This window comes from Symphalangus syndactylus, chromosome 14, assembly GCF_028878055.3.
Source record: "Symphalangus syndactylus isolate Jambi chromosome 14, NHGRI_mSymSyn1-v2.1_pri, whole genome shotgun sequence".
NCBI lineage: Eukaryota > Metazoa > Chordata > Mammalia > Primates > Hylobatidae > Symphalangus > Symphalangus syndactylus.
Window position 1 is genome coordinate 72,588,592 of NC_072436.2, and position 72,089 is coordinate 72,660,680.

At 40.6% G+C, this 72,089-nt stretch overlaps 1 long non-coding RNA gene across 1 annotated transcript; it reads left to right on the forward strand.

Annotated features, from left to right (window-relative positions):
* Nucleotides 1-28,764: 28,764 nt before the first annotated feature.
* LOC129462122 (uncharacterized) lies at nt 28,765-59,059 on the forward strand. The gene is made up of 3 exons (XR_008650768.1): nt 28,765-28,838; nt 30,348-30,453; nt 58,515-59,059. It is a non-coding gene; the product is annotated as an uncharacterized lncRNA (long non-coding RNA).
* The last annotated feature ends 13,030 nt before the right edge of the window (nt 59,060-72,089 follow it).

Here is a 72,089-nt window from a genome sequence, read left to right on the forward strand (position 1 = left end):
TGGCTTAAGAGAAGAGTGGTAAGAGTAGCAAGAAATGAAAAGACAGAGGGCATCCCTGAGGCACTAATAGTTACAATAATAATAGCTCCCATTTCTTGTCATGCACCAAACATTGTGTTAAACACTTTGTGTACATCACCTCACTTCATCCTCACAACAGTGCTGAGAGGTAGGCAGTGGTGTGATGGTAAACATTTAACACCCAGCTCTGGAGGAGTAGCAGGGGAGATGCCTGGATTTGTAGCATTGGCTGACTTCTGTGGCAAATACTCCCACCACAGCTTATTTCAAACCACCAATGTGGTGTCAACCAGCTGGTAAAATGCCACAGAATTTTACCATTGGCTTTTGTGAGCCAGTGTGAGTATACCACCAGAAGTAGATATCATTATCCCATTGCACAGATGCAGAGGTTAAGGCTTAAGAAATAAATAACAGGCCATGGTCATGGAGTAGGTAAGGGACAGAATCCAGGTCTAGAACCTCTCCAAAGACTTCATTCCTAACCGTTGCACTGTTCTACTTTCCTAAGCTCACTTCCCACACCACTATTGGAGTAGCCACAAAACTAGGAACCACGCAACATGGCCTGTGCTTATGTAAAGCTCACTCTGATATTCTGGGGTTTCTTCTTTAGGTTACATATTCACGAAGAACTATAAATTCTTGGGAGGGCCATCCTCTCCTCATTCACCCTGTAGCCACCACACTCACTGTGTGCAGGTTTTGCTTCTTAACTTGCATCAATACAAGCTCTAGTCTTAGTGTAAGGTATTTATTATAGTGCCACCTCCTCATTTTATAAATGACCAACCCAGGGGCCAGAGACATTAAATGATTTATTAAATCCACACAGCTTCTCAGTGGCAGAGCTAGAAGTCAAACTGAGGTCTCCTGATTCTGAATCCACGGCTCTTCTCTCTAAACTACATTGCCTTCCATCTCTTAAGAATAACAAACAGGACTTAGAGTTTTACAAAAAGTAGATGGGGGTGGATTTTCCTGCCCTGCTGCTGATGTGCTTACCCACTGCTGGCTCCCATTTTGAAAGATTCAACTTGACTTCCCTTGATTCAGGAGCAATGAGCCGAGAATTCAAGGACAGGCACCAGGAGCACGTTGTGAAGTGAATGTAACAAACATGAAAGACATTCTTTGGAAGCTTTAGTGGATGGTTGGTGGGGGGGGGGGGATAGAAAAGGTGGGGGCTCCTTGCTGAAATACCCTCATGTTTCTGAGTCCCAAGATACTACTAAATCAGACCCAGGTCATATGGTGCCTATACTTGTCTCTTGGCCCAGGGTGAAAACAGTTCATGTTGTAAAATTAACTTTCCACATTTGGCTGGCCCACATGGGCCAGCTTTCTTTCAAAGTGAGTTTGCGAATGAATGAATGAATGTGTTGACTGGGTTACTGTTCTTAGGGGAGCCTTCTTTGCATCGGACTTGGAGAAAGATTAAAGCTGGTTTTGAAAAGTGTTGGTGCTCTCCCAAACACAGCATGCTGATAGAATTCTGGTCGCACTTTTATTTGCTATGGAACAAAATGCTCTAGTTTCATGGAAGAAATAGCCCAGCAGATGGTGTTTGGTGGATGGCATGAATGTAGCCTTGTAAATAAACATTCAAAATAGACTAGCCTCCCCCCAAATTTACCATCTGCCCCTTACCCCATAAGGTCCACAGGTGGTAAAAGAAAGAAAGGAAATTGGTGTTTTTAGTTGTTATTGTTACTATTTCAGTCTCCACAAATTATAGAATTTCCCCAAAAGTTGGCATTCTTAAATTTGGTTATAAAAAATGAGAGTGATGTTTCCAATTTAATGGATTTTCAGGGTTTAATCTGGTTTAAGAATAATTGTCTAAATGGCATTCCCGTGCTTATCCTCTCCTTCTTAGGGGTAGCTTCTGATGTGATCCTGTTTCTGCAGCTCTCATGCCTGAGAGTCTTCTTCTACACCCTCTCCTGGCTCTGCACAATCCCCTCAGTTTCATTATTGCCTTCCGTCTCTGAGAAGTAGGAAAGTCAAATGTTTGGAAGGTTTAGAATCAAACATATCTGGGTCTGAATTCTGTCTTTCAGTTCCAGAGCAACGGACAAGTTACTTAACTTCTCTAATTCTCAGTTGCCTTATCTGTGAAATGAGGAAACTAATAGGTTTAATAATACTACTGGAGAAAGTTGTTAAGATTAAATGGAAAAAATCTGTAGCACTTAGGACAGTGTAGGTAATGTTCAAAAATGTTCATTGTTATTGCTCACATCATCATCATTGTCATCAATGTCATCATCATCGTCATCAATGTCATCATCATCATCTCCCACTATAATACACAGTTATCTAAAACTAGAGAAGAAGAGGGAATTCTGGGCATTGGTGATTTATTTCAAGGGTGGTATGAGAGTGGCAGACTACTCTCATATTTTTAGTTTTCTTCTCTTTTTCCTTAAAAGGGGATTTCTGTGGGCCATTAGCCAAAACATGACTTGGAGGATAGAATGCTGTGTGAGGCTTTTGCTGGGTTGGGTTGACTCCTGAGGCAGGAAAGACCTGTGTCAAAATTTTCTTACCTTTTAAATGATGGATGATTCAATGGGATGGACATAGAATTGGGATTTGAAATCTGATGTCAGAATCTTTTGAAGACATGGCTATTTTTAACACAGAGGCCATGAGAATTCTTGAGTTTTGATTCTTTGATTCTCCCGCATTTCTGGAGAGAGAGAAAGATTGGGTTTAACCTAAAGAATTAGTTTGCTCAGATCTGGGGCAAGGATTTTACAGAGGGCTGGATTTAGAAGATCCTACCTTAAAAAAAATATCTTTCAGCATCAGTGATGGCAGAGACTTAGGGATAAAGGGTGTAGGTGGAAGTAGGAACCTGACAGGGAGACCTCCAGAGAGTGTATTTGTAGAGCTTCTCGCTAGCGTGTAGTTGTCTCTCTTTTTTGGTGATTGTGCTTACATTGAAAGAATAGGGATTTGCATGGGCACAACTTATTAAGAAAAGGCAGAGCAGATATTTTGAGACTTAAAGCTTTTCATAAAGAACCAGAGAAGATGTGAACCGTAGTACCTTATCTTTCTGGCATTTACATGGTTCTTTTCTCAGGAACTTTCAAGTGGCAATTAGAATCATGGCATTCTAATAATGAAGGGTCTCACAGAAATTTTCCAGTCCTATCTCCTTATGTTATAGATGAAATAACTCTGGCACACTGACCCTCTCCCACCCAAGATCCAGACACCAAAGGTAGAGGCAGTGTCCTTGGGTTCTTGGTAGACTGAGGTTAGGCTCACTTTCATTTTTTCCAGCCCCTTCTTATGCTAATAGATGTTGTTGATCTCACCATATGCTGAGTCCTTATATCATTATCTTTAGTAAACATTAATTGAGAGTTTCTCCTTTTGTATACAAGGTTCTGTTCTGTGCACAGGCAAATTCAGTGACAAAAAAGATATAACCCGTTCATTTAAAGACCTTAAAGTCTTCAAGAAATAACATTAGGGTTCAAAGACGTAAAGTAGCTTAAAGCTTATGTGTTCTGCTCGAGAGGTATAATTTAGAGTCCCAGCCTACAGGCAAGGGTGGGGTTTTAGTGCTGGCTTTCTGCCTTTATCCACTGTGACAACTTGAATAGGTCACTTGCTATTTTTGAGCTTCTATCCCATCAGTTTAAAAACAGTACTATTAATAATGTCTGTCCTTCTGAGTTTTGAGGCATAGATGAGATAAAATTGCCTGAAAACTGTGAAGTGTAGTAGAAATTAAAGGGATCCGTATAAATTGAAGATCCCACTCTGTGGGCATGTGCCCACGGAGTGAAGAGGTAAAGTAATTTATCATCCACTTATCATCATGATTCGTATCTTCATTATTATAATCCAATTCCTTTTATTAAATACCTCCTTATATGTGGTACTTTATTACTCTCCAGTACCCTACAACCAAACTCCTGCTTTCACTTGACATATCCAGGTGATCGTGACAAATCAGGGTCGACATGATCTGGTTAGATGTGGCAGTTGCCCATGTCCCTTTTTGTATTTGTACATTGGCCACTTGTTTAGCACTTTGATTTTAGTCACACTATGTTCAACAGAGTGAGACAGTTGAATCTTAACGCAATAATGGGACTTAATTTCTTTATCAAGTTCACAGATGATGACTGTTGTAAATGTTGACAGTGATGTGACCCAGGAACAATGTCATTCCTATGGAGGAACTTTATGGAGAGAGAGCACAAGTTCCAAATAATCTTAAAGAATTCCTCCATCCGGCCGGGCGCGGTGGCTCACGCTTGTAATCCCAGCACTTTGGGAGGCCGAGGCGGGCGGATCACGAGGTCAGGAGATCGAGATCACGGTGAAACCCCGTCTCTACTAAAAATACAAAAAAAAAAATTAGCCGGGCGTGGTGGCGGGCGCCTGTAGTCCCAGCTACTCGGAGAGGCTGAGGCAGGAGAGTGACGTGAACCCGGGAGGCGGAGCTTGCAGTGAGCCGAGATTGTGCCACTGCACTCCAGCCTGGGCAGCAGAGCCAGACTCCGTCTCAAAAAAAAAAAAAAAAAAAAAAAAAAAATTCCTCCATCCAACCAAAGGCAGAGGTCCCGAGAGTGTACTGTGACCCAGTGGTTATGATGCTTGTTGTTAATGTGGTTGTCAAGGCTGAAATAAACATTCTAAGCTGGAAGTAACTCTCCTTTAGAGATGTCTTTGTGTGATTCTGAAGCAACCCAGGGATCAACCTGATATTCATTTTATTCTTCCTATTATTCTTTTATAACAGGAACTGGATTTTATTTGAGGGACAATGTGCTCAGCTTCTCTTGTAGCTAGAAGTTAGCAAATTAAATTAAGAAGTGGCTCAGTGGGATGTCCAGGAAAGCTTGAGAAAGGAACAATAGCTGACATGTACTTCCTTTTGTTCTTCCCATTTTTTTCTGCTCCATGCCTGGATATAAATGTGACTACTGGAGGCCCAGCCAACAGCCGTCTTAGACCATGAGACAATGTTGCAGATGGAAACCATGTGCTAACTGTGATGGAGCATAAAGATAGAAGGGTGCTGACACTCCAGCACTGCCATGTCCTCCTGGACTGCCTGGCTCAGGACTTTCTTCACACGAGGAGGAAGCACATTTATTTAATCAGTTATATCCAGCCCCTGCTACTGACAGTCAAATGCAATTCCTAACTAATACAGATGCCTTCCCCTCAATGAGTAGCGTCCTTGTTTCTTTGCAGCTAGCTCCTGGAAACACTGTCTGTTGGTCTATGCTGATTCACAAGCCCCTACAAGAGCAGAGTTGGATTCAGCTTCTGCTAATGAGCAGAGGAATTGCTTGTGAATACAATGCTGGGATTATAAGGTGCTGGCAGCCATGCCAGAATAATAAGGCCAGATGGAAAATCATACTAGTAAATATCTTTGGTGAATATCCTGTCCCACTCCAGTGCCCTCCAAATACCGTAGCCCAGATCTACAGTTCATGTGGTGGGATTGCAGCCTCTCTTTCCCAGAGCCATCATTTCTGTCTGTGGGGAGAATGATGAGGGTCTTGGGTACTACTCCAAATTTTTCTCTGTGTAGCTATTCAGCAGGAGTCCATATTTGTTCCAACTTGTGACCGAAATCCTTGTTTGCTTGAGTTTTTTTTTCCTCTAGCAGTTTCATCTGTAATCTCAAAGATGAACGTTGCAATTTGCTGTGCTAATCTAATCCACCTTTGGCTTAGCAATACCCTGTACTGGAAGAGGCCTAGAGGGCACCAGGCACTTGTTGGCTCACTATGTCTTTATATTATAGGAGCATCCTCTTGACATTTGCCTGTGGGCCTTGTAGAGCTATACCCACTTTTGACATGATTTTAAGGCTAAATTCCAGGGAGAAATTTCAGAGAGGTTCCTATAATCCTTGAATTGCTGTCTCTTCAAAGAGGTAGTTAATCTTTCAATGGTATCTTGGCACATTCCTGGGACCAAAATAAGCAGGACAAATTTGAGACAGCAGACCCAGGGAAGACGAAAATTCTCTGCTGGTCTTCCTCTTATGGGTGGGTGGGTTTGGTGGTCGTGGGCCAGATCTGAGTATGTTTATCAAAGGCAGCTGCTGGTGCAATTTAGACTGAATTCAGAAATTACGATGGCAACGTTGCCACCATTAGTGAGTTTTCAGTGGGTTGTCTAAATGCTATGGTAAGTTGGTAGTCTGACTATATTTAGGGCCACATATTACTCACATAATCCTACTTGTCTTACATATCCCAAATTTGCTTAAAACCCGGGATTGAGTAGGTAGGTGAAGTTGTGAGAGGAGGGAAAAAGTAAATGTCTTCTGTCTAATGCCCTAAAAATAAATTTGCGAGATGGTTCTGGTAGAAGGATTTTTTTCCTCTTGGAATTACTTGTAGTTAAATACACAAAGAATATAGCCAGAAGGAAGGGGTTTGTAAAGATAAAATACATATTTCCTTTTGAAATCTTTTTTTTTTCCAACATATGTGACCTTAACCCAAACCCTAGTCTTTACTTACATTTTGCTGAGGTTTAAATAAAACAAACTAAAATTTGCAGGGAAGCCTGCCATAGTGTGTGTGTATTTTTTTTTTTTTTTTTTAACTTTCCCCCTTTTTCAGGAGATTCTGGTAAATGAATTGAATAAATGTACTTAAGAAAAAAATCAACTCAGCTGGCACAATCACTAGTATCATGGGCTAAATATTTCACTTTTTAAAAATAAGTCTTAATAATTATATAACTGTCTAGACAGCACTGTCCAGTAGAAATATGATCTAATGTGTATGATGCATAATTTAAAATTTTCCAGCAGCCACATTAAAAAAGGTGAAATTGACTTTAATATACTTAATTTACCCCAATTTATCCCAAATACTATCATTTCAACATGTGGTCAATGTGAAAAATCAATGAGATATTTTATACATTTTTTTTTTTTTTTTAACAGAATATCCCAATTGAACTAGCAACATTTTAAGTGGCCAATAGCCACTCGTGGCTGGTGACCCCTGAATTGGACAGAGTAAGTCTAGAGGACAGAGATCGTATCTGATTTACTCTATTCCCTTCCCAGTTTAACAAACCAGTGCCTAAATAACTGATTCTTATTATTATTTTTTAAAGGACTGATTTTTGATCATGAGTGTTTAGAGTGCTAATGTCTCATTAGACGTTCTGGGAATAGAGCTGGTCAACTAGAAAAAGGAAAAGTTGTTCTCCAGAGACCCAGGCTTTTTGAATAGAAGAAGAAATGTCCCTAGAAGAAATGTCAGGCTCTGGGTTCCATGTTTTCTGGAAGTTACCCCCTTACAAACAGGCAGGTTCAAGGCATCCATTTTTTTTCTACCTGTAGGGGGAGCTCTTGGCCCTTCACTCTTAATAAATACCAAGTCTGGTTCTCAGAGGCCGGCAGTTGGGAGTTCTTTCACCTGGGTCTGTGGAGAGTTTGTTTTTGGCTTCAAACCAGCAGTGCTTTCGCAACCTCCACACGTTACGGCTGCTGAAATGCGAGGACACCAGCCGGGTGGCGGCTTGAGTCTTGTGATTCCCAGGCAGTCCGGCGAAATGATAAACAAAAGTCTTTTGTGCAATATTAATAAGCTTTAAGCACTCCCCAGCCGAGCCCCTTGTCATCCAAGTAAGTCATGTGTATCAAAAGCCCTTATATGTGAAAGTTTGTTTTCATATCTGGCCAGCGTTGAATGGGAGCCCCCTTTGCCATGTTGTAAAACAAACATTTGTTTATTTTGTGAACAGTGCTGGCAGTATGATACAGGAACTGGGGGCTGAATGGAGAGACCCCTTTCCAAGGAGGCGCCTTTGAAAACCTTTCTGCTGGACCATTCCAACTGTCAACTGATCTTGAGTTCTGTTTACATTAAGACAATAACAGTGTTTCCTAAATAAATAAGTTAGGGACACCCGTGGACCTTAATGAAACCCCATAAATGGGATGGAGGGGTGGGAGTGGGGGAAGGAGTTTTTGTGCTGTGCAGAAACAATGGCCAGTTCATCTTACCGTGTCCCCAAGGCTTGTGTTTTTAAGACAGAAGGGGGCCTTTGTGTTAATTACACTGATAAAAACTCCCCTGGCAGGGCTTCCCCTGGACCAGTGGCATAAAAGATGTGACATTTCGCCCGTGTGAATGCCACACTGCCAAACAGACGTTTTCTTAAGCAGAGAAGGCCATCCCCCACCCCGCCTTCCCCACCAGTTGATCAGCTAACCTCTCCTGGTATGTAGAGAAAATAAATAAAAACTGTAAGACTAAACCATCTGCTGCTGGGGGTATCTGGCTTCTTTCTTGGTTGGGTTAGAGCTTCCAGGAATCCATCCATTTTGGTTTCTGAACGGTCCAAGTTGTCTTCAGGTAGGATGGACATAGAGGCAGGTGGCTTGTAGTGGAGGAGGAGATGCTGTCCTGGGAGTTTGGGTTTCAGTGGGTTTTCCTGGGAAGCAGGAATTTCAGCTTGTTACTGGAAGTTCCATTTCTGAGCAAAAGACGTATGCTAGGTGAAGACTGAAGGCTGAAGATGAGGAAACAGCAGGGCTCACTGCTTGTAAATTAGGAAATAATTTTCCAAATACTATGGTACTGTCATACAAAGTCGCTAAAATTGAGACTGTCATACAAATATTTTCAATTGTAAGGATTTATTTGTTCCACAGAAACGTATTTAATATACATTTAATGTTAACATTCATACAATTTCATAACTTGCTTTTTTTAGGTTAGCATTTTTTGATGGGCATTTTCTCCAACTTGCCACCTAATTTTTATAATGATCATTTTCAGTGAATGTACAATCTTCTAAGTGGATATACCACAATTTGCTAATCTGTTTCCTTATCCTTGGATATTCAGAATGTTTAGGATTTTTCATTATCATAAAATACTACAATGAATATCTTCATACCATACATTCTTGCCTTTTTGGAGAAATATTGAGATAAATCTGCAGGCTATGATTACTTATGGCTTTTTGACACATAATAGCATTATAGTTTCCCAGAAGGATTTTAAAATAAAGTAGTTTACTTTTCAGACTATGACGGTTACCTCCTTTTATAGTGGTTTCTTCTCACTTTCCCTCCCCTCTAGCCCTTCTTATTTGTTCAGGACAATCCTTTCCCCTTCATGGGCTCCCTCAAATGTCCCCACACAAATATTACCTGTTCCTTCTTATAAGGCTGATTCTGGGATATAGTCATATGTTAAATGCAACTTGTAGTCGCCATTATAATGTTTCAATGTGTAATACATTGAATAAATTCCTAATTGCCATGGTCTAGATATGGGTAAGATACACTTAGTTTTAGAGTAATTTCTAATTTATATACTATGTCCTCATCCTCCAATAGCTTGAAATTGTTAATGTGGTCCGTATCTTTTCAGAAGTCTGCTCAGTTCGATGGCCAGAACTTCTCAATCGATGGGAGTAATGGCCGTGTTTGATCACATGACTGTGACCTCACTCTCCAACCCATGTCTGATGGGACCATGTGTGGACACTTGGAACAGACTGAGCCATGTGCTGTCATGGAGATAGAGGAAGAGAGGTGGGAGAATGGGGAGGTGGAGGAGAGGAAGAGGTTGGGGGAGAGAGGAAAGGAGAGAGAGAGAAGGAGAGAGGAGAGAGAAAAGGGGGGAGAGAGGAGAGAAAGGGAGAGAGGCAAGAAAGAGAAAGGGAGAGAGAAAGGGAGAGAGGCAAGAAAGAGAAAGGGAGAGAGGCAAGAAAGAGAAAGGGAGAGAGAAAGGGAGAGAGGCAAGAAAGAGAAAGGGAGAGAGAAAGGGAGAGAGGGAGGGAAAGAGAAGGAGGGAGAGAGAGAGAATGCAGCAGAAAAATTGTTTCCTGGGTTTCTAATTATTTTCCTTCCCGTAGTTTCAGTCATTCAGTCATTTCTCAAGTCTGGCTGCATATTTTTGGCTTTGAATTTGGAGAGACACCCCACCCTAAAAGAATTCTTGTAATAAATCTCTCTCCCCTCTTTCTTTCTCTCCTTTCTCCTTTCCCTCCTCTTTCCTTCCCTCCCTCCCTTCCTCCCTCCCTCCCTTCCTTCCTTCCTTCCTTCCTTCCTTCCTTCCTTCCTTCCTTCCTCACTCTCTCTGTCTTGGTCTCTTTGTCTTTCTCTCTTTCTTTCTGTATGTGCTAACTTGGTTACAAATACAGCCTAGAACAAATGGAACTGGGAATAGATATCCCTTGGTGATGTGCAAATCCATGTAGCTTAGTAATAAAATAATGGATTTGGATGTTGACAAAAGTTTTAGCTGTTCTCTCCTGCTGACATGTGGGGCTGTCAGGTTGAAACATGGTATAATTCCATTTATGATTCTGAAGCAATGGAATCTCTCTGAAAAACATTTTTCCCCTTTAAATTATTGACACTGTAAAAAGTAGCTTATTGCAGCTGCTCCAAATGCTGGACAGTTTGGACGATCTGACACGATGCTTTAATCTAAGACCTTAGGTGACCATATCCATCAATTGACCCAAAGGGCAAAATGAATAGAACGGCTTCTCCTGCAGCTCCGGATAAATATGTGTGGTTAACAGGAGGCAGAGGGTAAAATTTCCAGGGCTCTTTAGTCTTCTTTGACAAAATTAAAACAGAAATCCAAGAAAACCCTAAAAGGCCCCACACCTTCTCACCTGTGTCCTAGGACTTTCCCTCTAAAGGTAGCATGAATGCTGAAGAGCTGAGGCAAACTAGAATCTCGTCCCTAAAATGGATGCTCTCCAGAGGATGTTTGGAAAACCTGGCTGAACACCATGGGCTATTAGTGGTCTTTTATTTTTCCTTTCTTTTCTTTGCTTCTATTTGTTTATTTGCTTTTAAATCAGAATAGAAAGGGGAACATTGGAAGGTGAGAGTGGAATGTCCTCCTTAGAATCACAGGAAGGCTTGCCGGGCGCGGTGGCTCACGCTTGTAATCCCAGCACTTTGGGAGGCCGAGGCGGGCGGATCACGAGGTCAGGAGATCGAGACCACGGTGAAACCCCGTCTCTACTAAAAATACAAAAAATTAGCCGGGCGTCGTGGCGGGCGCCTGTAGTCCCAGCTACTCAGAGAGGCTGAGGCAGGAGAATGGCGTGAACCCAGGAGGCGGAGCTTGCAGTGAGCCGAGATCGCGCCACTGCACTCCAGCCTGGGCGACAGAGCGAGACTCCGTCTCAAAAAAAAAAAAAAAAAAAAAAGAATCACAGGAAGGCTTTCGTATTGGGAAACGAAGGGCACAGACTTCACTATTTGGAATAAATTGTAAATCGCGCCCTCTCTCAACCTACTGGGTGGTATTGTCCTACTAAAAGATCTGACTCTGAAAAAACATCCTTTCTCCAATGCCTCTCCCTTGGGAGCTTCGAAGATTCTGGTAATGTGGGGAGGTACTGACATTTTGGAAACTCCAGACAGATCTGTTTCTGCCAATGGAGTGATTGTGTGTGCATGTGTGTGTTTAAATTACAAACGATTCGACTAGCCTTTGTGACTGTGATTGTACAATAAGGAGCAATGGGCAAAGCTATCAAATCATTTTAAATTGGCCTCTCAGTATCTTTTCCCTTTGCTGAGTAGCTGGAGTTTATCAGTGGACTGACATATTTCCTAGCATATGTGACCTCAGGCAGTCACTCTCCATTTTTTTTCTTGCCAGTGTTTTGTTCATTCATTTAATTAAAGTGTACCGAGTGCCCAGAAAATGCCTGGAATCGTGCTGGACATGATGATCGCTACTTAGAGCAGATCTGCGGCTGCTCCGTGGAGCCCCGGCTGACCCAGCCAGTGTGAGCCAGGGAACCAAGCAGTCAGCACGTGAAGTACCCAATGCCCAGCCTCAGGCAACATGCAGTCTAGTTAGTGAGATGAAGGGCATTCCTATGAGGAGTTCCCTAGACAGTGCGATCTCCATGGGTGCAGCAAAAGGCAAACGAGGACTGCCCGCAGGCAGAGCAGATCTTGCTGGAGTGGTCACCCAAATCTTCACTGAAGAGGGGTTTTGGCTACATCTTGAAGGACGCGAAGGGCTGGGGAATGCACAAGTGGATGCTAGAGAAGGGAGAGGAGTCCAGGAAACAGGGTAACTGTGCTGGAGAGACCTGGGTTGGAGCTTGAAAGCTTGAGAGGATGAGATGTTGGGTTTGGACAGAGATTGAAGAGCCTTGGATACTGACGGGAGCCCTCCCTTGCTTCGCAACTCTGGAATATTTCCCACGCTTTCATAGGCCCCTTTTGACCCCATCCCTGAAGGTTGCAAACTTGGGCATTGTCTTCTCTCTTCTTCCAGGTGAAGATCTCCTCCCAACCCCCAGCAGACTCTCGTTTGTTTTTCTTCTAACTTTGTAGTGAAAAAAGAAAAAAAAAAAAAAGATCTTTGGATTAAAAGCTCAGTTAAGAAAGTGCCTGACAACCTGATGTAGAATGGTGTGGAACTGGTTGTTTGCCTGTGGTTTAAAGGTGGTTTCCCAGAAAAGCTCTCTCACAGAGGGCCTTGCAGAATGCAATGCAGGCATGTGCAAGGGGTGTGTGTGTGTGTGTCTGTGTCTGTGTCTGTGTCTGTGGAGAGTGGGGGTGGTATGGAGGATAGGACATTTCTAAGAATATCTGGCAGGTTGGTGGTAAGTTTGCCAAGAAGGTTTATGCTATCTGTGTGTGTGTGTGTGCGTGTGTGTGTGTGTGTGTGTTTTGAGATGGAGTCTCACTCTGTTGCTCAGGCTGGAGCTCAGTGGCATGATCTTGTCACTCTGCAACCTCCGCCTCCAGGATTCAAGCCATTCTCCTGCTTCGGCCTCCCAAGTAGCTGGGATTTCAGGCGCCTACCACCACACTGAGCTAATTTTTGTGTTTTTAGTAGAGATGGGGTTTCACCATGTTGGCCATGCTAGTCTCATACTCCTGACCTCAAGTGACCTGCCTGCCTTGGCCTCCCAAAGTGCTGGGATTACTGGTGTGAGCCACCACACCCAGCCCATACTACCTTTCTTGCATGTCAAAATACAATAGCTCTTTTCCAACCAACCTAACAAGTTTTCTAGGAGAATATATACATATACACACATAAACCTACACATACACGTACACATACATATACACATACACAACATATACATATATATACACACATGCATTTATATATACAAATATATTAAAATATATCCTAGATAAAAGATTTTAAAACAATCTTCATGAACGTATGTATTTTGGGTTTTAGGACAGATATTTGGTCTTCTTTCAGCATATACATCTGTTAAAGATTTTTCTTCTTGGACAATAGGTTTAGTCTGCAGAGCATTGTATTTCTTTGGATTATTTTGGATTATTTTGCTCTTCACCCAATGTATTTTTGACCTCGATGGCACCTGCCTTCTCCTTAGGGGTTGCATACTGTATTGTAGAAAGAAAGGGCTTCGGGGAGAGACTAGGGTGAGTAAATGAGACCAATCTGGGTAAATGTCTTCCTAACTTAATCCTCTTATTGGAAAAGAGTGTTATGAATGAGCCCCCAAAGGTGTGCTTTTCACACATACCAGCCCTAGAGGGACGAATCATGGCTGTAAATGCACCTGTGTAAGCACCAAGTTAAGTGGTATTTTATTTTTGGTCTCCAGACTAAAGGTAGGTAGTGATTCTACCTGAAGGACTGGAGGTATGTGCAGGACATCCCAAGCTGTGACCGTTGGGCAGGTTGAGGGAGCAGTGTGAAGACTGCAGCCAGGCTGCAGAGGGCAGTGTGAGACCATGGTGTTGTCAGTCGTGTGGCAGGGCCAGTGCTGTTCTTAATATAGGCCACCTGTGGTGTTTCAAGATAAATTATGTTAGATGGGGAAACTAGTCTATTGGATTTGCAGTAAATGTGTGCCAGTTAGCTTTACCCCAAAGAAAGTCTTTCTCGGATTTTCCTCTCTTTGCCAATTTCAAGACATTAAGTACTAAGACTGGCTGAGTGGCAAGCTTGTACCCTTTTCACTTTTCAAGGACATGAATGTGTTGTGATAATTGAGATGATATTTAGTGCCTTATGATGCATTACAATTTAACTGCCTTGGGTGCTAATGCGGCTCTGGGTAGGGAGAGACACTTCTTTAATAATAATAATAACAACTTTGGCACCTTTTTTCTAGAATACTAGGAACTGTAGCAAGTTTGCTGCAGGGGCTTTTGCTCTAGAGCTGGTTCTGGGTGCTCAGCATCCTGTGAAGGTGGGATTCCAGGAGGGGAGGAGGTTGGTGGCTCTCAGAGAGAGTGGCTGGTCTGGTGAAGAAGTTAAGTGCATACTTTAAATTCAAAGGGACCTTGGTTCAAATCTGCCTCTTTAGTTTACTAGGTATAATACCTCTTCATTTTCCTCATCTGTAAAGTTTGGATAATTGTGGGAAAAGGATTTCCTGCAGTTGCTGGGTTAAGTGAGATAATATATGTGGAATGCTTAGCACAGTGACCCATAGTAGGGAACCTCTAGAATGTGGTATCATTATTGGCATTCAATTCCCAAATATTTATGAAACGCCTGTTAGGAGATTTGATAGTGGACAATGTCAATAAGCCCCTTTCCCTCTGGTCTGGTGAGAAAGACACTGAGTACTTACTGCATCAGAGCAGTACTGAGGGAAGCATAGCACAGTGACAAGGAGCATGGACTCTGGTGCCACAGTGCCTGGGTTTGAATCCAGTCTGTTACTTCTAGCTGTGTGGCCCTTGGAAGGTCACAGACCCTACTGGTATCTACCTTATGTGATCACTGCAAAGGTTAAATGAGTTGATACAGAATCTTAAAATCTTGCCTGGCATGTAGCAAGTGTCAGCATCACATGACTGCTTCTCATCACAGAGTGCGATGAGCTTTAAAAGGAAGAAGATCAGGATGCAGGGGAAGTGTATAAGAGAAAGATGTAAGTGAAATTCATCCAGCGAAGTTCCACTAAGGAGGGGAATGAGTCACAAAGCAAATCAGGGGGAGAAAAGGAGAGGTAGATTTAGATGTGCTCTTATGACATAATCTCCAAGATACATTATTAAGGATAAAAAGCAATGGGGCAGGCCAGTATGCACAGCATGCCCCCATTTAGGTAAAAATAAATTTATCAACCTGTTGTCTATGTATGCGTGTATGTGTGTATCATCTCTCTCCACTTATCATCTATGTATCTATTATCTATGTATCTATCTAGCATCTATCCATCCATCTATTTAATCATGTACTATTTTAGGCAAGGTTCACTAAGGGATGGCTAATAGTATTGCTTGGGGGTGGGGGGTGATCTGGGGAATTGTAACAGAAAGAAGAAAAAATAAACGGGAAAAATGACCAAGTAAGAAGATAGACACCTTTATGATCTTTAGGCTAAAAGGCAAATAGTAAAACCAGGGCTAGCTTTAGGTTTCTGGTTAGAGAGTCCATGCTGCTGGTTCCTGGTAGGAATGGGCCTACTAGTCTTACTAATTTATTTTATTTTGGTAAATATAGTTATTTTTATAAAAATGCTATTATATAGCTAACATGAATGGGCCTATTATTTTCAAATAAATACGTAATATATTTCTTCCTATTTATTTCTAACATGGGAAAGATGATGGATATAACCTATATAAGTAAAAGTTATGTGGTGACATTGGTTATTTTTTATTCTTTGAGACAGAGTGTCATTGTGTCACCCAAGCTGGAGTGCAGTGGTGTGATCTCGGCTCACTGCAACACTGGCCTCCCAGGTTCAAGAGATTCTCCTGCCTCAGCCTCCCCAGTAGCTGGGATTACAGGCACCTGCCACCACACCTGGCTAATTTTTGTATTTTTAGTAGAGATGGGGTTTTGCCATGTTTCCCAGGCTGGTCTTGAACTCCTAACCTCAAATGATCTGCCTACCTTGGCTTCCCAAAATACTGGGATTACAGGCGTGAGCCACTGCACCTGGCCAGGGGCTTCTGATTCTTAACTGGCTTCACATCAGACAGAGGCCAGCATGGTACTTATCAACTGTAACACTTTATGGATCCTCAAATACCAAGTGATTTAGTTACAGATTTAGTAAGTCCTCTGCTCTCAATACTGTGTTTCCCAGGGATTGCGGCAATTCCTACCCATATTCTCATTGTTAATAGGGCAGGCTGGAGGGCTCCAGGGAAGCTTAGCAGTTCAATGGCCCCTTACAAATACCACTCCTACTATTGTTACTACTGCTACATAATATTTATTGAGTACTTATGTTTTCCAAATACTGTACATGGGCCCACCCTACATTTAGCCACCAGAAGTTATTAGCAGGTGGAGAAGAGCACCCGCCCTCAGAGCTGATTAGAGGTGTACTGGTTGGGTGGTGTGGGGTCAGGGAAGGATGGGCTGGAGAAATGCTTGCCTGTGATCTGGAGAGCTGAGCAGATGTGCTCACCTTTTCCTACTTGGCCTTTCTTGATTTGAGAAAAGCCAAACCAAACAAAAGTGAGCCCAGCCCAAAGCAACAAGAATTTTCAGTGTGGAGATATCTGGTTTGAAAAGCCTTTTAGCTTAAAGGTTGCTGTGGTGTGAATGTCTGTGTCTCTCTCAAATTCATATGCTGAAATCTTAACCCCCAATGTAATGGTATTAGGTGGTGAGGCCATTGGGAGATAATTAGGTCCTGAGGGTAGAGCCCACATGAATGGGATTAGTCCCCTTATGAAAGAAACCCCAGAGTGCTAGCTCACTCCTTCTGCCATGTGAGGGCACAGAGAGAACCAGGAAATGGGCATCATAGACACCAGAAATGCTGGCACCTTGATCTTGGACTTGACCAGCCTCCAAAACTGTGAGAAATTTCTGTTGTTTAGAAGCTACCCAGTCTACGGTATTTTGCTGTAGCAGCCTGAACAGACTGAAACAAAGGCCGACGTGAAACAAACCTCTTTCTCTTCTGCTTGGAGAATGGTAGAGGACCACTTAATACATTTTAAAAAATCTCTCTTAGTTTCATTTCAGTAAAGGAGAGGGGAGGGAAGGAGAGTGTTGACCTGTAACGGCAGACCTTCTTCTCTAGGACGTGCCCTACTGAAAAATCACAGCTATTTTGTTTTTTTCAGTTTCACTGGGACATGGGACAGACATTGTTTACTTGTTATTTGAAAGCTACAAAAAGGTCTGCGTGACCCCAAGTTTTTTCCCTGCAGGCCTTCTGTGGTGCCTGCCACGCCCACCATTAGCAGGACTCCTCAGGGACCTCTGGGAGCTGTGTTCACTTTAACTGACTGGACAATTTTCACGCTCATTTGCACAGCTTAGACCCAGGCATTGGTCTCTGTTCAGCACGCCAGCCCTCACCCAGTGGCTGGCACCCAGTGCTCTCCAGCTGCCCTGAGTCCCACGCCAAGTCCCTTACCACCTGACACATAAATGTTCCTGACCTTAATTCTCACATTAAGACTTATCTGTCCTGTGTCCCAGTTCCCCTGACTGCTTTCCTGGCCTCTAGGTTATTTGTAGGTAACCACTGGGTATTCATTAGACCTGGGGTTTTAAACTGTATTCTAAAGAACCCAAGAGAGCCCACAAAAATGCCTTTGGGGGTACAGTGGCGTTGGAAGAGGAACCAGGATGGGTGGGCCCAGGCCTGTAATTGATTATAACAGCATAGCTCCACTTGTGTGTTTTATATACTGCTACCTCCTTACAAGTGTCTCTTTGAAGGGTCTTCTTGCTTTAAAAAATACTTGGGGGGCACTTCATGAGACTAGCTTGTGCAAATAGGCTTCAGAATGCCTTTCTTTGAGTTGTCCCTGTCACTGGGAACTTGACAGGGGAAACGATCAAATACGGTTTCATATAAGAGAAGGGGCTAGTGGCTGAGATACATCCTTCTATTTTTTTTTAATAGTATTTATTGTGAAATAAACTAACAAATGAAAAGGTGCACAAAACAAAATCTCATTATTCAAAAATGGACCACAAAATAAATGCTCACATAACTGCCACCCAGGTCAAGAAATAGAACGTGACCTGTACTTCAAAGTTTCATTTACTGCCTCATGCTTCTACCTATCACTATCCTCTCCAGCTCCCTGGAAATTAACCCCTCTCCTAAGCTTTGTGGCAATCACTTCCTGGCTTTTCACCTTAGCAGTCAGCCCTAAACATTACACTTTGGTCTTGCCTAGTTTTGAACTTGGCAATAAATTCTGGCTTTTTTGTTGTTAAACATTATCATCTTCCTTTCTTCCTCACTACTCTCCTTTCCCAAGAAATGCATTCTACAAATATGAGGAAGGATTGCAGTAATATTAATATTTCCACATTATAAGACTGAATAATGAGAAAAAGTAGTCAAATAACAATGATTCTTAACAAATGTCTCCAGCTTGGAGGTAATTATAGTGGACAGGTGTTAAAGTAAATAGTGTCATAATTAGCATTTATGAAATGATGTTCGCAGGAAGAACTTTCTATTTTAACTTCACAGATTCTTACAATTCTTGAGAAGCAGGTGTATGGCAGACAGAAATGTTTGCAGCTTTTTCATCTTTTCTCTTCTAAAATATCCTTGGTAAGGACACAAGGGGACATGCATTATTCTAGGGTTGTCCAGAAAGACAGGGGCAACTGGAAATGGGAGTGTCCCCCTCTGACTTGGGTCTGGCCTTCTGCCCCTATGGCCCCTGCCTCTTTCTGATGGTAAATGTGGAGAGATGGTGATGGATGGTTTGTCACAAATAGTTTTCAGTTTACCAAAGTGCACCCAGCTTTCTCTGAACCTCTTTGAAATGCTTTTAGGGCAACATGGAGAATGGAATTCAACAATTCTCCACAGCTGCAGTCAGAATACAGTGACCCCAGGAGCAGCTGGGGGCAGTTATTTTCGTGTTTTGTAGTTGCTGTTTCCTTAAAAGCTTTTTCAGAATGTTCTGGAAGGTCCTGTGGCATCCATATTACAAAAAACTGCGTGTGGGGCAGACTCTTGGATTCCAGACCCTCATCCAAAATTTGGCAAATATTTGTCTCCACTTCTCACCAGCAACATGTTGTCTCAGAAGTACTTGCCCTGTGTCCTCCTGCCTCAGCCCAACAGGCGCACATGCAGGAGTGACTCTCCTCTGGAAGCTCTATTTAGTGAAGGAAACTCTCAAATAGAAGCCAGGATCCCTGGGATCTGGCATCAGCTGAAGCTTAAATCACCTCTTTGACCTTTTGTCAGTATCTCTCTCTTCTGGTCTTAGTTTCCTACATCTGTAAAATGAGGATGTTGGACAGAAGATCTTAGAAGACTCTTTCGGTAGGGAATTGGCAATGATGTTTTAAGGTAAGAAACTGATTGCAGGGGGAGGGCACGGTGGCTCATCCCTCTAATTCCAGCACTTTGGGAGGCCGAGGTGGGCGGATCAAGAGGTCAGGAGTTTTAGACCAGCCTGACCAACGTGGTGAAACCCCGTCTCTACTAAAAATCCAAAAGTTAGCTGGGCATGATGGCGTGTGCCTGTAATCCCAGCTACTCAGGAGGCTGAGGCAGGAGAATCACTTGAACCCGGGAGGCAGAGGTTGCAGTGAGCTGAGATCGCGCCACTGCACTCCAGCCCGGGCGACAAAGCGGAAAAAAAAAAGAAAAGAAACTGATTATCATAGCAGAAATCCGAGCTATTTCCTTGGGCAAGACTGTTTTTACATAGAGACAGATTAGTAAGCAGAATAAGTAGCCTCTCTTGAGGCTTTAATGGATGACAAAGGACTGTATTATTATAATTATTATTTTTAGATAAGGTCTCACTCTCTCACCCAGTCTGGTGTGCTGGCATGCCATCTTGACTCACCGTAATCTCCACCTCCCAGGCTCAAGTGATCCTCCGACCTCAGCCTCCTGAGTAGCTGGGACCACAGGCTTGCGCCATCATGCCTGGCTAATTTTTTATAGTTTGCTAGAGATGGGGTTTAGCCATGTTGCCCAGGCTGGCAAAGGACTGTATTTTAAAACAAAACAAAACATAACACTCCCACAATCTTTTCCAAAACAAATGAACAATTCTCACATTTTTACCCCATTAACAGTGCCTGAAATATCACCAATAGATCCTTCCCTTTTTGCAGATTTTGTGATTTTCTAGAGTTTAATTACAAAAAAAGTATAAATGGCTCTAAAAGGAGTAGTAGACAATACCACTATCAGTGGGATTAGTGGACTTGGACCTGACAAGAGGCAGGGATTTTAGCACTGTTCCTGGCTCCATGCTTGTGAAGCAGCCCAGGCAGTTTCCAACTTGAAGGGACGTATTCTAAACCAGCACTTTGCAAGCTTTGATGAATCCACAAATGACCTAGGGGAATTGCTAAAATGTAGTTTCTGAATCAGTAGGTTCTGCATGGGACCTGAGAATCTGCATTTCTAATAAGCTTTCGGGTGATGTGGATGTGTCCACAAACACATCTGGAGTAGCAAAAGTTTATAGCGCATGACTCTGTCTTTTGAACATAGCTAACTGGACTGCAGGGGCTGATCCCGTGACTCCAATCCAGCCAGTGTGTCAGCTGATCTCTGATCACAAAAGGATATTGGGTCGATCAGGAATTTAAACAGGAGAGGTGGGCAGTGGTTTAGGAGCAGAAGTGGAGAAATCTAAAGCAACACAGAGACACATACACAGAGAAGCTGACTCATTTTAATGACAGAACATTAGAGAAGGACCCTGTGAAGACTGTCTTCTGTGGGCGTGAGTTATGTCTATATCTTGAACACAGAGTGACCTCTGGCTCCTGTCTCCCCCATGCATGCCGGACCCTACTTCCTATTTATCCATCAGGCCTGCATGCTGAGATTATTTTCAAAGTTCCTGGGGGGCCAACCAGGTAACTGAGGTAACTGAGGCTTTAGTTGAATCCTGAAAACTCTACGTTGTGAAAGAAAAGCTGGAGTTTGGGTGGGGATGTACACGTGGATTGGGTCTCAAAGTAAAGGGGCTTTGGATTGCTTGAAAGCCTTGGATGCTTGACGGCAGAGGTTTGTGTGTGGGCTGAGAGTGGGTGCAGAAATAATGGAAGATGAAGAGTCATATGTCACAATTTTTCCAGGGCTGCTCAAGAATTTTGCCAGTGGTGCCAATCTATTTGTAGGGATTTGGTTGATCAGCTCACCTAACTTTCTAGAATGTTTTCCTTTCCCCTCCCATTCTCATGGTTGCCAAGAGAGTATACAGCATAATTCTAACTCCTTGCCATAGTTGATTGGCCCAGCAGTGGAGAGCTGACCCAAATTGGGCCAATATGCTCTTTTCCCAGGAATTTGGAATGGGTCCTAAGAGTCAATTTTGACTCTTTCTTGGTACCAGGATTTGGATCATGCAGAACTCAGGAACCATTGAAAAAATGTTTTCTGCTACAAAAAATGTTTTCTGGCAAATAGGAAGAATGACTCTACAATATGGCAGAGGAAAATGGAGCAGATACACTGGAAGAAATCAAACAGATGCACAGAAAGAAGAAAAATCTGGTTCCCTACATGATTCTAGTTCTTGTTCTAAATGGTTTCTGAGACTAAATTGCATCTATCCTTGTATTTCCTGAGATATTCCAATATCCTTTCAACACTTGTTGTTTGTGGCTTAAGCCATTACAGGTAGGGATCTGTCATTTGCAACTGAGAAAGCCCTAATGAAAACATGCTTTAGAGAAGGTCTCCTGTTGCTGAGGCAGACCTTTCTGGTTCAACTGCAATGACAGATGGAAGGTAGTGGTGGGCTCAGATCAATAATATGCCATGGAGAGTGCCGCTCCTTCTTGTTTATCAATAGTCTCATGACTACTAGCTTGAAGGATGTTCACAAGATACTCCATCCATCCATCTATCCATCCATCCATCCATTCATCATCTAATCATCTATCCATCTATCCTCTATCCATCTCAGAAAGATTTCCTGATCTCCTCTGTTGGCTAGACTCTATGCTAATGGCTACTCTGTGACCTCTGGTTACTTGTTTTCATGTTGTGCCCATATTTAGTATATGATATTATATTAAGTCCTAAAATTACGGTGACACAGAACAGGCCCATTCCCCCACATTTTGATTCCTCCCCCCATAATATTTCTTTCTATTTTGTACAAATGTGAAATATGTAATTAATACTACCTCTTCTTGGGAAATGTCTTACATCCAATATCCCAAATGCATTAAATACGTCATTTAGGTGGTTTTCTGTGTGTGTGTCTGTGTGTGTGTGTGTGTGTGTGTGTGTGTGTGTTTTGAGACAGAGTCTTACTCTGTCACCTAGGCTAGAGTGCAGTGGCGCAATCTCAACTCACTGCGACCTCTGCCTCCTGGGTTCAAGTGGTTTTCATGCCTCAGACTCCTGAGTAGCTGGGACTATAGGCACGTGCCACCACGCCAGGCTAATTTTTTGTATTTTTAGTAGAGATGGGGTTTCACCATGTTGGCCAGGCTGGTCTCGAACTCCTGACCTCAAGTGATCCACCCATCTTGGCCTTCCAAAGTGCTCATTTAGGTGTTTTCATATGAAACAGAGAAGAGGCCAGGGGCCAGGTATGGTGGCTCACCCCTATAATCCCAGCGTTTTGGGAGACAGGTGGGAAGATGGCTTGAGCCAAGAAGTTTGACACCAGCCTTGGCAGCATGGTAAGACCCCATCTCTACAAAAAAGTTAAAAAATTAGCTGGACGTGATGGTGTGCATCTATACTCCCAAATGTTTGAGAGGCTGAGGTGGGAGGATCGCTTGAGTCCAGAAGTTTGAGACCAGCCCAGGCAATAATGAGACCCCATCTCTACCCAAAAAAAAAACCAACAGACAAAACAAAACCAAAATTAGCCTGGCATGGTGGCACACTCCTGTAATCCCAGCTACTTGGGAGGCTAAGGGTGAGAGGAGGGCTTGAGCCCAGCAGTTTGAGGCTGCAGTGAGCTATGATCACCCACTATACTCCAGTCTGGGCCACAGGGGGAGACCCTGTCTCTGAAAAAATAAAATAATAAAAATAAAATAAAATAAAATAAAAAATGGGTGTCTCAGAGTCCCTGTCCAGAGACAAGGACACCATTCCTGATGGGTGTTATGTTTGGGATCTACTGGCTCTTTGTCCAAGTTTCTTCATTTTCTTTTTGAAGGCTTAGGTGCTGGTTGAAAGGGTGATGTAGGTTAGCTTGGTTTTCAGCTGTCCTAACCCCTGTTTGGACCATAGATCTTTTCCAAGTATCCTGGGCCCCCCAGAATAATTCACTTTCATTTCATTTCTGCTGAAGACTCCTAAGAAGGGAAATTTTCATCTCTGAATTCAAGCCTAAGCCAGAGCTTCTCCCACGATAAACTTTCTCAGGAGTTCATGCTAAGAGACCTAGACTAGCAAGAATAAAGCAAAGGAGAAGGAGGGCTGGACATAGTGTGCCTTGTGTTAGCTGGTTGTAAATGATCTCAGAATCTTGAGACACCTATCGCATTGAGAAGCTTCAGAGCTTCTCTCAACTCTGAGATTCACAGAGAGTCAGTTCACTTGAAATGTAAACATCTTAGCTTTTGGAAGAGAAAAAGAGAAACTGTCATTGTGTGTTGGAATATGATCTAGGTAGAGCAGTGGTTCTCAGCTTTGAATCACCGGGGGAGCTTTTAAAAAGCATGAATGGCTGGGCATGGTGACTCATGCCTGTAATTCCAGCACTTTGGGAAGCCGAGGCAGGTGGATCACTTGAGGTCAGGAGTTTGAGAACAGCCTGACCAACATGGCGAAACCCTGTCTCTATTAAAATACAAAATTAACAGGGTCTGGTTGTGCATGCTTGCAATCCCAGCTACTTGGGAGGCTGAGGCCGGAGAATTGCTTGAACCCGGGAGGTGGAGGTTGGAGTGAGGCAAGATCGCACCATTGCACTCCAGCCTAGGCAACAAGAGCGAAACTCTGTCTCAAAGGAAAAAAAAAAAAAAAAGAAGAAAAAAAAGCATGAATGCTGGGCCTCAACAGAGTAAATGAATCAGAATCTCTGGATAGAGTCTGGGCATGGTGCTTCTGAAAGCTCCCCAAGGTGTTTTCATGTCAAAGTCAAGGGTCTTGGTCTAAAAGAGAAGTGAGAGATGGCCATTTAAGATGAGCAGATGGGAAGGGCCTGTGATTATGGCTACTTTCCCTAGAGGTTTACAACTTTGAGGCCTCTCTTGGGCAGACAGAGAAGCCAGGAGGGTCTGGTGCACACTATTACTGAGGGTGCCAGCTTACTTTAAGCCCACAAGCTGAATAATTATTGTAATAAAAAATAGACAAGGCAAAGATACCCACCAGAGGCTTGGGTCAGCCACAGCCTTACAACATTCTGGTATAGAATGTTCTGGTACCCAAGAAGTACCATTGCCGTGTTGATACCTCTTTAGAGAGGTGGAAGTGATCAGGGAGAGTGGAAGAGGTCATGACTAAGACTGAAGAGCATACAGGGGGCCAAACCTTAGCAGCCTTAGGATTTCGTACGATGTGTGATGAAATCTTGAAGGAGGAGCACAGCACAGCTGTGCAGGAAGGTGATCTCTTGCAGTCAGCATTGGCTCAGGGATTGAGTGGGTGACTGTGTTCAATTCTTCACTGGAGGAATTCCATGATAAATATGAGAAAAGGATATGTGATGCTTCAGGGTTTATAGAGACAAAACACCTCACGTATGTTGGTAAGTTGACAGTCTCTCACCAGTTTCTATGCTCTTGATGACATTTGATCCTCACAGCTCCTGGGAAGGAAGGCACAGAACAGTGCAGGCACAGGCAGAAGACCTCAGCTTATGGTCTACTAGTGGCCTCCTCCTCTGTGTGACCTTGGCAGGAAGGGCAGGTATTGTGGCTTCTCCCTGGGGCATAAGTGCAGAATTTTCTTGGGTCAGATTAAGATCTTCACTGACTTTAAGCACAAAAAGGTTTCAGCATCTGCCTTCTCATATATAATTCAGAATAAAATAATACTAAGCTGTCGAGTAAATATAAATAAATGTAATAGAATTCTTATCTGATTACTTTGGTGTTTTTTCCTTTTTTTATTTTTTTTTAAAAGAAACAATTCTTCAAAAATTGTTTTCTCACACTCTTCCTTGACATTGCTGGTGCCTTAAGCATGGGCCTAGAGGCCAACTGGGCCCATTTGGCCATCTAGCATGAACACATAGCCATGAGCCATCAATGAGTCCAGCTGGAGGTTGTCTTTCCCAGTGATAATCCCCAGACCTGGACTGAATGGGGAGTGGGCCTGATTGACCCTCAAGCCCATTTCCTGCCATTTTTAAGATAATAGGCCAAGAAGAGCAAACCAAAAGTCCTTGTTTCCCCATTAACTTGGGGGCAGTGTAAGTGGTTTGGAGAGAACAAACCTGTTTTCAATCCCATCTCTGTCCTTTACTATCTGGGGCTCTCTTTGCCTCTCTTCATTGATTAAATGGTGTTGCTAGAGATCTCATGAGACTCTGTGAGGATTAGATGGTAAAGCACATGAGGGAAGGCTGCTTGGTCATCTGGTTTACTACAGGGTGAGTATCCATTTTCTGTAACACTTGGGACCAGAAGTGTTTTGGATTTTGGAATATTTGCATTATGTACTTACTGGTTGAGCACCCCTACTAAAATCTGCAATGCTCCAAAATCTGAAACTTTTTGAGCACTGCCATGATGCTCAAAGGAAATGCTCACTGGAGCATTTTGTCTTTTGTATCTTTGGATAAAGAATACTCACCCTGTATTACATTCTTGTGCCTACAGAGTGCCTAGCACACAGTGAGGACTCAATAAATACTTACTGAGCACACACTCTCTTTATCTGCACTCTAGTTCTTCTCACTGAGAAGGCGGATAATAGTGTGGAAAGTTCTTAATCACTCTCTAATAAGAGCAGTGTGGGTAGAGGCCTTCCTCTCTTGGATGGGTGAAATGTCCAAGGAAAGTGGTCTGAGGGATGGTCCCTTTGCAAATATTGTTTGGAGGTCAGGAATTTGAACTTATGGCCCTGAATCTGAACTTGTGCTGCAAAGCATTTTATGCCTGTGGTAGTAGATATTCAAATAATTATTTGTAGCAGACTCATAGACAGTAATGTTGAGTAGGTATTTCACAGCAAGGAACTGGGGTGAGAGCCATAAGTACCTGGTCTCAGGTGGTAAGAGATATATACTGTTGACATTTGTTTTATTTTTATCCAGGTGTGGAGTGGTAGCAATGCTCACTCAACAGGTTACCGTTTGTAAGAGAGTAAGAACTGATTATTTGGTCCTGTCTTCTCTGTGCTTTTCACCCTCACTCAGGATGGGGAGGGCACAGAGCAGGGGTGGAAAGTGGGTGATTGGGGCAGAAGGTTCTGGAGTGCATCTCTCTTAGAACTCAACTTGTGGGCTGCCACATTTGGTTTTGCAGGGTGGAGTCTGTGGGATAATAGGTTCTCACATGGGGAGTAAAGGGAAAGAATTCTGACACTTTAAGGAGAGTGGGAGCACCGGCCCTGCACCCAAGACATTCAGAACAGTCTTCAGGGTCTTTAACAAGAGCCACTGATATGGTTTGGCTGTGTTGCCACCCAAATCTCATCTTGAATTGTAACTCCCACAATTCCCATGTGTCATGGGAGGAACCTGGTGCGAGGTAATTGAATCATAGGGGCGGGTCTTTCCTGTGCTGTTCTCATGATAGTGGATAAGTCTCATGAGATCTGATGGTTTTAAAAAAGGGAGTTTCCATGCAGAAGCTCTCTTTCTCTCTTTGCCTGCTGCCCTCCATGTAAGACGTGACTTGCTCTTCCTTGCCTTCCGCCATGATTGTGAGGCCTCCCCAGGCATGTGAACTGTAAGTCCATTAAATAAATCTTTCTTTTGTAAATTGCCCAGTCTCAGGTATGTCTTTATCAGCAGTGTGAAAACGGACTAATACCGTTACGTTCTAGCTCTCCTTTTTTGACATCCCTGGGGTCTTGGAGAAGTGTTATATTTCAGAGGTGTTGTAGAGCTCTAGGCCTTCAGGGCACATCTTTTTTAATTTTAATTTTTTTTTTACATTTAAATTTATCTTTTATTTTTTAAATTTCAATAGCTTTTAGGGTAAGAGTGGTTTTTAGTTACATGGATCAATTATATAGTGTTAAATTCTGAGATTTTAGTGTAGTCAGGCCACATCATGTGGTCAAGTTAAACCAGTGACTCTTGACAGAGAAAGAAAAGGAAGATCTGGTGGTGGTGTTTAAGAATTTGATAGTATGTAGCTAGGATGAGTGGGCTGTGCTCTCTGTTCCTGTCAGGCTCCATCATCATTCAGGGCATTGCGTCTCAGCTTCCTAGGAAGAGCTGATAGTTTCTCGCCTGGCCCTTGTTGTTTGGTTTGGAAGGGCTTTTGGTTTGTCTGTTACTTTGTCTGTGCCCTGTAAGTGAGTGACTGGCCACCCAAAATGAGTGATACTAAAGGGACAGGAACCAGAGAATGCAGATTCAAGACCAACCTCTTCATATTAAGGAAGACTGGACTTTGGAGAAAGAGGAGATCCAAAAAAATCAAACAAGAGATGGGATGTGTGTGGCCATAATATTGTAGAGATATCAGTTATCACTCAAGCCATGTGGAGAGTTGAGAGTCTTCTTGTGGTAAACACAAAAAAGTTAAGCTGTTCTTCACAAAAACTTGGGTGCTTGTAGAGAAGAACACATTATCTAGGGTATCATTTGTCTCGATTTTGCTACTCCCAGAGGGGCCAAATTTTGTGCTCGAATAAAGTCATTGCTGTGTGTTTGGAAGGTGTCTTTACTTCTCAGAATAAATAGAATGTCCTGAAATTGCCTGGCTTCAGCATTTCAAAGTGAACTGGAACCTCAGGGTCCTTCATAACTGACCTTGGTCTTCTGGTCTTCATGAAATATTAACGTTTCAGTGAATATTTCTCAGTTTCATCCACCCCAGATAGTTCTTACTGAGCCATGTGCTGACACTTTTATTGTCGTTGGCTCTTAAATGGAACTGGAAGTACAGCCTAGTCTATCAATTATTGATAAATTAACCAATAACATTTCCTTTGTTTCCTTGCCCTCAAAATCTCAGAATCAGAACCTTTGAAATGGCCCCATGTTGTTTCTAAAGTCTCTGGGATGATCCACATTCTTTGTTGTTTTCATTTGCCAGCGTGCACAGGAGCAAACCCCCACTTCTCCTACTTTGGAAAACGTTCCGACATAAATTTCTGGTTCTTCTGAACACTCTCATTCCAAGCACAGAATAATTATTAGCTTGGAGAGGCTCTGTTCTTTTTTTTTTTTTTTTTTCATTTTAGTTTAAGATGTTGGGATCCCTGTCTACCTAAATGAAGTCAGGAAAGACACCGAGATGTTAAGATGTTTCTGTTTTCTTCTTTCCTGGGTGAGTTCTCCTAAAAGATGTCAGTGTTCAATTGTTGGCTAGCAACCTGTGGCATTTAATTATTCTTGACGTTTAATCCATCATGGTGTGAAAAAAAGAGTAAATGTAGCCTGTCTACTCCTCCTCCTCTTCCAAGAGAAACAATAGAATAATTAAGATGGTAACTAAAGTTCTAAGAATAATGAGAAACCACATAAAGACTAGCATGATATTACTCTTAGAACATTAACAGGAAACAAGTTCTGAGGCTATCTCCCTACTTCATTTTTTTTCTCTTCCTGTCCAGATAATCATGAGTCATCATCCTGTATAAATGAATAATAGTTTAATTTAAATAAGCCAATATTGTTTGGAGGTCGTTTATCACTTCACAGCTCTCATTCACAGTCAAGTCATGTGGAACTACACAACTTTCTTTTTGTGCACTGGAGCTGGAAATCTCGTTGAGTTTGGGAGGCCTTACTTCTGCATATTTGAATCTGGTGACCAAATTAAACATTGTTCTAAGTAAGCGGGTGGGTGGGGATGGTGATGGGCTGGGGCTGAGGTGGGGAGACGGAGAGCTGCCTTGAGAAGTTTTGGGCTTTCGCACTTGTGATTTCAGGGCATGGAAGCTGGATTTGGGTTTGAATAGTAGTATGCTGATAGTGGTGTGTGCGATAGAGAACTGATCCTAAAACTTAATATTTCAATAAGAACAACCATAAAGGACAGAAAATGGGACCCTTTTTAAAGGCTAACTATAGAAATTGGATTCATACTGTTAGGACTAATGATTGAAAGCAAAGGAAAACTCAAGCAACGTTCCTCAGCCAGCACATTCAAATGATAAATTGCATTTAAGCACCGAAAGAAACAACAGCTGCAGTTAATGAAAAGCCAAATTTATCTAAATTTCTCCAGTTGATCAGTCAAAATAATCAGTATGGCTCTCACTCCATAATCACTTTTTGGTGGGGAAGGGGGAGGAGGGGGGAGGTCGGAGACAGGGAGGACAAAGAGAGAAGACAGGTTTTTATTTTTAAAGGTGTAGTTTCCAAAAAGGAACTGTAAAGCTACTGAGTTGTAGAAAATACATTTTCTTGTTATCAATATCAATAGTCTAGATTTGTTGTTTTATTTTTAACTCTCCTAAGGATAATGCAGTTGGCTCTTGTATGGAATGAAGCCTATAGACATGGGCTGGAGGTGGGAAATACGGGGGCGGGTTGTGATAATGATACAAATCTGAAATGCTTTCCAAAACATCTTATGTCCATTGAGCTGTTTCATTATTACAACACCTGTGAAATAGACAACAGGTATTGTTTGTGGCTATTTTACACAGACAGGCACCAAAGGTTTGGGGGGCCAAGTGACCTACCCAAAGTCAGCTAATAAGCTCCTCTACAAGCTGGGGACAGAAGAAGATGTCCACGCTCCTCACCAAATGCTTTACTAAAAAACAGAAATAAGTTCTCCACACCTCATATCCTTACATGTTGAAAGCAGGAAAATCCTGTTGCAGAAACCACTTGGAGGAGCTGCCATCAAAGGCTGCTTGGGGCCAGCTTCCCTCCAGCACAGAGCTCTGCGCAGAGCCTGCATGTGGTGTGGAATTCCATTAGAACTTACTCACCATATGTTTGTTTGCTGGTGTTCAATGGAACCTGAGGGAGGGCATAATGGATCTCCATTACTAAACCATGTGGAAGGCTTCCAGAGATTTAATAGTCTACCTCGAGGTGATGAATAGAAGGGCTCTTGTATGCCTTGCATAATCAGGGAGGCTTGGTGCTCTGAATGCGCCACACTCTCCTCCAACACGCTTCTGGAAAAGTCTGTACAGCTGGCACTCCTGGAGTCATTTCAAAAGTGGAGATGGGCAGGGAGGGTGCCTTCCTCTCATCTTCCTTGAGAAAAGATTTGTGGGATGAGATTGCACTGATAGCTGGAGATTTTGAGTAGAAGGAAATAGGCTAGAGGAGTGGAGAGGAGAGGGAAGGCATTCGGTGACCTGGATTTCCCTCCTTGCAGCTGTAGTGGTCTGATCATTCTACCAAGGCCATGACTGTGAACAGCACTGTGGGTGATGGCTGGTGGCTCACGGGAGCCGGCTTGTGCACGGCACCTGAAGCCAAAGGTGAGGGACTGCTGGTATTGCTGAATCATGAGGCTGCCAAATGGCCATGAAATTTTATTCCTTCCAGTTAATTTTCTCACTGATGTGCTTTTAATTCATATGGTGTAGAAGAAGGCTGGACGGTATTTGTTGCGGGGGGGTGACAGAAATAGACCCATGGTAGAACTTGGCTGGTCTGTCTGCCAGGGAACTGAACACTTGAAAAGGTAGGAGCTCAAGGAGACTGATCCCGTGAACTCAGAAAGGGCAGAAACCAAGCTGCTTCTCCAGTGGATTCAAAGTCTAGATAGCTGTGAGAGTGGGGGACATGGAAAGTGCAGGTTATTAGTGCTTTTTCTCGTCCCTGTGGCTCTCTACCATCCCCTCTGGTCTTCTGCCATCTTGTAGGTAACGTTTCTCATTGTTGCCTCATTTCCTTCCTTCCTTCCTTCCTTCCTTCCTTCCTTCCTTCCTTCCTTCCTTCCTTCCTTCCTTTTTTTTTTTTTTTGATGGAGTTTCGCTCTTGTTACCCAGGCTGGAGTGCAATCGCACAATCTCAGCTCACTGCAACCTCTGCTTCCCAGGTTCAAGTGATTTTCCTGCCTCAGCTCCCGAGTAGCTGGGCTTACAGGCATGTGCCACCACGCGCAGCTAATTTTGTATTTTTAGTAGAGACGGGGTTTCTCCATGTTGGTCAGGCTGGTCTCGAACTCCCGACCTCAGGTGATCTGCCTGCGTTGGCCTCCCAAAGCGCTGGGATTACAGGGGTGAGCCACTGCGCCCAGCCTTCCTTTCATTTTTTGACAGCCTAACCCACACATTAAATCCTATCATGAAAACCAAAGCCCATCCCTCCAGTATGGATTCTGCATTGCACCAAAATATAAGGGCATTTTTGGTACCTGGAGCCATGTTTGAAGTGGATGGAATGCTGAAAGTTAGACAGACAGCCATCTTTTCATGGACTTGCCTGCAGGTTTGTGCATGAAGGAATCTTGTATAATTCTTCCAGTTTAAGCAAACTATGAGGCATTCGTTTTTTCATTTGTTCAGCATCTGCCATGTAGCAAGTACTGTGCCAGACATGCAGAGTACAACAACAAACAAGGCTTGGTGCTTGCCCTCTAGAGGCTTTCTGGGAATGCATTAAAATAAACCAGAAGTTGGTGAAGTGTTAGATGTATGGCAGAATTTCATTTTCCCATCTCTTTGTTTACACAGGGAACTCCAGGAATTGGGAGAGGATAATGGGGCTAATTGTAATGTCAAGGTAGAGAGAGAGTTTGTAATGTGACTTAAGGTTGGGAAGGGGCAAATTTTCTTTTAGGATTATAAAGTAAAATCATGTCAGACACTAGCCAAGGGTGCAGCTGGGCATGAATCTCTTGTCTAGACCTAATGGGGCAGTTATTGGCAGGAGATTGATCTCCCATGCCAGTGGGAGATGCATCTGAAATTGTTTTTAGGCACTTGAGGAGAACAAAAGAAATAAAAAGGAAGCTGAGCCAGAGTGTGGGCCACCTCCACTCCCTCAAATCCTGGGGTCCAAAGCTCCCCTTGTCTTTCCTCTAGAAGCAAAAGAGGGAGAGAAGAGCTTAGACTATGACATGTGGCAGGCTTTGAACCTTGCAAGATCAGGGATGCACCAAAGCTAAAGGAAGAGAATTAATCTCAGGAATGGAAAAGTCTGGGACTTCTGGAGCAAAGCAACTAGAAGAAAGAATGTCAGAAAAGCCGGGCGCGGTGGCTCACGCTTGTAATCCCAGCACTTTGGGAGGCTGAGGCGGGCGGATCACGAGGTCAGGAGATCGAGACCACGGTGAAACCCCGTCTCTACTAAAAATACAAAAAAATTAGCCGGGCGTGGTGGCGGGCGCCTGTAGTCCCAGCTACTCGGAGAGGCTGAGGCAGGAGAATGGGGTGAACCCGGGAGGCAGAGCTTGCAGTGAGCCGAGATCGCGCCACTGCACTCCAGCCTGGGCGACAGAGCGAGACTCCGTCTCAAAAAAAAAAAAAAAAAAAAAAGAATGTCAGAAAATTTGGGTAGTTCAGCTAGCCTTTACTTATACTTGTAGTGATGGTGGTATTCTTAGGGTGTACATGAAGATCAAAACAAGAAAGAGTTTCTAATCCAAACTAGGGTAGGAGGGTTTAGGGGAGAGTGGAAGAAGTGTACCATCATCAGTGAATCCTGAATCTTCATAGACATTAGCACAGGACAGTCAAACAGAGGCCAGCAGATATTAGCTCTGTTATTTATTCTTCACAAATTCCTGTGCTTTCTCTCTATACACCTTGTCTTTTCTCCTTTGCAACATTATCTTCTTGAGGATTCTTTGTTCTTTTCTACCAGACTAGTGGTTGTGGATATACTTGGGACTCTTTTCCTTTTCCCAGTGCTAGACTCTCTAGTTAGGAGGATCAGTAGGTCTCTGGGGAGAGAGTAGGAAATTCAAAGGTCATAGAAAGATGAAGCATGGGACAGAGAGCTGCAGGGAGAATCATTACTCTTTCTTCTCAACCATAAAGTTTTCTGCGGTGTGACACGAAGTTGGCCTTCCAGGCCTATTTCTCAGTCCTGCTGTAGTCACACTGGCTTCTGGGCCTTCCCTTGCCATTCCTTGGTTTCTTTGCCTTGCTGTTGTTTATGAAGTCTCTGGTTTCCTTTACCAGTCCTAAAGGGGATGCTATCCATTTCCTCTCAATCCTACCTGATGCAGCTTTGGGAAACCCACAAAAGACTCTTCTTACAAACTCCTTGAGCATTTATTGGCAGAATCTTGTTCCTTAGAGGTAGCTGATTTTTTTTTTTCTTCTAGATGCTTCTGGGATTTTTTTCTGTGATTTGCTGTTCCAAAAATTCATGAGAATGTGTCTGGATATGGATGTGATCCTTTTCAAAGTTAAAAACCCAAATTCTTCTCTCTAGGCCTTTTCCATTTTTTATCTGCAAAGTGGGAATAACTATTTACCTTCAGATTGTTGGGAGAGTTTAATAAGATGAAAGACATCAAAGCACAGTATCACCTGCAAGTTTACACCCTCCCCACCTCAGCAAATCCATACCTGGCCAATGAGCAAGAGTAGAAGATTTCTAAAGGTTCCCTAGTAGCCTTACATAGGGAAAGGTGGTGCTTTCAGCTACAGAATATCTTCTCAGCATTTTTAAGCTTCTTTAATTGGTAACAGATCCAATGATCCAATCCAGCAGCTGCAGCAGATAGAAGAAGGGTTGGAAGATTCTAGAAGCTACCTACTCCTGCTGCATTAGACATTTACATTATAACCATTGGCCTCATTTTCCTGTTTATCTCTTTAAACTTTTTTTTTAATCAGCTTTTTCCCCCAGGTGTGATTTACATATAATTATATTCACCCTGTTACGTGTTCAGTTCAATAAGTTTTGGCAAATATTTATCATCACTGCCTCATTATACTCATGATAAAGAATATTCCCATCACCCCAGAATCTACTGCATGCTTCTTTCCCTTTAATCACCTCTGCCTCCTTCCAGTCCCTGACAATCACTGTTGGGCTTTCTATCATTTTAGTTTTGCCTTTCCCCGTATTTCTTATAAATTGGATCATGCAGTTAGGCAGTTTTATGTCTTGGGTTTCTTCTGCTCAGCAAACTGCTTTTCAGATTCACCCATGTTGTTTTATGTAGCATGAATTATTTCCTTTATATTGCTGAGTAGTATCTCAACTTGCAGATATACCATAATATGCTTGTTTATTCACAGTTGGTAGACATTTGGGTTATTTGCAGTTGTTGACTGTTACTAAGGAAGTGACTATGAACATTTGCACACAAAACATTGTGTAGAAGCATGTTTCCATTTTTTTGGTAAATACTATGAGTAGAATTGCTGTGTGATATGATAAGCATATGCCAAAATGGCTTCCAAAATGGCTGTATAATTTTATATTCCCACCAGCAATGTATGAGTTTCAGTTGCTCCATATTCTCGTCAATCCTAGGTATTGTCAGTCTTTTTAATTCTAGCTGTTTCAGAGAGAGTATAGTGATATTTCATTGTGGTTTTAATTTGCATTTCTCTAATACTAATGACGTTGAACATATTTTTACATGCTTGCTTGCCATTCATATTTTCTTTGTTCAAATCTTTTACTCATCTAAAAAATCAAGTTTTATTATTGTTGAATTGTGTTTTTTAACGTGTTCTGGATTCAAGTCTTTCATAAGACACAAATTTTGCAAATATTTTCTCCCACCAATTTTGTGGCTTGTATTCTTATTAATGGTCAATTTTAAAGATCAAAAGTTTTTAATTTGACAAAGTCTAATTTATCATGTATTTCTTTGTATTTTCTGTGTCCTATTTTTGAAATATTTTCCTAACCCAAGGTCACAAATAATTTTTCTTAAGGGTTTTTTTGGAAGTTTTATAGTTTTAACTCTTATATTTAGACCTGTGATGCTTCTTGAGTTAATTTTTATGTATTGTGAAAGGTTAGTGTCTAGGCTTGTTATTTTTCCAAATGGATATCCAATTGTTCCAGCACTATTTGTTGGAAAAAACTGTCTTTCCCCATTGAATAACCTTGGCATCTTTGAGTAGATCTATTTCCGGACTCCTTTTTATTCCATTGATCTTTATGTTTATCCTCAGATAAATACTATACTGACTTAATTATTATAGCTTTATAGTAAGTCTTGAATCACGTAGTGAACACTTTCTAACTTTGTTTTTCTTTTTCAAATTTATTTTAGCAATTTTGGGTCATTTCATTTTCCTATAAAATTTAGAATCAGCTTACCAGTTTCTACAAAAAGACTGCTGTGATTTTGATTGGGATTGTATTAAACCCTTAGATCAATATGGGAAAGTTGGTACATTACTAATTTTGAGTCTTTCATTCATGAGCATAGCATGTCTGTTTATTCAGATCTTCTTTAATTTCTTTTAGCAATATTTTATTTTGTAGTTTTTAGTATGTCAGTATTACACATATTTAGACAAATCTCTAACTCTTCATATTTTTTGATATGATTGTAAATGGTGTATTTCTATTTTAAAAGTAAACGTCCAATTATTTGTTGCTAGTATATACAAATGCAATTGATTTTTGTATATTCATCTTGTATCCTGTGATCTTGCTAACTTCACTTTTTAGTTCTGGTAGCTATTCGTATATTCCTTGGGATTTTTCATATGGACAATTGGGCCATCTGCAAATAGAGATAGTTTTACTTCATTATTTTAACTCTCTATGATTTTAATTTTTTTTTCTTCCCTTATTGCACTGGTAGAACATCAGTACAATGTTAAATAGAAGTGGTGTGAGCGGAGATCCTGACCTTGTTACTGATTTTAGGGAGAAAGCATTCAGTCTTATCTCCACATATGTTAAAACTCCACAATACCATTTTCTTACTGTTTTAGATAGTCAACTATCTTTTAAAGACATTAAAAAATCAGATGAAAGTCTTTTATACTTGCCATTTCCATTGCTCTTCATCCCTTTGTGAAGATCTGAATTTCCATCCGATATTTTCCTTCTGCCCAAGGAATTTTAACATTTTTGTAATGTTTACTGGCAAATAATTATTTAAGCATTTGTTTTTCCAAAACATCTTTATCTTGTCTTCAGTTTTGAAAGATAAGTATGCTGAGTATAAAACTCTACATTGACAGTGTTTTCTTTTAGTATTTTAAACATGTTTCTCCATTGTCTTCTGTCATGCATATTTTTGGAGAAGTCTGCTGACATTCTTATTTTTGTTTATTTGTATTAAATGTGTCATTTTTTATTTGACTGCTTTTAAGATTTTCTTTTTTTGGCATTTTTGGCACTTTTATGATAATTTACCTTGGTCTGATTTTCTGTGTCTATTTTGCCTGAAGTTTGTTGAGCTTCTTGGATTTGTGGATTCACAGGTTTCATCAAATTTAAAGTTTTTTGGCCATCATTTCTTCAAATGTTTTTTTTTCTGTCTCAATCCCTAGTCCTTTTTTCCTTTCAAAACTTCAATTAAATGTATGTTAGACTGGCTGATATTTCCCCAAATTCACTGAAGTTTTGTTTTGCTCTGTTCATTTTTTAAATTCTTTTTTTTCTCTCTGTGGTTTACAGAGAATATTTTTTATTGCTATGCTTTTAAATTCACTTTTTGTTTTTACAGTGTTTAATATGCTGTTAATCTTATCCAGTGTATTTATTAATGCATATCCCTAGAAGTTTATATGGTTCTTTTTTATATCTTCCACTTTTTTTCTCATCACATTTATGTCTTGAAAAATATCCTTGAATATATGGAATGTATTTTTAATAGTGTTTTTAAGTCTTCTCTAATAATTTAATTATTTCTGTTGTTTCTGGGTCAGTTTCGACTGGTTGAATTTTCCTCTAGTTATAGGTCATATTCTTCTGCTTTTTTTGTTTTTACATGCTTATAACTTTTAATCGAATTCCAGTCATTATGAATTTTATGTTCATTCATGCTGGGTTTTGTTGTATTCTTTAAAGCATGTTGAATTTGTTCTGCATATAGTCATGTTACTTTCCTGTCAGTCTTATCATTTCCAGGCTTGCTTTTAAGTTTTGTTAGGGCATGTGCAGAGCAGCCTTTATTCTACTGATCATTTATCTTCACTATGAAACCACCCCCATTTGGAGTACTCTCTATTCAGTTTCCTGTGTATCATGAGATCCCTCTTCTGTGGTGGTTTGGAATTTGAATATAAACTCTTCCTAGCCATATGTGAACTATGAAAATTATTTGATCTATTGCTTTCCAAAGTTTCACCCCATATTATGTACAGATTATTTCTCAAAGACTTGAGGGCATCCCTCTGCCGTTCTCTGGAACCCTCTGTGCAGCCCTGCTTACTGTTGTCTGCAAATTCTAGACACCTTGGCCTCCCTATCTTTGCTTCCTAAACTTAGTGAGAAAAAGTCAACTGGGTTCCCTTCCTGTTTGAGTTCTCCCTCCTGTACTGAGGCCTGGAAACTGTCTAGGCAGTGATCTGGGTTAATTTTACTGCTCATCTCGTTTGTTTCCTTTCTCTCACAGATCATAGTCCCATGCTATCTGCTACACATGTCTGAATACTATTTCATATATTTTGTCTAATTTTCAGTTGTTTACAGAGACATTTCCCATAGCAGTTAATTCTTCATTGGTAGAAGTGAAAGTCCTAGACTTTTAACAAAGGAAGCAATTGATGCACAAATACATTCCTTATTAAAAAAAAAAAAAGGCAAATAATACTGGTTAAATGCAATCCCCTCTAGATTTCTTCACCTTTCCCCATCCAGTGTCACCTCTACCCTACATCAGTCCTTCTGTAAAAGTAACTACTATTACCAGTTTGGTGGGTTTTTTTTTTCTTTTTTTTCTGAACTCATTCAATACATTTACAAATTTATATGTGTTTAAATAGGAATATACTATGGTTTTATATTTTTTGAGATTTGAACATTTTTGTATAAATGAAATTTGTACAATTTGTCATTTTCACTTAGTGTACATCTGTGATATATTGCCTTATGAGTTTAAATAAATATATCTTATTCTTAAACTGCTGCATAGTATATTAACATGAATATGGATATATAGATATACTATATAGTGTACTATATAGTATCTAGCTTATCCATATGAATATATTTTAATTCATTTAACAACTTCCTGTCTTTAGATTTCCTACCTTTCTGACCAATAAGTAGTTATGGACTACTGAATATTTGATTAAAAAAACAACTTGTAACCAATGTTAATCATTCAGAATGGTAACTAATATGTCAATTGAAATAACATAGTGTTAAAGCAAATAATCCCTGCCCCCAGGTTATAAAATGGAACATTACTAGTTTTTAGAAATTTTCTTTGTGTTTCTTTCTGACATAATTCCCTCTGCCCTTCAAACATAACTACAAACTACTCTTCTGTGGTAATCATTTCTCTTGTTTATACTGTTACCACTAATGCTTGTCAGTAAATTGCATTGCATTTCCTTCTCTTTTTGAACTTAATACAAATGGAATGACACTGCAAATATTCTTTTGTCACTTGCTTCTTTTCCTCATTTTTGTTTGTGAAATTCATTGACACATATTATTGATGTGTACTTAATTTTATTGTGGTATGTTATTCTACTTTAAATATGTTACACTTTATTTTTCCATTCTACTGTTGATGTACATTTGGAATGTGTCCAATTTTAGGCAATGTTCCTATGAACAACTGGTACAAACCTTCCGAGGCATGAGTTTCTCCGGTGTATATATCTGGAATTGCTTGGTCATAATGCATGTATGGGTTCAACATTTTTAGGCATGGCCAAATTTTTTCCAAAGGAGTTTTGCAAATATATACCTCCACCAACAGTGTTTGAACTTGACATTGCATCCACATCCTCACCAGCACTTGGTATTGTAAAATATAATTTTTTCAAATCTCGTGCCAGTATAGTAATTGCTAATTGTTCTTTTAATTTGCATTTCTTTGATGATTAGTAAGATCAAGAACCTTTTCATGTTTATTGACTATTTAAATTTCCTTTTTATAATTAATTAATTAATTAATTTTTATTTTTTGAGATGGAGTCTTGTTCTGTCGCCCAGGCTGGAATGCTGGAGTGCAGTGGCACTATCTTGGCTCACTGCAACCTCCACTTCCCAGGTTCAAGCGATTATCCTGTCTCAGCCTCTTAAGTAGCTGGGACTACAGGTGCACATCGCCATGCCTGGCTGACTTTTGTGTTTTTGGTAGAAACGGGATTTCACTTTGGTGGCCAGGCTTGTCTTGAACTCCTGACCTTGTGATCCGCCTGCTTCGGACTTCCAAAATTCTGGGATAACAGGTGTGAGCCACTGTGCTGGGCCTCAAATTTCCTTTTTTAAATTCAAGTCTTTTGTTCATTTCTTTTTCTTGCTTTTCTTTCTTCTTTCCTCCTCTTTTTTTCCTTCTTTATCTTCTTTTCTTGTCGGTTTTCTTTTTTTTTTTTTTTTTTTTTTTTTTTTTAGCAATTTGCAGGAATTATACTATAATCTGCATTGCCATTCTTCTTTAATGACACGAGTTGCAAATATTGTTATCTTCCCACTATCTTTATGGTGTCTTTTGATGAACAAAACTTCTTAATTTTAATATAGTCTAAGTTTTCCTTTTATTTGTTACAAAGTTTACTTTTTGTGTCTTATTTAAAAACTCTTACATACCAAGAAGATATTACCTGAAATATTATATCTTTACTTTTCATACATAGGTGTTTAGGATTAAATAACTGGATTGATTACCTGTATGTATATGTAGGTAAAGGTAAATTTTAATTTTTCTCTAAAGAATACCTGATTATAACAGCACAATTTTCTTTTGAAATTTTGTTCTTTTTCCACTGAACTACAATGCTAACTCAATTATGTATCAGTTGTCCTGGTAGGTATTGTTGAGTTTCTGGGTTCTCTGTTTTGTTTGATTTTCTCTGTTTCTACCTTTTAGCCTATACCAGGCTGTTTTAATAATAGTAGCTTTATAATAATTTTTAATAATTAGTAGAACAAGGTCCCCTCCCCCCAGTTTTCTTCATGCTTATCTTGGTCAAGAATAGCCAACACTTCAGTAGTTTCACATGAATTTTAAAATCAGCTTTCAAGTTTCAAAACAAACATATATGGACATGCACATTGTTTTTCTCACTTCTCTCTCTCTCTTTCTTCACCCTCCCTGCCCCGTTCACACACAACAAACTGTTGAGATTTTGGTATTTATTCTATCGAATATATAGATCAATTTAGGGAGAATGGACATCTTTATTACTGGAGTCTTTTGATCGCATATAGTCTACTTTCTATTTATTTACATTAAAAATCTTTAAAAGCAGTATTATTATTTTTTCCATAGAGGTTTCTTAATTATATTATTAAATTTATTCCTAGATAACCCATATTTTATAAATGATTTTTAAAAATTTCACCTTCTAGGTAATTGTTGCTGGTATATAAAAATGTAATAGCTTTTATATGTAATTTTATGTCTAATATTCTTGGTAAACTAATTCCTATTGTGTATCTGAACAAGTTTTATTTTTTCCAAATCTTTATCCTTTTTATTTCTTTACAGTATTGTCTAGGATCTCCAGTACATTGTTGAATAAAATTAGTGATAGTGGATATTTTTGTCTTATTTGTAATCGCAAAGGGAATACTTTTAATATTTTACTCTTAAAAATGGGACTTAATGTATACATTTTATATATATATATGATTATGTATTTTTAAAAAAATTTTATTTATTTATTTTCCCCGTAAGTTATTGGGGTGTAGGTGGTATTAGTTACATGAATAAATTCTTTGTGGTGATTTGTGAGATTTTGGTGCACCCATCACCTCAGCAGTATACATTGCACCACATTTGTAGTCTTTTATCCCTCTTCCCCCTTCACGCATCCCCCCAAGTCCCCAAAGCCCATTGTATCATTCTTATGCCTTCACATCCTCATAGCTTAGCTCCCACATATCAATGAGAACATACAATGTTTGGTTTTTCATTCCTGAGTTACTTCACTTAGAATAATAGTCTGCAGTTTCATCTGGGTCACTGCAAATGCTGTTAATACAATCCTTTTTATGGCTGCATAATATTCCATTATACATACATATATATAATATATGTATGTATAATATATATGTGTATATATATGTGTATATATACATATATGTATGTATAATATATATGTGTATATATACATATATGTATGTATAATATATATGTGTATATATACGTGTATATATACATATATGTATGTATAATATATATGTGTATATACACGTGTATATATACATATATGTATGTATAATATATATGTGTATATATACGTGTATATATACATATATGTATGTATAATATATATGTGTATATATACGTGTATATATACATATATGTATGTATAATATATATGTGTATATATACGTGTATATATACATATATATGTATAATATATGTATATATGTGTATATATACACATATGTATAATATATGTATATATGTGTATATATACACATATGTATATATGTATATATGTATGTATAGTATATATGTTATATATGTATAATATATGTATGTTATATAAATATATATTTTTTATAATATATATATAAAAGATATATATATATATATATATAGATCTCACAGTTTCTTTATCCACTTGTTGATTAATGAGCATTTGGGTTGGTTCCACGATTTTGCTATTGTGAATTGTGCCACTATAAACATGCATGTCCAAGTATCTTTTTCGAGTAATGACTTCTTTTCCTCTGGGTAGATACCTGGTAGTGGGATTGCTGGATCAAATGGTAGTTCTACTTTTAGTTCTTTAAGGAATCTCCACACTGTTTTCCATAGTGGTTGTACTAGTTTACATTCCCACCAGCAGTGTAGAAGTGTTCCCTGTTCACCACATTCATGCCAACATCTACTGTTTTTTTTTATTTTTTAATTATGGCCATTCTTGCAGGAGTAAGGTCGTTTTGATTTGCATTTCCCAGATCATTAGTGATGTTGGGCATTTTTTCATGTTTGTTGGCCATTTGTACATCCTCTTTTGAGAATTGTCGTTTCATGTCCTTTGCCCACTTTTTGTTGGGATTGTTTGTTTTTTTTCTTGCTGATTTGTTTGAGTTTGTTGTAGATTCTGGGTATTAGTCCTTGGTCAGATGTGTAGATTGTGAAGATTTTTTCCCACTCTGTGGGTTGTCTGTTTACTCTGTTGACTGTTCCTTTTGCTGTTTAAAAGCTCTTTAGTTTAATTAGGTCCCATCTATTTTTCTTGTTTTTTATTGCATATTTGCGTTTGTGTTCTTGGTCATGAAATCCTTGCCTAAACCAATGTTTAGAAAGGTTTTTCCAATGTTATCTGCTAGAATTTTTATAGTTTCAGGTCTTAGGTTTAAGTGCTTAATCCATCTGGAGTTGATTTTTGTATAAAATAAGAGATGAGGATCCAGTTTCATTCTTCTACATGTGGATAGCCAATTATCCCAGCACCATCTGTTGAAAAGGGTGTTCTTCACTCATTTTATGTTTTTGTTTGCTTTATTGAAGATCAGTTGGCTTTATTTGGTTTATTTCTGGGTTCTCTCTTCTGTTTCCTCAGTCTATATGCCTATTTCTATACCAGTACCATGCTGTTTTGGTGACTATGGCCTTATAGTATAGTTTGAAATCAGGTAGTGTGATGCCACCAGATTTGTTCTTTTTGCTTAGTCTTGCTTTGGCTATACAGGCTCTTTTTTGGTTCCATATGAATTTTAGAATTGTTTTTTCTAATTTGTGAAGAATGCTGATGGTATTTTGATGGATATTGCCTTGAATTTGTAGGTTGCTTTTGGCAGTATGGTCATTTTCACAGTATTGATTCTACACATCCATGAGCATGGGATGTGTTTCCATTTGTTTGTGTCATCTATGATTTCTTTCAGCAGTGTTTTATAGTTTTCCTTGTAGAGGTCTTTCGACTCCTTGGTTAGGTATATTCCTAAGTATTTTTGTTTGTTTGTTTTTTGCAGCTATTGTAAAAGGGGTTGAGTTCTTGATTTGATTCTCCGCTTGGTTGCTGCTAATCTATAGAAGAGCTACTGAGTTGTGTACATTAATCTTGCATTGGAAATTTGCTGGATTGCTTTATCAGTTCTAGGAGCTTTCTGGAGGATTTCTTAGGGTTTTCAAAGTGAACGATCGTCTCATCAACAAACAGTGACAGTTTGACTTCCTCTTTGCCGATTTGGATGCTCTTTATTTCTTTTTCTTGTCTGATTGCTCTGGCTAGGAACTTCCAGTACTGTATTGAAGAGGAGTGGTGAGAGTGGGCATCCTTGTCTTGTTCCCATTCTCAGAGGGAATGCTTTCAACTTTTCCTCATTCAATATTATGTTGGCTGTGAGTTTGTCTTAGATTACTTTTATTACATTAATATATGTCCCTTGTATGCTGATTTTTGCTGAGAGTTTTAATCATGAAAGGATGCTGTATTTTGTTGAATTTTTCTTCTGCATCTATTGAGATGATCATGTGATTTTTGTTTTTAATTGTGTTTATGTGGTGTATCACATTTACTGACTTGTGTATGTTAAACCATCCCTGTATCCCTGATATGAAACCCGCTTGATCATGGTGGATTATCTTTTTGATATGTTGTTGGATTCAGTTAGCAAGTATTTTGTTAATGATTTTAGCCTCAATGTTCATCAATGATATTGAACTATAGTTTTCTTTTTTGATTATGTTCTTTCCTGGTTTTCTTATTAGGGTGATGCTGGCTTCATAAAATGAATGAGGGAGGGTTCCTTCTTTCTTTGTCTTATGGAATAGTGTCAAAAGGCTTGGTACCAATTCTTTGAATGTCTGGTAGAATTCTGCTGTTAATCTGCCTGGTCCTGGACCTTTTTTTGTTGGTAATTTTAAAATTACCATTTCAATCTCTCTGCTTGTTATTGGTCTGCAGGGGGTGTTTAATTCTTCCTGATTTAAGCTAGGAGGTTGTATTTTTCCATCTCTTTTAGGTTTTCTAGTTTATATGTGTAAAGGTGTTCATAGCAGCCGTGAATGATCTTTTGTATTTCAGTGGTGTCAGTTGTAATATCTCCTGTTTTGTTTCTTAGTGAGGTTATTTGGATTTTCTCTCTTCTTTTCTTGGTTAATCTTGCTAGTGGTCTATCAATTTTATTTATCTTTTCAAAGAACCGGCTTTTTGTTTCATTTATCTTTTTGTAAATATATATTTTTTATTTCATTTAGTTCTGCTCTGATCTTAGTAATTTCCTTTCTTCTGCTGGGCTTGGGTTTTGTTTGTTCTTGTTTCTCCAGTTCCTTGAGGTGTTAACTTAGAATGTCAATTTGTGAGGTCTTTTTGATATAGGTACTTAGGGCTGTGAACTTTCCTCTTAGCATCACCTTTGCTGTATCAAAGAGGTTTTGATAGGTTGTGTCATTATCATCATTCAGTTCAAAGAATTTTTAAATTTCTATCTTGATTTTGTTTTTGACCCATTGCTAATTCTGGAGAAGGTTATTTAATTTCCATGTATTTGAAGAGCCTGTTTTTGTCATATTACCAGGGTTGGTTTCCTTCTCATTTGGGTAGTCTCTGTCAGAGGGAAGGTCTAGGGCTGAAGACTGCTGTTCAGATTCATTTGTCCCACGGGGTGTTCCCTTGTTATAGTACTCTCCCCCTTTTCCTATGGATGTGGCTTCCTGTGAGCCGAACTGCAGTGATTGTTGTCTGTCTTCTGAGTCTAGCCACCCAGCGAGTCTATGCAGCTCTGGGCTGGTACTGGGGGTTGTTTGCATTGTTTGCACAGAGTCCTGTGATGTGAACCATCTATGGGTCTCTCAGCTGTGGATACTAGTGCCTGTTCTGGTGGAGGTGGCGGGGGGGCATGCAGTGGACTCAATGAGGGTTCTTAGCTTTGGTGGTTTAATGCTCTATTTTTATGTGGTTGGCCTCCTGCCAGGAGGTGGGGCTTTCCAGAAAGCATCAGCTTTGGTAGTATAGAGAGGGACTGATGGTGGATGGGGCCCTAGAACTCCCAAGATTATATGCCCTTTGTCTTCCACTACCAGGGTAGATAGGGAAGGACCATCAGGTCGAGGCAGGGCTAGGCATATCTGAATGCAGATTCTCCTTGGACCTTGGGTGGCTCTTGCTGTGGCTGCTGTGGCAGATGGGGATGATGTTCCCAGGTCACTGGAGTTGTGTACCTAGGAGGGTTATGGCTGTCTGCTGAGTCATGCAGGTTGTCAGGGAAATGGGGAAAAGCTGGCAGTCACAAGCCTCACCCAGCTCCCATGCAAAATAAAGGGGTGGTCTCACTCCCACTGTGCTCCCCGCAAACAGCCCTGGTCTGTTTCCAGGCAGAGGGCATTACGGGATTGAAAATCTGCCCCAGGCTTTCCACCTCCCAGCTGCCAGAGAAAAGGGCTTGGTTCTTCCCCTGCCTGTGGAGTCTGCATGCCAGATTTGCGCCCTCCTGTGAGTTCTGGCCAAAAGGCTTCTTGCCCCATTCAAACTGTTACAGAGTTCAGCTAGAGATTTCCTTCTCCCTGTGGAGTTGTACCCCCTGCTTCTCTGGTCACCCACTGAATGGGAACCCTGTGGTGCCAGGCAGGAATAGCCAGCTAGGGGACCCAGCAAGCTCCCAGGGCCTTTCTGCTGCTTCCTCTACCCCTGTATTTCACTCGACTCTCTAAATTGGCTCAGCTCCAGGTAAGGTCAGAAACTTCTCCCACAAACAGACCTTCAATTTCTCCAGTGGGAGTGTGTGTTTGGGAATGGAGGGTCTCCCTTTCCTACCTCTGCAGTTGGGGCACTCACAGTATTTGGGATGTTTCCTGGGTTCTGCAGGAGCAGCCTGCTTCCTTCAGAGAGTCTATGGGTCCTCTCAGGATTGCTGGTTTGTTCTTGCAGTCGATCTGGAGCTAAAATTCACACTGTGAGCTTCTGTAAGCTGTTCTGTCTGGAGCTGCAATGTAGTCCTGCCTCCCATCTTCCATGATGATCTCTCTCTCTCTGCTTATGTATTTTTGAAATTATTAATTTAAAAATTAGTTAAGAATGTTCCCTTCTCCTATTTTTCCTAACAGTTTTTACTTTAAATTATTAAAGGGTTAAAACTCTATCAAATGATTTTTAATGCAGTTACTGTGATAATCACATGATTTTTCTCTTTTAATCCTTAATGTGTTGGATTATGTTAACTAATATTTTTAGTGTTAAACCAAACTTAATCATGATGTATTATTCTTTTTATACACTGTTTTATTTTGTTTTCCAAAACTATGCTTAGTAATGCATGTAGTGCTCTTTCCTTGAATGATCCTTTTATATTTTGATATCACAGTTATGTTAGACTGATGCTTAGGATGTAGTTAGGAAGCATATGAAAAAGCAAGAAAAAAAATGCACCTTCAAAGACAAAGCAATCATTGGACCAGAATAAAATATGGCACAAATTTTGGAATTACCTGACAAGGATTTAAAATAAGTATAACTAATACTTTAAAGGATCTAATGGAAAAAGTAAACAACATGCAAGAGCAGACAGATAATCTCAGCAGCGAAATGAAAACTACAAAAATCATCACATAGAAATACTAGAAATAAAAACCACAATAAAAGAGAAGAATGCCTGTGTTGAGCTCATCAATAGACTTGACACAGCTGAGGGAAAAAAAAGTGAATTTAAAACTAGGTCTATAGAAATTATTCAGACTAAAATACAAAGAGAGAAAAATGGAAACAAAACAAAAACATCATAACAGACTATTCAAGAGTGACAGTATCAAACATTTAAACATATGTATATCTGGAATTCTAGAATGGGGAGAGGAGGAGGAAAAAGAAGAAGTAGGGGAAAGGGTAAAAAGAAGAAATGGAAGAGGAGGAGGAAGAAGAAGAAGAAGCAAAGGAAGAAGGAGGAGGAGGAAGAGGAGGAGGAGAAGTGAAAAAATGGGGAAGGGGAAGAATAAGAGAGGAGGAAGAAGAGGAACAGGTGGAGGAGGAGGAAGAAGGGGAAGAAGAGGAAGAAAAAGGAAGAAGAAGAAGGGGGAAGAGGAGGAAAAAGAAGAAGAAGCAGGAAGAAGAGGAAAAAGAAGAAGGAAGAGGAGGAGAAGAAGGAGAAGGAAGAAGGAGGAGGAAGAAGAGAAGGAGGAGGAAGAAGAGGAGGAGGAGAAAAAAACAACCCCAAATCTGAATAACTTGGAGTCTGATGTTCGAGGGCAGGAAGCATCCAACATGGGAGAAAGATGTAGGTCAGAAGACCAAGCCAGTCTAGTCTTTCCATGTTCTTCTGCCTGCTTTTATTTTGGCCATGCTGGCAGCTGATTAGATGGTGCCCACCCAGACTGAGGGTGGGTCTGTTTTTCCTGGTCCTGACTCAAATGTTAATCTCCTTTGGCAACACCCTCATAGACACACCCAGGAACAATGCTTTGCGTCCTTCAATCTAATCAAATTGACACTCAATATTCCCCATCACATGGAAAGTCTTGATTTTTCAGAAAATTTTTGATGACTTGGAGTTCCTTTTTATTCTTCCTGTGTGTAGTGTCATCTGGATTACACTTATTACATGAACAAACCTCTACAAACCCTAGTTTGTAGCTGGCTGGCACCTCTTGACTTTCAGAGTGAATGACTATCTCATCACCGTTCTATACGGCATAGGTTTCAAACCGAAATGTTTAAATGATGGGTCAGTGAATGTACATGATGGAAGCATGCAGTGAGTATAACACAATTGATATTTTCTTGGTCTACCTCCCCACTTTTCATAGTGACACAAATAACAGAGGAATAGTTCTCTGTTACAAGAAAAACAGCAGCAAAAACCTGATGGTAAATGGCAACTGGCACTGGGTCTCAGTGTCAGGGAATCAATATGGAATGGTGGCAACTGGCAGACTGGAAAGCACATGCCTTGTCTAAAGGGAGCAGTTGTTATTAGGCAAGCTGATTGTTGCCAGATGAATTAATAAGCCTAAGTTTAATAGACAGATCTAGTTTTCAAGAGATGTCTGGAAATCAGAGTATGTATTTGAAATCTCTCATTTTGAATATGCTATCAACTAAACCTATTTTTTTTTTTAAAGAACAGTTGAGGCAAGAGAACATAGGTAGACCAAATAAGAACTTTGTATTTGCTAGTTTTCCTGTAAGCAGAGTTATTCTCATGCAGACCTTTTGAAATGGAATCATATAATCAACATACAACTGAAAAGATCAAGGCTTAGATAGTTTAGCAGAAAGTTGAATGACACTTTATTAATCATATGGTATTTATTGTTTGAATTAAAAATGCTTAGATGCTGTCCTCCGAGCATTTATTTCAATTAGTGACTGATTTGGTTCAGAAAGTTGAATTTCAGTTTTTTCTTCAGGAAAAAGTGAAAACTATTAGGAGTAATAGGTTTAGGGAAGAGACTAAGTCCCATTTGGACATCATAAGGTAGAAACAACCTTATTTTCATTTAGATAAGCAAAACTTTGGTTTTCTTTAAGCAACATAACAAGAGAAGTTGTCATTTTCCAAGTGTGAAGTGTTAACCTGACAGGGCTAGGGGACAAATATCAAGGTTAACATATGGGTTACATTTGCATGTTTTCTTTCATCACTGTCCTGAGAAACTGTAACTGATTTTCAGCTATATGTTAAAGCCTGTCTGTGTATGTAAGAGCAAGACTTCCGCAAGTTTGTTAAGTGCCTCCTTCAGTTTTGCTCCAGAATAGTGGGAACTGTTTACAGAAGGTATGAAACCATGAGAAGTCTCAATCCTTTTGTGTAAATGTCTTGATTGATACATTGACAGGATCTAGTATACTGAGAATAGGAAGTAACTCATTCTTAGCTCTATAATTTTTTTTTTAGATGGAGTCTTGCTCTGTTGCCCAGGCTGGAGTGCAGTGGCATGATCTTGGCTTACTGCAACCTCTGCCTCCCAGGTTTGAGCAATTCTCCTGCCTCAGCCTCCCGAGTAGCTAGGATTACAGGCACACACCACCACATCCAGCTAATTTTTATATTTTTAGTAGAGAAGGGGTTTCACCATATTGGCCAGGCTAGTCTCAAACACCCGACCTTGTGATCCACCCACCTCGGCCTCCCAAAGTGCTGAGATTACAGGTGTGAGTCACTGCAGCCAAAATTTTTTTTTTAACTAAAAGCCTGTGTGTGTGTGTGTGTGTGTGTGTGCATGAGGGTAGAGATAGGAGAGAAGGAAGATTGTGATGTAGTATTTAATGTATTTTTATATTTAAAGTGGGTTTTTGTAGGCAACACATAGTTGTGTCTTATTGTGTATCCATTCTGACAATCTCTGACTTTTCATTGTTATGTTTAGGTCTTTATATTTAAAGTGATTATTGACACAATTGGATTAATATGTACTTTATACTTTTCATCACTTTTTCTTTTCCCCCATTTTTCTTTCTTTCATTTTAGTTGAGAATTTTATATAATTTTTTTCCTCTTTTTGCATACCAAGGATACTTTTAAAAGTGTGTTTTTACACTTGCCCTATATTTGCAATACAAACTTATTTACTCATCTAATTCCATTTTCAAATAGCACTACCTTACTTCATGTAGAGTGCAGATATCTAATCATAACAGAGTATTTCCAGTTCCTGGGATGTAGACTTTTTTTATTTCATTTGTTCAACAAAATTAATGTAGGATGAATTCTATGTCAGGGACTGTGCTAGTTTTGAAGAGTATGTTGATACATCGTAACACTGTCACGGTCTGCCCTTGTGGAAACTGTTTTTCAATGGGGAGACTGACATGAATGAATCTATCACACAGGTACAGATTGATTGATAAATGCTGATCAGCTTTATTTAGTCCTAATGCAGGATTGTGACTGTGAGGGCAGTTTAGAATCGCTTCCTCTGGGAAACTTCTCATTTCCCTGGGCTCATGTCTCTGTAGCTATTGGTTTTCCTGAAGATGACGGAGAAAAGCTAGATGACTTCTTGATCAAGAATTCTGAGAATCCTTATTTCTGAACTGAATCAGTTTTTAAAGGGCACAGGGAAGTATAATCTGTCTTTTCTTTTTTTTTTTTATTGAGACGGATTCTTTCTCTGTCACCCAGGCTGGAGAGCAGTGGTGCCATCTTGGCTCACTGCAAGCACCGCCTCCCGGGTTCACGCCATTCTCCTGCCTCCGCCTCCTGAGTAGCTGGGACTACAGACTCCCACCACCATGCCTGGCTAATTTTTTGTATTTTTAGTAGAGACAGGGTTTCACCGTGTTAGCCAGGATGGTCTTGATCTCCTGACCTCGTGATCTGCCTGCCTCGGCCTCCCAAAGTGCTGAGATTACAGTTATGAGCCACCACGCCCGGCCTATAATCTGTCTTGTCTTTTGACAGCTTTATTCTCACTACCTGCCTCACTACCCCCATTCGCCCCATATTGGATTACTCTGGAAGGGTTTTTTTCTTGTCTTCTGTCTCTTCCATTTTTCCTCAAATCTGTAATAACAAGTAGTGGCAGGAGGGCTGATGAGTTTCACATGGGAAATGGGTACATGGTTTGGGGTCCTTTTTTCCTTTCCCTAAAATCGACTTAAAGCTTATTTCAAACAAAATAATTTGCATAATTTTTATGGAGCATTTCTGAATTGGTAGCAGGATAGAATAACCATTTTAATACAAATGATAACTGTGAAACTGATTATTGCTGTGAAAAATGTCATCTTTATTTTTCTATAACTCACTTTACCTTGACTTTGAGCTTCTATATATTATGCCTGATGAAGAAAGCTTAATCTTGTTGCCTTTTTCCTTCATCGTGGAACTTGGATTGTCTTTCTTTTATCGCCTTCTTTCCTCAGCATTTATAATAAGTTGTATGTCGGCAGCTGACACTCTGAGGTTGTTAGAAAAAAAAATGTTTTTATTTATTTATTTATTTTTTAAACTCATCTATTTTGTTACTATTCTGTTATCTTTGAAATGTCTTGGGAGGCCGAGGTGGGCGGATCACGAGGTCAGGAGATCGAGACCACGGTGAAACCCTGTCTCTACTAAAAATACAAAAAAAAAAAATTAGCCGGGCGTGGTGGCGGGCGCCTGTAGTCCCAGCTACTTGGAGAGGCTGAGGCAGGAGAATGGCGTGAACCCGGGAGGCGGAGCTTGCAGTGAGCCGAGATTGCACCACTGCACTCCAGCCTGGGCGACAGAGCGAGACTCCGTCTCAAAAAAAAAAAAAAAAAAAAAAAAAAAAAAAAAAAAAAAAAGAAATGTCATGTGTCTCTTCTGACCCTTGGGCATGTCATCCATCCACTCTGGCACATATCCCATCCAAGATGGTACTTTCTTGGATCTGGTCTTTGCTGTCACCACTGCACCCATCAGAGGGGTCTCCCTTTTGTATCCATCACCATGTCTGCTGTTCATTCTCCAGACTGAGAGGGAGAGTCAGAGTACCATAGGTGAAAGGAGTGCAGGGGAACCTAAACACAGTGACCAGCACTTCACAGGAGCATTATCAGGGTAACTTCTGGCTCATCTCTAATGATCTATAGAGTTTTTTGAAAAAGGCATTGGCTTTATGGGTTAGGACTATTTATGTTCAAATGATTTTTTTTGTTTGACCATGGTGAATTATTTACCTTCCTTAACATTAGTTTCTCCATCTACAAAATGAGTATAATAAGATCTACTTCAGTGAATAACTGTAAGTTTAAATGAGATGCTGTTTGTAAATTATGTGACATACTTCCTGGTCCATAATAGACCTATGTTCAACTTCTACCCTCTAACAATGATCTGTAGAGTCTTAAACAAGCAACTTCTTTTTTCTGGTTTTGAATTTCTTCCTTGGCAAACTAAGGTCTACGGTAAAGGTAGGAAGGAAGGGTGGGAGTGATGAAAAAGAGGAAGCCATTAAACCAAGTAATATTTGAGGTTCTTTCCATTTTTAAAGTTCTATGATTCTTAGTTGAGGAGACAGAGGGAGTCTGTTTTATTAAGAGAAGTAGCCAGCCCCCTGGAACATAGAGCCAGGCTTGCCATGCACTTCTGTGTGGTTCCCTGACTCTGGGATTTCAGCAAAGGCCTTGGCCATGTTCTAGAGCTACAGAGTTTCCCTGGCTGTAGCTGGTCATTCACAGCTTTGGGCGCACAGAGATATGATGACTCTGCAAATGAAAAAAACAAAGATGGTATTTTTTTTAAAGAAGCTCCTAGGCTGTCTTCCTTCTTACTTCCTCCCTCAAACAGAACTTTGAGAGGCATCAGGCATTAAGACATTACTGCCAGCCAGGCATGGTGGCTCACACCTGTAATCCCAGCACATTGGGAGGCCAATGCAGGATTGCTTGAGGCTAAGAGTTCAAGACCAGTCTGGGCAACATAATGAGACTCCATCTCTACAAAAAATTGAAAAAATTAGCCAGGCATGGTGGCTCATGCCTATAGTCTCAGCTACTTGGGATGTTGAGGCAGGAGGATTGCCTGAGCCCAGGAAGTGGAGGTTGCAGGGAGCCATGATCATGCCACTGCACTCTACCCTGGGAGACAGTGAAATCCTGTCTCAAAAAAAAAAAAGATACTGCTATTCAGCTACCACTTGCTACTAATTTTCCATGAGTCTCCTTTGTGTCACTGGTGTTCAACTTATGGCAATGTTTCCTGAGAAACACAACCCTGTGGCTGAGCTGAGCACGGGGGCTTGCCTGATAATAATTAGCCTGACTTGGGTGGAATAGAGTCAGGCAGAGCCTGAATCATGCCCCTGACATTTGCTGGCTCTGTGACTTTGGAAAAACTTCTTATCCTCCCTGATACTCAGTTTCCTCATCTACAAAATGTAGATGTTGGGTACCATGTACAGTCAAGCTCAATAGTAGCACAGTGAGTTGTGGTGAGGATCAGTGAGATAATTCCTGAGGCATTGTAAACCTGAGTCCAAATTCTCGTCAGGGAGAAGGCTGCGCTGGTGGCGGTTGCAGCTCTGTCGCTTGTAGATGGGCTCTGGAGCAGGGAGTGGTTTCCGAGCTGTGCCCCCTTTCCTGTGGTCCTCACCACTGTCCTGAGGCTTGCTGTTCCTGGGTTGCACTGAAGGATACAGCTCTGGGTTCTCTTCTTCCTGACTCACAGGGCCTGGGCGGGCCCCCTTCATTACATGATTTCTAGTCATCATGATCATCTTACTTGTGAAAAAGAAGCATGCTTTAAAATCATCTGGGGCTCTGTTGAATAGGTAAATACTATCCTCACCAGGGATTTTTAACCTGGCATCCAAGGGCTTTGGGCTGCAAGTCTGTGACTCCGTGAAGTGCTCAGCCAAATTTTGACGTGAAAGACCATTTTTCTGAGGAGAGGTCAGTGTTTCCCACAGTTTCTGAAAGGCAGCCGTGTCCCAGAAAAGGCTGAGGGCCACTGTTTTCCCAGCACAGTAGGCTTTGTTGATGATAAAAGTGCATTTGGCATGTTAAAAACCATACCTTGTGGGACGAGCAGAACTCTTAAGAGGATCCTGGTGGTGAAGCCCAGAAACCAGGAGATGATGTGAGAGGAAGGCTATTCAATGGCCCAAGTGTGAGTGACTGGCCTCTGTCATCCTCCAGAGTGACTGGAAGGCCATTCTTTCACTCAAGAACAATTGAAGTCTACATGTTCCAAATGCAAATTATTTGGTGGTGACCTCCTAGGACAGCATAAAAAACATAATTATTTTTTGGACTTAAAACTACAAGGGAGCTTAAAAATTACCTAGTCTGTGACACAAAGGAGGCCTCAAGAGTTTAAATGACTTGCCAACAAGCCAATGGCAATCTATGGCTTGAGTCGGACTCTGCTGGACTCCCCTTTCCATCTTCCTTTCCTGAGAAAATTCTTGTAATTATTAGCTCCTGCAGACTCACAGATCATAAGTAGTTGGCTATTAGGGAAAATGCACAGAAGGCTTCAAGAAACCATAGGAAAACTGTAGAGATCATCTGGTAGCAGAAGACTGAGGCAGGAGGACCGCCTGAGCCCAGAATGGGGAGGCTGCAGTGAGCCATGATTGTGCCGCTGCACCCTAGTTTGGGTGACAGAGCGAGACCCTGTCTAAAAAAAACAAACAAACAACAACAACAAAAACACACAAAAAACTTATGGCAATTGAATTCTGGCAATTGAAGCTGTCCGAATTTAGAGTATCTCCTGTTTTCCCTATGATTAGACTTCCTAACCTGGTTTAAACAGTTAACAGTTCTTGACAAAAAATTTATTTTTTTCTGACTATAAAAGCAAGCTGGGAATATATAATAGGAAATTTTAAAAAGATGAAAGAAATCATTTGTAACCTCATAACTTTCATAACTAAGGGATAACTCCTCGTCGTAACTTGGAATGTTAACTTTTGATTTTCCCTTTATGTGTGTGTCTCTCTCTCTTCCTGGAGCTCTTTCTCTGATGTAGATTTTGATCATCCTGTGTCAAGTGCGTTGCATCCTGCTTTTTTAATTTATCAGTATCTCATCAAATATCTTCCATGCCATTAAAGAAACTTTAAAAAAATCACATGTAATGGTCACTGGGAGGCCATTGCATGACTTGACTTTGATTCCAGCTTAATTTAAACCTGACCCTGTGCCTGGACATGTGTATCCATGGATACTGGTATTCTAAATAGTGCTGTGATGAACATCTCCACCATAAATTCTTGTTCATACCTCTTATGACTTCCTTGGGGGCAGATAACTGGAAGTTGAGCTACTTGGGCAAGAGGCATGACCTTTTCCAAATCTCTTGATACCTACTGTCAAATTCAGAGACACTTTAAATGTGAAGAAAAGGTCAATGGAAAATGCTCTCCTCAAACTTCTTTTATGAGACCGATTTACTAAACTTGCTGACCCAAACCAGATTTTTTTCCCTAACTTTAACATATCTGAAACTTGATAATTATTAAAAAGAATCCTATGTATATGGTAGATGCTCAATGAGGTGATTTCCTATACATTCAAAAGGTAATTACTGAGCACTCACTGTGCTGAACAATGAGGGCTGTTGAGGATAAACAGATGATGAGAAAAAGCAACTCCCTAAATGATGATGTGTTTGAATGCTATTGCTGACTGAGTGGAAACTTTGGCTTCCAGGCACCATCTATGCCTTAAGTGAGGTTTCAGAGGCTGTTAGGATTAGTTTTTGTATTTATTTACACAGTTTATTCCTTCGAGTATTTTCCTGACCCTCCCTCAATTCTGAAGAAGTTATATATGATCTCTCTCTCCCTCCTTCCATATGCTTTTCCCTGCTTGCTGCAAACAGTATGGAAATACTTAGTTTAGTGGGCAGTATTTGGGGAAAAAATTATATATATATAATATAATTTGCCCTTTTTTCCAGAAAGACAAACTGCTTACCCTTTCTCCTGTCTCTGTCTGTTTTTACCAAGGGCACTGAAGTTTTAGAAGGGTGCAATAATTCATTTGTTCCCTACAGTAAGTCAGGAAGCATTTAGGAAATAGTCCTTTTCTCTCATTATGCACTCTATTCTCTCCTTCCCATTTCCTTTTTCTTCCTGCCTAATGGTACTTATATTATTTGGATGGAAAGGGGGCAATTACCCACATACACATGACTCACTATAGCGATAAAAGTCATCTATAATGTGATAATGGGTGAACAACAAACTAAACTTCTTTCCAATAACACCAGCCACAATCTATGTTTAATAAAGTTAATGTCTTCATACTGCTATTGGCTGAGGCTAAGAATGCCAAGGACAAAAGAAAGACCAGCCTGAACCACGATTTTCAGAAACGACTGAACCTGTTTAGCATGCAAGCCCAGGGAAATGGCAAAACAGGTGATGTTTGGACGAAGCCAACCTCATTTTTTGAGGTTAGGCCTCCAGTCCAATCTGGGAAACCCAATGTCTACTGAAGAAAGGTGTAGGCTTTTTCTTTTTTTTTCGTATTTTTAGTTTGCTTATCTAAGAAGAAGGCAAGCATGTGCTTTTAATTACTTTATCTTTATATGTATCCCTTTGCTAGAATCCAGTTTTACTGAACATTTAGAATGCCTTTGCTCTAAAAGCAAAACTTGTTTGAATAAGGACTAATTTTTCAACATGTAGACAAATATTTGAATAACTGGTGGAAATAATAAATTACTAGCAGAAAGTGACTTCATTGCTCTTAAAAGCAAAAAAGCACCCTTGGGAATTTCAGAGAAATGACTCCATTTTCATATCACTCCCTGTGGTAGCCATTTGATCTCGCTCTGAGGTAGACTGGGATGCAAGTTTATTTTTAATAAGAGAGCACCTACACATTTTCTCTGGGAAAACAAGCAGAGGAATGGATAGTGGGTGAAATCAACCAAGATCTCTAAAAGTAATGATTACGTTTTAGTTATTTTCTTCAAGCAAAACTTGCTTGTAGGCACTGCCTTGAAGCAGTGTTGTTCTTTCCAAGGAGTTTAACGAGTGCTCATTATTTTGGCTATTTGCACTTTCCTGTTTCTCAGATGCCAACTGCATAATCCAATTACAGTTTGTGGATCTGGTTGGAAACCGGGCCAACAGGGGAATTCAGATTTTGAGCCATGTCAGTTTTGGGGAGAGAGAACTATTGTTGGATCCAGGATGGTGTTAAGAAGCAAGGCTCTGACAGAGTCAGGCCATCTGGTTTAATCTTGGTCTAGTTCATCCCAGCTTCGGGTTCTGGGACAGTGACTTAGCGGTTCTTTGCGTAAGCTCTCTGGGCCTCAGCCCTTCATTTGTATGAGTGTCTGCCTCATAGGGTAAAGGAGGGGTTTAAATGAAACAATGCACATGAGGTGCTTGGCATGTAGCAACCAATGAATCTGTGTTACCTGATACTATTACACTGAAAACACAAAAATGGTAATCTTCTTGTTTCTGGACTGGGAGAACAGCACTCAGTAGATAAAACCAATACATTTGCAATCCATGTGTGGCTTTTTCTCTAACCTCACACACATGCAAACCACTCCTCACACATATCACTGAATTTTCTTTCTCTGGTGCACAGACGTTTTTACATGTTGCCTCTACAGTAGGTTAAAAAGTTTATATTCTCTTTTAAGATGTTTTCCTTTTATCTGCCCAGTGATAATCATTTCCTGTACTCTATCTACGACATCATTTTCAAAATATGTTAGTGGCTGGTTTTTCTGGCATCAAGCCAATGTTGCTGGCCTGACGTTTCTGGAATCAAAACATTAATTTCACAAAGTCTTGCTAAAGATTGGGCATGAGATGTGTACACAAAATACAAAGTACACAAAGCTGAGCATCCTAAAACACATACCACCTTGCCACTTGGATGAAGCCCAAGTTTTGTTGCATTTTCTGGCATTGAAGCCTTTTGGACTGGCACCCAAACCCAGCGTGTTTCTCTACCTGAGGTCTCTGGACGTCATCCCCTTTAGGCTTCATGAATTCTTCCATGTGCCAGAAATAAATGCAAACTTTAGCTTGTTTGGGCATTTTACTATGAGGACTTGTTAGATTTCATTAGATTTTCAACATGGGCTTTGACCTAGAAAGGATAAACAGCTTTGTCTTACCTGAACCTTCCTTCTACCCTTCTCGTGCTGGAATCCCACTGCTGCCTGTAGCCACATGCTCATCTCTACCCCAGGGTCTTTTCTCACAATATTTAACATATTCTGCTTTTCGACATGCCCATCCCCTCCTGCTGCATCAGCATTTGATACCATCATTTGTTCTGTGACCACCTCCACAATTTTTGGTTCATCCCCTTATTACCTGAACAATTTTTTATCTAATATTTTTTCCTTCAAATCAACTATTCACTTCAATATATTTAAAAAATAAACTAGTGCATAGGTAACAAAAGATAAGTATGAATGTTGGAGAAGACTATGGCCTCAGAGAAAAAATATTTCTATTGTAGCAGAAATAAAAGCCAAAGACTGGTGATGTCAGAGGAGGGGAGAGGATGTCAGAGGAGGGGGAGACCCAGAGAAGATTGGGTGTGGGGCTGGTCATCTCTGTTCTAGGGGATGAGAACAAAAATCATCAGGAAAACAGTGGAGACTAGGGATGGGCAGCAAATGAGGGAGTCTGGCTGACCTGTGGGAAAGGAGCTAGCACTCGTGTGGGAGAGAAAATGTGCATAGGGCAGGAGTGGGAAGGAGGGGAGTGGGGAGACAGGGTTTCAGAAAAGGACACAAGGTGTTGGGTGAAAGATAGTGCCTAGGGTGAGGCTGTAAACGCAAAAGCTTTGGAAGCTGCAAAAAGATAGAGGCTGAAGAGGGGTAATGGGGGATGAGTGAATACGGAGGTGAGAGGTGATACAGGCTGGAGGATAAGATTTTAAAAATTGCATTTTATAGAGGAGGATGTGGGAAGGGAGTGCAGAATGTCCCAGAATAGGGGTCTGAGGAGCTGGGGGAGACACTCTGAAATGGGCAGGGGCAGTGTGTGTATATGTATATGTGTGTGTGTGTGTGTGTGTGTGTGTGTGTGTGTGTGTGATGGGGAGAGGGTATGAAGAAAAAATGGGAACTGTTTTCTTAATATTGAAAACTACTGCCTTACTGTCTTTCCTTAAGTCTGGCACAGAAATCTGAAGACCCGACCTTACTATTGGCAAAGACAGACAAACACTCTACAAATAGTGCTTGAAAAATGCCACTATTTGCTTCAGATGGTGAAGAGGAACTCAGGAAGGCCTGGCAGTCTCTAGGAGGCTAGGGCAGTGGTTCTCAAATGATAGGGTGTACAGAAATTCCCTGGAGGACTTGTGACAACAAAGATCGCTAGGCCTACTCCCAGGGTTTCTGATTCAGCAGGTCTGGGGATGGAGCTCAAGTATCTGCATTTCTAACAAGTCCCCGGTGGTGCTGATGCTGCTGGCATGGACCAGTTTTCAGAACCATACTTGGAGAAACACTTGGTTAGGAAAACTATGTCTGTTACAGATTGATCAAAGGGCTCTTAAGTTCCTTTGGTACAATAAATCACTGCGATATAAAATGAGGTAAATGAACATGCTCTTTGAACTCTAAACTTCTAGACCAATATAAAACATTCTAAATGTGAAATGGAAACATTTACAATTGTTATTGATTCTCATCAATGCAATGGTCAATAAAGATAAGAATCACGTTTTCAGTCTCCACTCTTGATTTTCTGCTTTGATACGGATTTTTAGTTTTGCTTTCTTCTGATGTGCTGTGATTTCAGATTTAGTTTATGGTGGTGGCCCCTTTATGGCATGAAGGAAGAGGGAATGCAGGGGAAGCCCAGGGAGACTTATCTCCCCGAGCCTTGGATTCAGTACAATTTTATAAGGATGCGATATCCTTATATCCATGATCCTCCATTCTAGCTAGTCAAGGGCAGGATAGCCAGTGGTGAGGGAGAAGTCTGCTGATGTGAGCTAGGATGCTCTTTTGGCCTGACAGCCATACTGTGGGTGTCTGTAGAGCCCTCCTCTCTGCCTTCTGCTCACCATGGTGGCTCCGGCCCTTCCTCTGGGTCTAGGCCTAAGCTTGGCGTGCCGGGACGACACTTTGGGGGAAGGATAGGACCCATTCCCAGAGCTTAAGCAGAACAGATTTGACTGTGTCAGAAACTACTGCATCTCCTTGTGCATGTCTCATGATAAATTCACACAATGTGCTTACCTTGATAGATGCTGGCAGGGTAAGCAATAAGCTTTTAAATATTAGCATGTATTTCACATTTTTCCTTGTTCAGCCTGGACAGAGTTGTCCTTGCTCTTGATAAAGGATTCCAGGAACTGAGGCGATGATTAAGAGAGTTGTTTAATCATGAAAAGGGAAATGGTCCAATCAGTAACTAACACAAATAACAGAAAGGATGATGGATATTGACTTCTTAGTGCTCCTTGTTTTCAGCCATCAGTGACCTGAGTATGTTGTTTGCTGTAGCTGTCCATATTTGATGTTTCTTCTGTAGAAAAGAGAAAAATACAGATAATTAGGGCACATCAGAATCAGAGATTGAGTGCTCTGGGGTAGAGCTGCCAGATAAAATACAGGATGCCCAGTTAAATTTGAATTTCAGATAATGAATGATTTGCTGTATGGGACATACTTATCCTTTTGAAATTCAAATGGAACTGGGCATCCTGTGTTTTTTATTTGCTAAATTTGGCAACTCGACTTAAGGGGGAGCTTTTGTTTCGGAAGCAGCCTCGATCAACACTCAAGAGTCAGTTACCACTTGTCCTGCTTTGCTCCATCCAGAATGTTGACATTCTCTAAGTAGAAAGATGCAAATCTGCAGGTGATATTTATGAATTTAGGTTGACCTTAAGAATTCAGATTCACGATCTTAGAGAAGGAGAAAATAAATCAAGGCTGGTATTGACAGAAAGCCAAAAGTGACCCTTTCTGCCCTTTTTATGGCCGTCAGCTAATATCATCAGTTGGACACAAGCCGTAACCGTTGAGTAACAGACGGACCACCTTTGGATTAGCTGTGCTGCATTCAACACCTCTTGGAACAATAATTATAATCTGTTGGGTGGAAATATCAATTTAAAGGTCAAGTGCTTTCATAAAAAAGGTGATTATTCATTATTTCATACTTTGAACCAAAGCACACACCAGAATTCGCTGTATCACTGTCTTCTGTACAGCGCATATATGCTGAGAAATGGATTGCTTAATTATATGATTATCTGTCTTTAGGGAGGATATGTGAACGTGAATGGAAGCCGCCAGGAGAGGTACATTGCTTTACTTTGATCCTTAATCTATATCTATAGCCATTACAGGTTGCAAGTTGACTTTTAAAACAAATATCTAAAATATAAATTACTTTTACAATGCGAAGTAGGCATTTTGGTGTAAAAGAGCTCCTTTGGCTGAAAAATGGACACATTACATGAGCGGGGCTCCAGGCTAACATCATTCCTTTCCCTTCCTCTAGTTTTTAGCAATAAGCCAGTCAAGAAGGGGGGTTGGGGGAAGGCCCATCCTCCTAATTAACTAGGGCCAGGAAAGAGGCCATGCAGTTAAACTTTGCATGTGAATCACCAAGTATAATAATAGAAAGAAAGATCTTCTTGTAGTGCATGAGAACTCCAAGCAAATCGATGGAGATCCCAGGAGCCAGGAGAGCCAAAAGACTGGAGATGTTAAGAATGTGTAGCAGCCAAATGCCATTAGTCTCTGTGTGTTTCCCCCATCCTCTGGGGTTTATTGTTGAGAGGGGGTTCCGTGTGCAGGAGAAAATTAAGACTGTAATGTAAGTGTAAGCTTAAAATACAGCAGGGAAGCTGGATCCAGCTACAGTGGCACATGAGGTAGGTGCAGAAGGGGCAGCCAGGTGCCAACAGTTCTTCCTTCCCAAATCCAACTCCAAATGACACCTTTGGCAAACTATTCCAATGGCCTTCTGATATTTGGGCTAGTTTGGCTTTAACTTTGTATTTCATAACAAGAAATAGTGAAGTAGTTGCAAAGAGTAGAAAAAAAGAAACAAAACACTTTACAATTATGTTGCATTATGTCTCTTGACCAAAGCATTCCGTTGGATGTTCAATCCTGAAGAGAAATGCATTGCTTCTGTCCCCAAGGGCATTGAGTGACTTTGAACATCCTGTGCAGGGTCATTTCCTAATATGTGACATTGACTCCCCCTCACCCATCCTGCTCTTCATGGAATGCAAATAATATATGCATGCGTATCTATAACTCAAATTCATCTAATTACTTCCTTATCTCCATGAACTTATTTACAAAATGCAACATTTCTGGGGGGAGAAAATTTATCAAGGAGCAGGAAAATCTTCTTACAAAGCTGAAAATATTTTACGATCCAACGATGAGCGCTAGAGACGTGAGAGTAATTCATTCTGTGAAGATTGCCAAGAAAAGCTTGTTTTGAAATCCCTGTGCCCATGATTACATCATGCCAGGTGAGGCATCCACCTTTGGAAACAATAGATAGACATTTGCTCTTCTCGAACTCTGCTGCCTGGTTTCAAAGGGCTTTTTATTTTATTTTTTGCCTCTTTTGGCTCCGAGTGGTGGTAACACATGGTAAATCTTTAACTTCAAGTGTCCTTCTGTGGTGACCAACTAAAATATTAGCAAAATAAATGTTTTATGGGAAAATGTTGGCAGGAACCCCAACAGAAACAGGTGGTATTGGGTTATTTCAATATAATGTAATGATACAGCCAGGTTTCCATCTGGACAGCATGTGGTTGGGTCTGCTCAGAGAGTATCAAAGAGTGTGAGTATGCACTGGGGAAGGCAGCGGTGCACAAGTGTGCAGCTAGATGGCTACTTTACAAAATAATAGTCTGGGTTTCGGGTCCTCTGGGTTAAATATTTTTACTGTCAAAATCTGAATTTCTTCATAAAATATTAAAGGCGAAGCAAACCTCTGACATGCAATACTGAGCGGCGTAATTACAAGGCAGTTCCTGGAAACCAAAGAGAGCGTGCATTAAAGTGAGGCGTTTATTATAAAAGAGTTCATTACCCTTGGAAGCGAAGACATGTTTTAGAGGGAGCCTTGGAACACAGAAGCTTTTTTTTTTTTTTTTTTTTTTTTTTTTTTAAGCAAGGCTTACTCTACTGTGAAAAAAAGCTGAGCTGTGTTGGTAAGAATGCAATTGGAAAATAAAGACAGAATGGGATTAGTTGACTGCTAAAGACCTGATCGTGATCCAGGGCTAAAAAGAAGTATCCTTAATTTACCACCAGGGAAGACTCTCCCTCTTCCATAAAATTCCTGCTTCAGGCACTTCAAAACACATGGAATTAAGAACACTTGGAACATTTGGTTTTGCACTCAGCTCTCCTCGCTGTATACTCATGCTAAGCTTGATAATAAACTCTTGGCTCAATAACTCCCTGTATGAATCCCAGAGAGGGGAATCAAATTATGACTATGTGCAGAGGTAGATCCTCTTCACAGGCAGAGACCTCACTCCCTGGCCTCTGTCAACCGTAGCCAGAGGAAGAAGACTGGAATATTGCATACTGAGAGTAAAACAATTTGGAAGTGGCTTGCAATATCCTTGATGCTGACTAGAAGACCCAAGAAGTCATGGGAACAATCTGCCAAAATGAAGGAGCCATTTGGACCCCAGGGTACATGGCCAGGAAGGCTTGGATTCTAGGGAATTCTTTGCAGCCATTAATTGATAGTGCAGCAGACATAGAGATATGGAAGCAAATGCCTAGGTATGAAATCTAAGGACCGATGGATAAAAATGATGGAGCAGGGAAGGCTCAGGAAGAAGAGGTAATAAAGTCAAAGCACTTAATTATAGTGCCCTCATGCCACTGGGACCCAGAAGGGGCATGCATTCATGAGACTCTGGCCTGCTACTCAGAGCCAGCCTGCCCTACAGTATCTACTGCATTTTTCTAGATCAGTGGAGAGAAACAGAGGAGATGGCATGATGAGAGACCTGGAAGCCCCAGGTCTGATTCTTTTACTATTACTTTTGTGGGGCTGGACTGAAGCCAAGAAGAGAATGGTGCCCTAGAGGATAAGGTAAGGTATAGCGTGGTCCCTGGTTTACTTGGGAAAACGATTTTCTTCATCTGGAGCATAATGATATGAAACAGTAACAGCACGTTTCAGTTCTTCCTTCCAAAATGTATTGAGACAGCTATTGAATGCATCATAGGACTTTGGTTCCTGGGTTTCTAAAAGGTGGTAGCAGACATAGTCTTCCTAATTGGGAAGTTTGTGATACAATGGGGAAGAGTGGATACCAGAGAGGAAATGGAATTTGAGCTATCCCAGTCAAGAGACTTCTTTATTTTACCCCTATCCTATGGCTTATAGTAACTGCTAAGATACAGGCTGAACTGAACTAGGCTAGAAGACAGGGTTTTGCAGGTATCTGATGATGTATCTTAGAAGTTATGTCTAACTCCAAATACTGAGTCCTTTCCATTATACATCAAACTGCCTTCTACCCCTATAATATTTCTAATAAAGAAATATTAGAGTGAATGTAATGATTTAAGACAGAGGTGGAGAGCTTGGTAATAAAGACCCAATTTATGCCTCCAATTTAACTGCTTGACTTTTTAACCAGGTAGTATTTTTTTTTTTCGGTCTTTAGAAGTTATCTGAGATTGGGACAGTTTGTTAAATTAATTGCACAACCATTGAAAACTCTCTCAGTATCTTACCTTGGAATTCTTTCCTCCACTGTCCTTTTCTCCTGAATCCCAAACTATCAGGACCTCCAAGTATAACAACACTAGTTCTTCCTTAAGGGAAAATAAATACCTTAAGCTATGGAGTAAAGTGAGTCATCTTCTGTGAGTTAGGGAGGAAGCTGGAGCAGAGTGTGTGTTCTGCATATGAAGAAGGCAACGATGTTGACCTGTGGTTGTGGATTCTTCTCCCTCTGCTGCTGGCTTGTGGTGGCTTATGTTAATAGGAATGGGGTGAAAGAGAGGCTAGAAGCTTTGTGGAGAAAAGCTGTGATCTGATTCATTCCCCTGGAATTGTCAGTGGGCCCTACATAGTCTGGTTGAAGGGCGGAAGGTTGCCTCATGAGCTACGTTCAGGCTACTGAGGAAATTTTCCAGACTATTCCTTAATATTGCAGTGACAGCGAATCAGGTGCAGATGTAGAATTTGTGTGGTCATTCTGAGATCTAATTGACAAGGTTGCTAATGCCTAATATTGATTGAGCACTTACTATATGCAAGACCCTTTGCTAAGTGCTTTGTAGGTGAGAGAATTGAAGCTTAACCAGGTTGAATAACTGGTCCAAGGTCATGAAGGTAGGAATGGGGAGTTTGAATCAAGTCTGACTCCCAAACCAAAGCTCTTAACCACAATGCTAAAATTACAGACCAAATATAGTGCATAGGAATGTTGTGAATGTATACCGTATCAATGGCGTAAGTTGCGGCTCAGAGTTAACTATTTACAAAAAGTTGGAGGGTTCTTTCCTATTGTCATGGCAAAATAAATTTCAGATAGATTAAATGTGTAGGTTAGTGACAAAAGCAAAACACAAACCAATAAATGTAATGGGAGAAAATGTTGAATAAATGATAACTTGAGGCAGGGAAGGGCTTTATAAGAGGAATAAAAATATGAGAGAAGAGGGATAGATTTGGCTATAAAAAGCCTTCTAAAATTTCTATATGTCAACACTATGAGGGAAGTTAAAAGACAAACAGTTGGGAAAAACATATATAATCTATATGTCACCTAAAAGGTGCATATCCCTAATGCATACAATATTCTTGCTAATCAAATAGACAAATATCCTAATAGAAAAATGGATAAAGACCATGAATAAATAATTTGAAAGATGAAACAAAAATGGATGATAAACAAATGAAAACAGGTTCAATCTCACTAGCAATAAGAGAAATTAAAATCAAATTGATATGCCTTTGTTTGGTCTTTTAAGTTTGCAAAGAGCAAAAAATGATACTAAAGTTAGTGAGGATGTAAGGAAAGTGACCATACCTTGGGGCATTTACATATATTACTGGTAGAGTGTGATTGGTGCAATTTATTTGCAGGACAATTTGTTAACATGTATGAGCATTTAAAATTTGTTCACATCCATTGTCCCAACAATTCTATGTCCAGCAATTTGTCCCAGAAAATATGAATGTGAGCAATGACTTCTCTCTGAGGGCAGGCATTGAAGCAATGTTTTGTTTTGTTTTGTTTTTGTTTGTTTGTTTTTAATTTGTTTTCGAGACAGGGTCTTGCTTTGTCACCCAGGCTGGGGTGCAGTGGCATGAACATGGCTCACTGCAGCTTTAACCTTCTGGGTTCAAGTGATCCTCCCACCTCAACCTCCTGAGTAGCTGGGACCACAGGTACACACCACCATGCCAGGCTAATATCTTTTTAGTTTTTTAGAGACAGGGTCTTGCCATGTTACCCAGGCTGGTCTCGAATTTCTGGACTCAAGCAATCCTCCCACCTCAACCTCCCAAAGTTCTGGGATTATGGGTGTGAGCCACTACGGCCTGCTGAAGCAATGTTTTACTGGTAAAAATTAGAAACAATCTGAATACTCAATAATAGAAGATTGGCTAGAGTAAACATATTTGATGGAATATTATTCAGTTACTCAAAATAAGTTTGTAGAATATTTAGTGCCATGAAAAATGTTCAGTATGTATTCCTTAGTGAAAAAGCGAGCTATAGGCTGGGCGTGGTGGCTCATGCCTGTAATCCTAGTACTTTGAGAGGCCGAGGTGTGTGGATCACCGGAGTTCAGGAGTTTGAGACCAGCCTGGCCAATATGGTGAAACCCCATCTCTACCCAAAGTACAAAAATTAGCTGGGTGTGGTGGCGGGCCCCTGTAATCCCAGCTACTTGGGAGGCTGAGGCAGGAGAATCACTTGAACCCAGGAAGCGGAGGATGCAGTGAGCTGAGATCGCGCCATTACACCCCAGTCTGGGCGACAAGAGTGAAACTTTTTTTTTTTTTTTTTAAAGTGAGCTACAAAGTAGTATATATTTTTTCTAAAAATTATATATGTCCATACCATTTGTAACATGACTGACAAAAGAAACACGAAAATGTTAATAGGGTCTAGGGTCTAGCTCTCTGATCAAGGGAATTGTGTTTTTTTTTTCCTTTGTTGTATATTTTCCGGTAATTTGCAAATTATTTCTATAATTTTCATAAAATTTGAAATTATATGCATAAAATATGTAATCTAAAACAAAATGGTATTAAAAGGTGGACTGCCTATTTTCTATGTAGTTTGGTAAGACATAATATGCTTGTGTGTAGGGACAGGGCTAAGAATCAAGTGCTAGAAAATACATCATTTCAAATTGTTGCTGTCATTCCCATTTTTTTTTTTTTTTTTTTTGAGACAGAGTTTCACTCTTATTGCCCAGGCTGGAGTGCAATGGCACGATCTCAGCTCACTGCAACCTCTGCCTCCCGAGTTCAAGCGATTCTCCTGCCTCAGCTTCCCTAGTAGCTGGGATTACAGGCATGTGCCACCACACCTGGCTAATTTTGTGTTTTTGGTAGAGACTCCACGTTGGTCAGGGTGGTCTTGAACTCCTGACCTCAGGTGATCCGCCTGCCTCGGCCTCCCAAAGTGCTGGGATTACAGGTGTGAGCCACGCACCTGGCCTTTGCTGTCATTTCTGAGCATATGATTGAACACATAATTACAGTTTTGGAAAATCCAGGATTTCTAAGGAACACAAAGATGAATATAATGGAAGTCCTACTTTGTGATTTCTAAGTGAAGGCAGGGGGGTTACTAATTTACTGATCCCATGAATATCAAGAACTAGACAACTTAACAAGGTGCTAAACTGACCTGGAAATGGACTCAGCCCAGGAAGCAGAGGTTAGCTGGGTTCTTTCCATACCCTCCAGTGTGAATTGGACTGAGATAGCTTCTCCTAAACTCATGATTTCAGGTTCCAAGTCCTTATTTAATCACATTTAGGAACAGGTTAACTGTCTGTCTGTCTGTCTGTCTATCTATCTATCTATCTATCTATCTATCTATTATTGGTCTAACTATGAATGAATGAAGGTATGTGAGGAGGTGGGAATTGTAAGCCTTTTGGTTTGTACTTTTGAGCAGAAGTCTCTTGCTTTGATTAGTTAATGCTCCAATTTGGGTTGAATTTATCAGCTTTGTTGAAAATCACTTTTTAAAAAGAGCTTAATTAGCTATTTAATGAAGAAATCTACTTTGTGGTGAAAATTCATGCCTCGTTAAGTCCTGGCTGGAGACTGTGGAAGGCAGGATTGAGATTCTTTGCTAGTGGTCTGCTTAGTCCCATGGATTGCCTTTTGGTGTTCTAGAGCTAGGAAATGGAGTTCTGCATTGCTCACTCCCAGATTTGGAACTTTGAGCTTTCAGGGTGGGCTTTTGATATTAAATAGAACGATTAACGTGTCACTTTTGCTGGGAAAGGATTGCTAGCTAGCTGGTGGAGTTCATTTACCATAATCTTATATTATCTTTGGAGAATTCAGAGAAGCTAATAGTCCCCTTTCCCCCTCCCTCCAACCAAGTGTTTCTTTTCTGTCAGTGTCTTTGTTTTGTGCATTTCTTTGCATGTTCTCTGTTAAATACCAACCTGTGCTCAAATGAGCCATATTTACTAATTAAATGATGGCATTTACATTTTATTTCTAATTTTTTTCAATATGAACAATTCCAACTCATCGATTGCATCTGTATATGTAAAATAGCAATTATTCATTTATTATTTTATAAAGATTTTAAATAACATGAGAACAGACTTCAGAAGACTAGCCTGTTTACTATCTTGAGGGTTGTTGAACAATTAATTTCCACTTGTTAAGTGTTAGTCAATCCATGTTATGTCAGCAATATAAGGTAAGCAAAGTTAAGACAGAAACGTTGTGTAGAATGGTATCAAATATCTCATTAAAGTTTAGATGAGGCTGGGCATGGTGGCTCACACTTGTAATCCCAGCATTTTGGGAGGCTGAGACAGGAGGATCACTTGAGGCCAGGAGTTTGAGACCAGTTTGGGTAACCCAATGAGATTCCATCTCTACAAAAAAATAAAAAATAAAACAAAAGCCAGGCATGATGGTGCAAACCTGTAGTCCTAGCTACCGGGGAGGCTGAGGTGGGAGGATCCTTTGAGCCCAGGAGGTCGATGCTGCAGTGAGCTATGATTGAGCCACTATGCTCCAGCCTGCATGACAGAGCAAGACAGTGCCTTCCCCCGCTAAAAAGATGAATTCTTTTTTTTTTTTTTCCATTCTAGGTACCTAAAATGAGATATGGTGAGGGAAACTAGGATTTGAATTTCTCTTAGTTAATATATTTCTCAATTGCAGAATGGTTCTTTTCTCAGGTCAGCCCATCTCAGTTGCCTCTTCATGGGAACCAGAAATGGGGCACTGTATTTCTATTTAATCTGGCAGCCGAGAACCATCATACCTCACCAAAGGGATAGTAGAGTGGTATGGAAGCTCTTTGCTCTGGCTTGAAAAATGCAAGCACCTTCTGCTAGATAAATCAACATGTGGTGGCCCCAAATCAAATGTCTTCATTTCAAAGTGGCTGGACTTTGTTTTAGAGCTATGGGAAGGAGAGAAAGTCTAGAGGATTGGAGAAAATCCAAACCAGTTCATCAGCCCTTAATGTTTTCAAGCATGTTTTATTTTGCTACAGTGTCTAGTAAAGAGTTTAAGACTGTCTTGGTGAGGGATGAAAAGCAGAGCTGTTTTAGGACTGGTGACTTCATAAGCTTCAGAACGTGGACCCAATTAAGCTAGAGACCTTGTAGAAGGTATGCCTTTGGGGTATTTATTGCAAGTCCAGAATATTATAAAATTAAATAAATTATTCTCTCTGGAAGGAATATCCACATTTTCAGCCATGTATGAGTAACATACTAGTTTATTTGGAGTAGATAAATCTTAGTCCTTTGCATTTTAGCACAGATCCGGAATACTGTTCTTCCAGGGTCCTTTGTGCATAGCGCAAGTCTGCTTGGGATGTGTATAAAAATGCAAAAAATAGTTGCATTTGGCTACTAGTAACATAGATTGGTAATAACAGTGACTTACATAACTTACATTTTTTTTTTCTTTTTTGCCCCTCATGCAATAGAAGACCAGAGAAAAGCAGTCTCTAGGCTAATATGGTGTCATCAGGGTCCTAGGTTCTTTCCATCTTCCTGTCCCTTCATCCTCAGCACATGGCTTTCATCCCCAGGGCTGCCTTATGGTTCCATCTGATTGCTGGGGTTCCAATATCACTTCCATACTCAGGAATGGAGTACAGGGAAGCGGAAAGGGTGACAGGAGGAGATGCCAGCTGTCTGTGCCTCCCTCCAGGAGGTTTCCTGGAAATCTGCTTCAACAATTTCCATTTGTGTATCGTTGGCCATCCTGACCTGTAAAGACATATTTTAGCTGGGCATCAACAACTGGATTCTTTTAGCAAGGAATACAGGAGAATGCATGTTGACTGGGTAACCAGCTTTCTGCCACAGCAGGAGGAGTTCCAGGGGCCATTGTGAAGCATTTCCTGAGTGCAAGCCTGCCTGTCACAGCTCCCATCCTGAAGGCTTTAACTCCCTAAGAACTGGATCATCTATAAAACAGATGAAGCTCAGAATGCTCACTAGTTTGCTATTGGATACACAACAATCTAAAGAGAAATTGGAAATTGGCCCACTAGAAACAGACATCAAAGGCAAGAGCAAACTAAAAGCCCAATTTGAAATATTGTCACTGATTCCATCAGTTCATCAACAACCATAGGATGTAGACATGCTTAAGTTTTAGTTATCCAATTTATCCCTAGAATAGGAGTTTCCAAAGTAATAGCTACCTTTTACTGTGCACTTAATATGGGCCAGGTGTTACTCATCCATAATGTCTAATCCTCATATGAACTGGCATGGGAGGCATCAATATCCCATGCTAGGGAAATAAATAGGAAGTCAGAGGGGTTAGATCCCTTACTGAAGTCACACAGCTAGTAAGAGTGGGGAATTGGACTCACATTTCTGACACCAAATCTGTGACCTCTCTTCTGTTGCATGCTGGTGATTTAATGCTGGTCTAGGAAAGACATTGAGATTCTGGAGAAAAAAAGATTTGATGGACTTGTTCTCATGATGGGAAGCAGTACTAAGGATGACGTGAAGTTTTCCTGCCTCTTCTCAGTGGCAACTGTTCATTGACCATTATGCATGCATCATAGGCCCACAGCTGGGTACTGAGAACAGTGTGAACACGTAGAACCTCCTCCTCCTCATTGGGTCACATTGTGTGCCACAAGCGTCACTCTGGAGTGGGCACAGCCATCATAAAAGCAATCAGTATATTCTCATATTTTTTCTTGATGTAAAAAGATGAAGTCATGGCATATGGTCAGATTGCCAGCACTGTTAATAATAAACCTCACATAATTAAGCACTGATTTATTTCTTTATATAAGTGAAACAAATTGCTTTAACTGCCTCTGCTCGAGACCATCCAGTCAGATGGATTATGTATAGGAAGTCGAAACTAAAAATTATGGGCACTCATATTTCACTGTGGTGGAGGTTTATTGGAGGTACAATTAGAACCCTAACTAAATGTGTCCTGTATTCTCTTTGATGGAGAGATCAGATATTAATCTGGGGATATGACTAATTCTCAACACAGCTGCTCTCTGAGCTCTAATATTCCCGCTTTAGGTTTAAAACCTGGAAACATGTTTAAAAAATTGATCAGAGCTTATAATAGCAGTAATCACCTTGAAATTGGTTGTTACTCCAGTTAATGAACTGAGTAGTAGGGCATGAGCCTCCCTCTGTGTCCCTCAGGCCTTTAACTAACAAGCTAGTTGTTAACCACTGGGTTTATTAAAAAGGAAAAAAATCTCTTTAGGAGATTGAATTGGGAAAAAGTAGGGGGCTGGATGTGTTCACTCAGGATCCTCTAAGAGCACCAGCCATTTCTAGCAGTCACACCCTTTCCCTCAATGCCCTACCCTTCCCACCAGAACCAAAGCAGGGGTGACCCATAGGAGTTGGCATCTTCTCCAGGAGTCAGGGCCTTGCAGCTCAAAGAGTGGTCCAGGAACTTGTTAGAAATGAAGAATCTCAAGCCCAATTCCAGATGTGTAAAATGAGAGTCTGCGTTTTAACATGATCCTCTCTTAAAGAAGTCCTGAACAGGGTGAGTCCTCTTGCTCTGAGCCCCAACTTGTAAAATTGGGACCTCCCATCTCAGAGGCTTCTCTGTAGCCTCTTGTAAGGTCTCAGCAAATTCTCTGCTTCTGCCTCTAAGTAGATCCCTGTGGAATAGGGTAGTGGACACCAAAGCATTGTGGACCTCCTCACCTGGTGAGGAATAGACCCTTGATAAATATCTGTCTAAAGAGCTATTACGCTAAAGTGTATCTCCTTTCAAGGAAGAATTTCTTGGAGAAAGGGGAAGGCAAGCTGGATGAGGTCCTGGGCTTGGAAAGCAGCCAGCCTCAAGTGAGCAAGTCAGTCCCTGAGGTTTGGATTGTTATCAGGTAAGGAGGGGCTCACATCCCTAGAACAATTTTGTTCTGTCCTAAATTCCATATCCTAGGGCTTGGATTAGACCACTAAATGCCACCAACAAATTTCCCTGCTCAGTGTCTGAAGAGTAACATTCCTTTTTATAGAGCCCGCAGACTTCTAAGACCCC